Source organism: Chinchilla lanigera, unplaced genomic scaffold (genome assembly GCF_000276665.1).
Source record: "Chinchilla lanigera isolate Chin_1 unplaced genomic scaffold, ChiLan1.0 scaffold00119, whole genome shotgun sequence".
NCBI lineage: Eukaryota > Metazoa > Chordata > Mammalia > Rodentia > Chinchillidae > Chinchilla > Chinchilla lanigera.
The window spans coordinates 793970-863165 of record NW_004955520.1 but is presented as its reverse complement, the minus strand read 5'-3'; the positions used below and the strand labels follow the sequence as shown (position 1 = coordinate 863165).

Genomic DNA, 69196 nt, shown 5'->3' with positions numbered 1-69196 from the left:
CCTGGTACCCTGTGGCTCCAGTCTGCAAGGCAGCCCTGAGCAGGCAGGACCCGGAGGGATCCTCTCTCTCCCGCGGGGAGATAATGCATAATTCAAGAGCAGGTTAACCGAGTGGGTGGCTAGGGCAGCAAGTGGCTGAGTGACACGAGAGAGGCAGCCAGACGCTGCGATCCACGCGCCTTGTCCTCAGTCTGAGCGCAGCCTGCCGAGTCAGGCCCCACCGGCAAGATTCCTGTTCCCTGTCCTGAAGTCGCTTGTGTTCCTTGAATTGAGGTCGCAGTCCAGTTCCCAGGCTCAGCCCAGCTTCCCTCGTTCACTCCTCCTCTTGCTCGGAAGCGGCCCAGACCCATGACACCACTTTGCTTCCTGAGCGTTGAGGGGAAGTTGCAGTCCTACGGATTTCAGGGTGCACATGTGTGTGGGTGTTGGTTACACGGTGGTAATTATCTCAACCAGGATGTAGGAGAGCTGTTCCATGTCAGACGTGCCCGTCTCTTCCTGGCATCTGTATTCTGAGCCCGCTGGGTGCTAAGCATAGACACATTCCCGCCCGGAGCTTGTGTGGGCCCCTGGGCGTAGCTGCCCTCCTGCCTGCCCCACCACACTCAGGCGCTCACTCCTCACCTGTCCGTCCTGCTCTGCAGGAAGAGTGGACGTCGCTGCTGGTTAGCATCCGTGGGGGCCAGGCTCTGCCCTGCCCCAGAGAGGGGCTCCTAGGGGCTCCGCCAGGTCGCCTCCTCCTTCCTCCCTTGAGGCTTAGCAGCGAGGAAGGACGTGGCCAGCCATGAGCATATTTCCTGTAAGTCCTGTTTTTTTTGCATTGGAAATTTATCTGTCTTTATTTTCAAATGAAATTATTTGAACTCGTAAACCATCTTTGAGTACATTTGCCACATTCGGAAGGAGCAGAGTAACCCTGTTTCTCCTCAGTGGCTCTGCACACCACAGGAACGTGGTCTCTTACCGCCAGGCAGCACTTTGGTCCTCACAACTGATATTTTGCAGAGGAGGATGTTATGGATCAGAGAGGTCGTAAAACGTAGCCATGTTGGCACAGCGCCCGACACTTGTGCCCAAGCCCCTCTTCTAGCGGCAGTGGCAGTCTTTGGATTCTTTGATGTTGATGATCGTTACTTGTCTGTATATTTAAGTGTTGAAATGTTTGGTTGGAGTTATAAGAATAATGAGACTGGAAGCACTATATTCTTTTTGAAAAGAGGAATTTGTTTCTTTTCTCTTTTACGAAGCAGGCTTTTGTTTATAAAATGATGCAGGTTCATTGCTATTTTTTGAAATTACAGTGATATATAATGAGACAAAATCACCCTAATCTTACCTTCCAGAGAGGACTGGGTGCTGGAGTGTATCTGAGAACACTGCTTGTGGATGGGTACCAGGAGCGTGCCGCAGGGGCCTCAGACTCAGATGAGAGGAGAACCTGACTGCAGCTCCTGTGAGCGAGCAGTGTCCACTCTGCTGGGGCTCGAGCCCGCTGCTGTGGGTGCTGGCGGCTCCCTGGTCCGTCCATCTCCTTGCAAGTGTGGACAAGGTGGCCCCTCGCGAGATCAGACTCAGGCAGCTCATCTGAGGTTTGGGGTTTTCAGATTTTTAGATCTGGAGTCACTCTGAGTTTTGACAATTTACAAATGAAATCAATCTCCAGTTAGAGATTCGCTGCGCATCTCCTCCTTAAATTACCTTGAAGAGCGGTGTTTGCCCCTGGGTCATCCGAGTGCTGACAAGTCTGTCTCCACAGAGAGGTGGTTCTGCCAGGTGAAGTCTACGTGGCTTAGCCTTTCAGCCAGTTCCTGCGGTCGGGCGTGGGCGCTGGGACCCTGGGGAGCGCTCAGGTTCTCAGGGTGCCCCCAGGGAGAGCAGTGTTGGGTCTGGGTGGAACGAGAGTGCCCGGCTGGCAGGAGCCTGCTTTGGAGAAGCTCTCTGGCCACCGGGTGGGAGCCTTGAGCCCTTTGTAGGCCTTGCCTGGTCCCCACTGTTCGTGCCCTCGCTCCTGCGGCTCCCCACCTCCATGCGGGGTGACCACAGCTCTGCCTGCCCTGCCCTTGGCTCCCGCCTTGGGCTCCCCATCACCCCTGGGTGAAGGATGCTGCAGGGGATGGGGCAGCAGGGCCCTCTCTGCCTCCTGTGTCTCCTGGGCGTGCTCAGTGCTGGATGAGGTGGGTCAGTACTCATGCTCCGGTATGGTGTGTCTCTGGCTGACGGGAGCTCATGCCTGCTTTGGCCCTGTTGGTGTCTTGGGCACTATTCCCTGGGCCGCCTGGGCACAGATTTTCCCCTGCACCTGGCACTTTGGAACCCTGACACCGCATCCGCCACAGAGGAGCCTGGGCCACCACGCTGAGGGTGGCAGGGCGAGTTCTCGGCTGGGCCCACCTGCACAGCATTTTCTCTGGGGCGCCTGTCCTTGCTGGTGTCCAGGTGCTGTCCCCAGCACTGCCACTAGGCGCTCCTGAGGGAGGAGGGAGGTGCAGAGTGCAAGGACCCCTTGGGTGCCGCACAGCCTGGCTTTAAGGCCTCAGCTGGACAACGCTGTGCTGGCTGTGGGCAGCTTTTCCCTGACGTGTGGGGCGGGGATTCTGTGGCCCTGGCCAGGCACTTGGAGCCCTGTGCCCACCTGGGGGCCATGCCTGGCATGCCTGCTTCCTCCTCCGTGGCCCGCAGGGCTCTGCACCTTCCACTCTGGCCTTGTTCCCCCAAGGTCTGCAAGTCACTTCCTTGGGCTCCTTCCTCATGGAGTCGCAGTCTTTGGGGGATGCCGGCTGCCCTTTTAGCCACCACCACTGGCCCCGGCGTGCCAGCTTGTCGGTGCCTCCTGGCCCCTCTGTGTTGTCCTCCAGGGTCAGCCCTGTGACCTTGGGCCCTACAGCCCGACCCCCGACCTGTCCTCACCTGGCTGTCCTGCGAACCCTGTCCCCTGTACTCCAGTGCTCTGCTCTTGGCCGCACGTCCGCAGACCGCACACAGAGCTGACCCTGCCCTGGCCCTCTGCAGCCCGTCCCTCCCCTGGGTCAGCCAGCTCTCTGTCACTGTGACGGAGCACCTGAGCAGGAGCTTGCAGGAAAAGGTCCCCTTGGGCTCACAGTTCTGAGGGTCCTGAGGATACAGCAGCCCCAGGTCTCTGGTGTCGCACATGGTGTCGGGAGCGTGTGGCAGAGCAAACAGAGGAAGAGGAGGGGACTGGAGCCCACAGTCCCCTGTGCGGCTGTGCCCAGTGACCTCTGTGGGGTCCCATCAGCTCCTTCCACTGCACCCTGGGGACACTGACCTCAGCTCCCACCACCCCTGCTGCTCTTCTCCAGGCCTCTGGCTCATCCAGCCTGCACCCCTCAGAGCACAGTGACCCCTCAGCTGGCCCCAGCCACAGACCCACCCACAGCTGCGCAGACCAGCCTTGGTGCAGTCTGCATGCCATTCCCACACTGAGACGTTCCACTCTGCCCCTGCAGGACCAGGCCCCCTCTGGTGCCCTCATGGACCCCTGCCTCCCTGTCTGTGCCACTCGTGGGCTTTGCCTGCTCTGTCTTCCCCAGCGGTCCTGCCCCAGGCCACATCCTCTGGGAAGCCACGTCCTCTGGGAAGCCCAGTCCCTGTCTCTGTCCTCTGGTTTGCATCTGTGGCGGCCCTTTCCCCCATGGGGGATGTGTGTCCAGCACCCTGATGGGCTCAGTGGCTGCGGGATAAATAAATCAGGCCTGTGCTGGTTTCCTTTCGCCAGCCCAAGCTCAGCACACGGTCCCCCAGCTGTTTCCCAGACCTTCCAGGCGACAGCAGTCCCCAAGCGGTGGCTCCAGTGGGAGGCTGGCTGGGCATGGTGTCTGGGGCAGGCTCGGCAGGCGTTCAGAGACACCTGTCAGCTGGAAGCGTGGACAGGGTCTCCCTGACATCTGAGTGCTGCCTTTGTGCTACAGGATCACAGTCTTCCCACTTCCCTGCCTTGTGGACAGTGTGCTGTGGCTCAAGTGAGGCCCACACCAGCCTCTCCACCCACGCTTGTGGCTAACGGGGCTTCTGAGCCATTTCCGTCTGTGCCAGGCGTCCCAGAGGAGCAGCTGGGCGTGGTCGATAGGCACTGCTCCGTGGCCTGGCCATGCCCACACCAGTGTCTGCGTCCCCGCACAGACCTGAGGCTGCCTTCTCCTGCCTGTGGCCCTGAGGTCTGGTTAACGCCCCAAAGGCCACTCCCAAGCCAAGTGCACAGTTAAATCCCAGCGTGGAAATCAGCGATGAGGCAGAGAATGGTTTTACTTTGGCATAGAAAGACAAGACAGGAAACTTTCTGCATATGCTAAGTCAAAGCCAAAATCCCAGACTCCAAAAGGTACCTAACCAGCAGCAGCCGACAGATAGGCGCAGGCCCACAGCATCCTGGGTGCTTGGTGTGGGTCCTCACCCTGGTGCCTTGAGGACATGCCAAAGGCCCTGCTGCACGAAGGGGTCTGTCTCTGCCTGACCAGCCAGGTGCAGAGGCCAGGAGCCTGTGTGCCCACAGCTTCTCAGCGGTGCCTGGGCTCCCTGCGTGGCCCTGGCACCAAGGATACTGCGGTGCCCCTTGCAGTTTACACCCTCATGCACCCTGGGATCTCCGTGTGCACCGCAGCCCCCTGCACACCAGCGCCCCTCCCCCGGGCCCCAGGGTTCAGTCATGTGGCACGTGTGGCCGTTGTGCCTGTATGGTGGCCACACTCCCTCACACCCCCACACACATGGCCTGACACACACAGCCACGCCACCATGGCGAAATGCACGTGATGTGGTCCTCCCTACCTCGGCCGTCTCTACGTGGATGTTTCACGACAGTACATGACAGGTGTGGGCCCAGCACCACCATTCCCCTCAGGACTTTCCCTCGTCCTGTGCCGAAACTCTGCCCTGTTAACTATCGGGCCTCTCCCCGCACCCTGCCAGCTGCCGGCCGTAGGAACAGCTGCTCTGGGAGCCCTGCTGGGGAGACTCTCAGCGGCTCCCGTCTGCCTGGCCTGTCCTCAGTGCCGGGGCCTCCGGGCCCGTGTTGCAGCAGGTGCTGAGTCGTCCCTTTCGGGCTGAGTGCTGGCTGCTCCCGGAGGACGCCACCGCTGCGGGGAGGGGCTGCGCAAGCCCTGTTGGTGTGCCCGAGACTGGCACAGGTCAGAGGAGCGGCAGGGGCACTGCCCCGAATGTGGGTGGCTCTGTCCCAGGGCCGGGTCTAGATGGGATGAGAGGAAGGATGGGCGCTGGTGCTCACAACCCTTGGGCCTGTGGGCTGTGGTGTCAGATGGGGTGATGGGTGGAAACCGGCAGATGGAGGGGTGGGTGCATGGGGACAAGGATGGGTGATGGGAAGCAGCAGCAGACTCACACCGTCCGATTACTGAGGAGGGCTCTCCTCTGGCGGGGAAGCATCCCAGCCTTCCTTATCCAGAGCAGACTGGATAGAGAAGGAGGTGGGAAAACGCCAGGTGTGCCGCAGCCTCTGCTTGGCCGAGGAATAGAGCAGGCCTCTGGGGACTCGCAGAGCGACTCTCCAGGTCCTGCCAGGCCTTCACCCTTGGCCCGGGCTGCCACTGCCCCGTCCTGAGGTTTCCAGCCCCTGGGACTGAGCAGCTGCTGTTCCAGGTTCTCTGGCCTGCATCCCACCTCTGGCTTGTGGTCCAGCCCTCAACCTCTCTGCTGGCACACCCCAGCCCCTGCTCCTGCTGCCGGAGGCCCTGCCAGGCGCATGGTGTGCTGCCTGTCTGGCCACTGTGAGCAGGGACACATTCCTGTCCCGGCGCTGCTTCTGGTCCTTTGTGTAGGTGCTTGGGGGCTGGGAGCAGGACGGGGCTGTCCCATGCCTCAGCCCCGTGTGCGGGGGCCTCCGCAGCATTTCTCTTTAGTTGTCCCGGACACCCGGGTTAGTGTGTCTGCTTGTTCATGCTGTCTCCTAAGTGAGTAGCACAGTTTCAGAACCTCTCAGTCTCAGCACTAGGCTCTGGTCATCAGAAGTCGTAAGTAGCCCTTAAAGGAGAGGGTTACCAGCAGTGACTCTCGGGGGTCACCAGGGACTGCCGGGTGATGCCACCCTCCTCCCAGGGGGCCGGCAGGAAGGCGGCAGGCTTCCGCAGCTGCAGGGCTGAGGCACGCGCCTGTTTCCCAGGACAGAGGTGTTGCCGGACATCACTGCTGCTCATGCCGTCCTCCCTCACCCTTCAGCTCTCAGGCCAGCGTGGGGTCTTGCTGCCCGCGGGGTGCTGGGGGGGCGCAGAGATGCGGACGGCCCACTTCTGTGCTTGCTGTGGAGCCAGGACTGCAGGCTTTCCCTCACAGGAACACACTTTGGAGGGTGATTTCATCGTGGAGTTTCCTTCAGCTGCCTTATGTCACAAAGGTGGTTTCTGTAAAAACTGACCAGATTCGAAGCAAGGCAATGTTCTCTCCCTCTCTCTGTCCCTGTCTCTGTCTCTGTCTCTCTGTTTGTCTGTCTCTCTGTCTCTATCTCTGTCTCTGTCTGTCTGTCTCTCTCTGTCTCTGTCTCTCTGTCTCTGTCTCTATCTCTGTCTGTCTCTGTCTCTCTGTCTCTGTCTGTCTGTCTGTCTCTGTCTCTGTCTGTCTCTGTCTCTGTCTCTGTCGCTGTCTGTCTGTCTCTGTGTCTCTATCTCTCTCTCTGTCTCTGTCTCTCTGTCTCTCTGTCTCTCTGTCTCTCTGTCTCTGTCTCTCTGTCTCTGTCTCTCTGTCTCTGTCTCTCTGTCTCTGTCTGTCTCTGTCTCTGTCTCTGTCTCTATCTCTCTCTCTGTCTCTCTGTCTCTGCTCTCTGTCTCTGTCTCTGTCTGTCTCTGTCTCTCTGTCTCTGTCCCTCTGTCTCTTTCGTTTCTCTGGTGCTGTGAACCCCACTTGCGCGACCCGGCATTCTGTCTTGTGGGACAGAGCTTGCTGTCTCCGTTGGCCTGATGCACCTTAGCAGCCCACACACTTTGAATGGTACCCAGTGAGCCACGTGGCTCGGCCACCCAGAGGCCGTGCCACAGGCTCCACCATCCACAAGAATCGGTTCTTTCTGGCCGGCGTGAAGCTATGGCGCTGTGGAGCCCGAGGTCCATGCTCAGGGCCTGGGTCTGCCTGGGAGAGCCCTCTCTGCCCACCGCAGAGCAGGCCTCTTGCTGCCCCTGCCAGCTGCACCATTCATGTTCTTCCAGGGGGCTCATTTCCTCTCCTGTGGTGTGGAGTGGCGCCCAGGGCTTGGCTCCTGCGTGCCGGGTGCCGTGGGGACGGTGAGTCTGGGAGGAGGCTGATCCCGGCACAAGGATGCCTTCCCCTCTCTGCGTCCCCCACCCTTCCTGCGCACACTGGCGAGGGGCTCGCGGGGCGGCTCGCGGCACTTAGCCTGGCTGTGGCTGCGGGGCTGCCGCCACCCCACCTCCGCGGCGTCTCCACTGCAGGCTGACATTTCCAGAGCCGCAGTCTTAGGTATCTTCGCTGTTTTGTGTTCACATGGTCCATTTAGATTGTGGGATCCAGTTTTCCTGCTGGGGAAAATGCAGGGGAGGAAGGCAGTCTTGGCAATAACTTCTTTTTTTCTTTATTGGCAACTGATTCATGAACTCTAAAAAAAGAGTTGACAGCAACATAGGCAGCTAGCAGTGGCGGCCCAGATGGCCCCTGTGGAATAGAGACATTTGTATCCCAGATAAAAAACATTCAAATGTATCCTGTGCACCCTACTGGGATAAGGGATTAGCAACTGCACTGGGTCTGTGGGTTTGGAAATAGTGGACTGATGAGCCGTGGCCTGGTGTGACAGGATGCAGAAATAGCATGAAGTGCAGGGGACAGGAGTCCTGTGGGGAGATGGCTTTCCAGATCACCCTGCACGGGGCGGGGGGAGCGCAGCTGGCACCCTCAAGTGTGTCACGGGCAGCGAAGTACCCTGTGGATGTGGAGCGCATGTCCTGCTTTTGCGTCCACCCTGCAGCTCACCAGCGCTCCTGGCTCCAAGGTCTGTCCTGAAAATCCTGCCTCCAGGCCTGCCATGTCTGTGTGGTCCATGGGAAGTGGACCACACATTTACACACAAACCCACAACTGCCTGAGTCTTTGCAAACTTTCACCGCTCTCATTGCCGCTGGGTGGGTGTGGACGTCCTCCTGGGACTGGGTTCTGAGCGGCTGTGGCAGTTAGCAGTGTCAGGAGTGGGCAGGGAAGCTGGGAGCAGACCCATAGGGTCTGCGAGGGAATGTGGTGGGCGGGAGCTGCCGCCCCTGGGAGCACGTGCAGTCGTCAGCCAGAGGCACGGTGCTGGAGGCCACTCGTCACCGCTGCACCGCGGCTGGTCCCGTGCTGATTGCTCTTGGAGGGTGGCGGGGAGTTGGGCCGAGGCCAGCGGAGCGTAGTGCTGACTGGAGAGGAGTGAGCGCAGTGCTGGTACCCTTTCCTCTCGTGCCTGGCAGTTGTAGAACCAAAAGCCATGCCCTAGGAGGGCAGTGGTGGGGCTGTGCTGCGGAGAGGGTGTCTCGGTGACCTTCTCGGTGGCCTTGGTGACCCTCGGGTCTCCCCAGCCCCTGGGTCTTGTGTGTGAGACAGAGGAGCTGGGCCAAGCTGCCGCTAAGGTCCCATGCAGGGCCGTGTCTGCTTCCCTGCCGTGCCCCTGACCCGGTGAGCTCCTCCTCTCGGGCCCGGGCCCAGGCCCGGATGCTGTGTGAATCGGCCCAGGTTCGTAGGACCAGTGCGGCCACTGTGACCCGGAAAAAGCCACCTCCTCTCTGGCTCCCCCTTCCCCCTGCTTTCTGCCATCATGATGTGGACAGCTCCCCTCCGCTAGGCCCCTCTGCCCGCCTCCCTGCCGGCACAGACGTAGCATGAGCCCAGACGGATGCTCCTGTGAGCGGTGGGTTGGTTACGTGTCCCCGTGAAGGGACGGAGACCGAACACCAGCTCTTCCTCGCCCCTTCTTTTCCCCCTCTGTGGAGCTCCCTGACCCCAACCCCACATAGCCCAGGGCTCAGCCCAGTCTCTTGCTCCACGCAGTGGGGATGGGGTCCCATGGGTCCCTCTGTTAAATGAGCTCCTCTTCCCCACCCTGGGAAAGCAGCGAGGAGCCCCAGGAAGGGCGTTGTGGCCGGGGGTTCCAAGCCAGAATGCAGGCGGTGGCCGCACAGCCTCTTTCAGAAGGGAGTGCACGGCGCTGTGGGCGCTGACCCCGTCGTGGGCACTGACCATTTTGGGCACGAAGCCTGTGCCACGCCGGCCCCAGGTGTCAGTCTGGGTTCTTCTGGGAGCCAGAGCCCCATTTCCTCCTGCATTTTCCATTCTCGTACCTAGAACCCAAGTGGAACATTTGTGCAAGAAAGGAAATCAGCACTCCCCAGGGTGAACTGATGGAGCAGGGCTCCGCCACCTGCAGTGGCTATGGCTGCTCATCAGGGCTGCCCTGCGGCACCTGGCTGGGCAGCCTCATTTTCTCTTCATTTGCCTAATACCAAAGGGAGGGGACCGAGCGCACCACCCCGCAGGCCCAGAGTCTCACCCGGGGCCATCCGGTGCCGCCTTCTCACTTGGAAGAGGGGGTCCTTGAGCCCAGAGGTGACGGGACTAGCTGTGGCCACACAGCCTCAAAGCAGTCGGGCCCAGGCCAGGGTCCCCCCCAGCCTTGGAGCTTCCATGGGGCACATGTGTGCCTGCCAGGTCTGCAGCTCTGCCTCCCCCACCTCACCGTGGATTTTGTGATGCTGGGTTGTTTCCTAGAGGCTAAAGGCAGCTGTTGACTGAATTCGGAAGACAGGCACACGTGCAGCGCTCACCAGCCCGAATTCACAGTGCCACGTGGTTCTGCGGAAGTGTGGCAGGGCGTCTTTAGATGTTTGCTCTGTCATCTGTCCGTCTGTCTGTCTATCTCTCTATCTCTCTATCTATCATGTGTCTGTCCCACTATCTGTCAGTTGTCTATACCAAAGGGAGGGGACCGAGCGTCCATCTACCTATCTGTCATCTTCCTGTTATTTTTGAAGTGCCCCTCCCTGGTCAGCTGCTTCTGCTGAGCCTCCTGGTGCCGCTGGGCCTCACTCCGCTCCTGGGTCTGCTGTGTGGCCTCCTGGATTTGGGCTCTGGAGCCCCCCGCCTTGCCCTTGCCCTTGTCCCTGCCCCTGCTCCCTGCCCCAGCCTCCTGCTCAGTGGGTCCACTGTGGGCTCCTCCTCGCCTGTGCATGAGTTGGTGTTGGGAAGCTTCCAAAAGGACTGGCTGGTGTTGCTGAGGGTCAGCGGGATGAGAATCCCGCCCCAGAAGTCCACTCTGTGCGGCCAGGGTTCCCTGTTGCCACCCTCAAGGTGGCAGAGCGGCTGAGGCCCGGGGTGACCTGGTTCTGTGAATGAGCTGCTGCCCAGCCGGCACTGCCCAGACTGCCTTACTCTGCAGTGCTGTTGTTTCCCGTCGGGCGAGGGCAACCCCTGGACTGTCCCGTTTTCAGTGGAGGTGGGACGAAGAGACTGCGGCCCGCGCCTCTGAGGCGGTGTGGACGCCTGCACGGTGGGCCCTCGTAACAGAGCTCGCGCTGTGTCCCTCCCTGCCGGCCCCTTGGGTCCCGCTTTCACTCGCAGGTTCTGTCCTCATTTCCCACTGGCGAGAGGCAGGCCTCACAGTCCCCCGGCCCTTGCTTCCCTGTCCAGAACGAGCCAGGGCCTCAAAGGAGCTGGGCGCCGCCAGCCTGTGACTCTGGGAGGGGTGGCCAGCGGCGGGTGCTTTCAGAGCAGGTTCTGGCAGCAGCTCTGTGTGGGCAGCAGCACAGCGCCGGGCCTTTTGCAGGGAGAGACAGAGGCCAGGCGGCCCCAGGGCCTCTTCTGCTCCAGGCTGTTCCTTCTGCTGCAGCTCGGAGGCAGTGCCTGGGAGCAGGGTGGGTCTGGGCTGGCCGAGGTGGACCACAGCCACTGGTAGGGGTGTCCTCTTGGCCAAGGCTGTGGCAGGCTTTAACCCCAACCGAAGTGCTGCAGTGGGCTGGATCCCCGAGGAGGAAGCGGATCGCAGGCTCCGTCAGAACCTGCCCCTGGCCACAGAAGCTGCAGGTCAGGGAGTGGGCGGTGGCAGGAGTGGGAACAGAGCTGCAGAGGGCCCCGCTTGGGAAGCCGCATTCCTTTGGGCGTTGGCCGCAGTGGCAGGCGGGGGTCAGGAGGGGCTGCTGTGCTTCTGTGCAGGGCTGTGAAGCCGAGGTTCTGGAGAACCAGAAGGAAACTGGATCTGCCCTTGGTGACAGGGGAGGTGACCATGCTGGCTAGGAGTTCCCTGGTCTGGGCGTGGCAGGGAAGTAGGTGGGCAGGGCAGGCGTCTCTGCTCCTTGGCTCTCGGTGAGGTTTCCTTTGCTCCAGGCACTGCTGTTCTTCAGCCCTTGCTGAGCACAGACGTTGGGGAGGTGGGGCGGGATTTGCAGCCGGGGACGGTGCCATGCTGGAAGTGCAGGCACACGGCCTCTGGTTGGTCCTGGCCCAGCGATTTCCTCTACCGGGGTGTGGAAGGAGATCTGGCTTTGGGGTCAGCATCCAGTCCCGGGAATCCTGCACCAGTGAGTGTGTGAGCTTGCAGGTGTGACTCAGCTCAGGGTCTTGGGTGCAGATTGTCCTGCAATATCTGCATGGAGCCAGGGTGACCTCGAGGGGCTTCCTCAGACCAAGCGCAGCGGGGCACCCAGGTGACGCAGCACCCCAAGTGGAGGCTGATGAGGGGACCCAGTCGCTCTGGGAGAGAAGACAAGAGGCTGGTTTCCCCCGCTGCCTCTTGGCCCTTCTAGGCCTTTGGACTCCTGACCTCCAGAGCTATAGGACAATGTGTTTGTGTCACTTTAGCCACTGAATTTTAATAATTAATTACAGCAGCAACAGGAATCCCATACTACAGTGTGGACCTGCTTGCTACCAGGGCCTGTTATGTAACAGCTGCTCGATTGAATTTATTGGACGAACGTTGAAGCCCAGGCTGGGCTCACAGCAGGACCTGCTGAGACCCAGGTGGCTCCATTTGGGTCTGGAAACTGCCCAAACAGAGAAGCCCGCTGGCTCCTCCCCTTCTTGGTTGCAAGTCGGTGGACACTCCAGCCCCGTCTCAGCGTGGTGTCTCCCGCGCTGCACTCTCGCGGAACAGCCTGACTCTATCTCTGCCCCTGGTGTGCACCGTCCCTCGTGCCAAGCCTGAGCTGGGAGAATGCTTGCAAGCTCAAAGAGCCGGGAGGGGAGATGGCTGAGCACGGCCATCGTGCTGTAGACCCCTAGGGGTCTGTGGAACAGTAGGACTCACGAGGAGGTGCAGGCAGCTCCTGCTGCCCCAGGGTGGGCAGGACAGATGCCGCTTCCTAGAAGAAGGCTCTCCTCGGGCTCGGAGGTGGTGAGGTGGCAGTAGGAGCAGGACCCGCTTGGCACACAGCCCGAGTGTCCTGCGGGCGGCTGCTCCCCCACACCGCCCAAGGCCAAGGCTGGCTGTGGTCAAGGTGCCCGGAAGAACCGCTGCGGGAGCAGGGAGTCCTGCCGGGTACCAAGTCACACGGGCCCTGCACTGCAGCCCACGCCTAGCCGGTAGACGTTTCCTGGATTCAGCCCCGGCAGGGAGGCCCAGTGGGCACTGCCAGGAGGCTGCTGGAGGAGCCAGCATGAGGCTAATACTCTTGGCAAGGCCTCTGGGGCCAGTGTGGAAGTGCATGCAAAGCAGTGCGCAAACACAAGCCCAGCGAGGCCTGGCTGCCTCTGCTGCTGGGGTCTGGCTCTGTGTAGCTCTGGGGCTCAGTGTGGTGTGCGGGGCAGTGCCAGGAGGGGCTTCCGGCTGGAACAGATGCAGCCAGCACGTGAGTGCTGTAGAGGCTTCGTAGACTCCTTGGAAGGAAGGCGGGAAGATCATGACCAAGAAGACCGCGCTGTGCCCTCAGGAGCCCCTGAAGGTGCTGCTGGGTGCAGGCAGGCACCCCCAGGCCCTCCCAGAGCCCGGGAGACAGCAGCAGACCCAGGGTCCAGGGCAGACCCTGGTGGGATGGGGCCACGTGCAGCAAGCCCAGCCGGGGGCTCGGGGTCTGCAGGAGGTGGAGTGAGGCGAGGGGCGGCCGGGAGAGGGAGGGGAGGGCACAGCCAGTGAGACTGCGAGCACGAGCCCTGGGCGGCTGCCCCGTGTGTGGTGAATCAGCTGAAGTGGTGCGTCCAGCATGACAGTGAATTAGTGAACAGGGAAACTGAAAAGTGCTAACCATGCAGCAGGTCTGGGAGTATTTTCCCAATGCTGTGAATAACGTGAGCTCAAGATGGAGCCATGCAAGGTGGGGTAGGGATGCCATGCGGATCCTGCCCCTCTGACTGGGTGGCTGCAGCTTGTGTTCCCGCTTAGCACTCCCTGAGCACACCCACACAGTGGGACTGTAAGAAATTGAATCACAAGTTCCTCTTCCTTACCTCCATTTCTTTTTTTTGTTTTGTTTTGTTCTTTTGAGACAGAGTCTCAATATGCAGTTCAGGCTGGCCTTGAGCGCACTTTGTAGCCCAGGCTGGTCTCAAACTCGAAATGATCCGCCTGCCTCAGCCTCCTAAGTGCTGGGATTACAAGCATGCACATGTTTTGTTTTGTTTTGTTTTTTGAACAAATATTCACTACTTTTTTTTTTTGGTACCAGGAATCAAACTCAGAATCTTGTGCTTGCCAGGCAGGCGCTTATGCCACTGAGCTATATCCCTGGCCTTACCTCCATTTTTAAGAAGTGGTTTATTGCTCACTGAACATTGGCTCAGGGAGTCTCTCTGAGTTAACTGGCTTAGATCTAACTCAGGGCTGCATAATATTCCCTGATGTAAGCGAATTGCTGTTTATTTAATCTTATTGTTGGGATCTGTGTTTTTCCTGGGTTTTTTTGCCACCTCAAACACGGTTTTAAGGGCTAGCCTTACCTAGTGATGCCTTTAGTTCAGCGGGCTAGAGCCTCTGATGGGATTTCTGGTGAGTGTACATCTAACTTTTCTCTCCCCCTCCTCCATCCCTCTTTCTGTCTTCCTCCCCCCTCCCCTCTTCCCTTCCTCCCCTCCTTCTTTCCAAAGATGGCCTTGAACTCAGGATCCTCCCCACTCAGGCTTCTGGGTGCTGCTTCTGGCCAGGTGGGATCAAGGTGATGGTGGCTGACTGGACTCAGGCCAGCAAGGGGACTTAGGGTGCTGTCAGCATCCCAGGGCTGAGGCTGGCCTACGGTGGGGATGTCTGACCGTGGTTCCCAGGGGCACATGGTGTGGGGACCTGAGCAGGTAGGAGCCAGCCTCTGGGAAGAGCTACCAAGAGCTGGGTGGGTGGACGTGCCCGTGCCAGGGTGCCACACCCTTTGCTGGTTGGTGGCACAGGGATTGAAGAGATGGGGTCTGTGAGGGGACTCAAGGCCCTAGGGAAGGGTTAGGATGAGGGGCAGGCTTTGGTTTAGGGCAAGGACGAGGATTAGGATTGGGGTTAGGGTTTAGAATTTAGGGTTAGGTTTAGGTTAGGGTTAGGGATTGGGTTTAGTTAGGGTTAGGTGTAGGCGTGGGGTTTAGGGTTAGGATAGTGGTAGGGGTAGGCCTACAGTAAGATTAGCGTTAGAGTGAGTATTGAGGTGAGGGTTAGGCTTTCAGTTGGTCGTCATGGGGGACCCCATCTTGAGGGCCGCCGCCATAGCCTCTGTGTCGTACTCCAGCCATCAGCTGGGAAGGAGTCTGGCTCAGGACCACATTGTCCACATGGAAGGTACACGGGGGACCAAAGACAGCCTCATATGCCCCCTGCTCTTCTGGGGATCCCAGAAGCCAACCCCGGGGAAGCCACCTGAAATATGAGTGCTGGCCTTCTTTGTAACACGGTTCCCCCTTGCTGTGTCTGCGTAAGAGTCCCAGTGGCTCTTGTCGTGGGAGCATAGAAGAGGGCCGAGGTTGTGGTCGGAGTCAGGGGGTTGCTGGGGAGGCTGCTTCCCTTCCTGGTGAAGACTCACTCGAGGAAGGAGCGTTCTGTGCCCACACAGTGGAGGAGCCCCGCAGACGGTCTGTGAGGTTACATTTTCCTTCTGCATCACTTTTTGATTGATTATGTTTCTAACCAGGAAGGCTTCATTATGAACATGCCTGTAGTTTGTGTCTGAATTTCTCGTGTGTGGGTCTTAAACTGTGAGGAATGTAAGTTTTTCGGAACAGTGTCGTCCAGGAAGAGCACTTGGGTTTTAGGAGTTTCTGTGGTTTTGTTGACGGTGTTCACCTGTTTCTCTCAGGTGAAGGAAAACGTTAAGCTGTTTGTGTCTCCCTGGGAGCTGCCCAGGTTGTAAGCAATCAGATGCCGTGGCTGCTTAGTTTCCTGCTTGTGGTGCTGGGCAGCAAACCAAGGGCCTCCTGCCTGCCAGCCCAACTGTAGCTTTTGACCTGATCCCAGGAGCAGTGCAACCTGCTGAAGCCCAGCTGTACATTCTGAGCGAGGCCAGCCATGCTTCGTGAACCCACGTACAAAGATTGTAAATGTTTTTGGGTAATCCAGGTGCCCACCTCCTTGTTATACAGCTTGTCTTTGTTTGTTTTAAATAAACAGGATCTTCTATATGCTGATGCACAGGTTTTTCCTTTCCTTTCTTCCTTTAGTCATAAACTAAGAGTGGCCTCAGTAGATACTTATTTTAGCCATAGTCTAAAACCTAGTGCTAAAAGAAGAATCAGCAAATGTTCTGCAAAATTTAATTGGTTATGCCCAATAACTGCACTCAGCAGGTCACTTGCTGTAGTTATACTTGGGGACACACTTTGCAAATAACTCATCCTGGAGAGTTCATTAGGAAGCTGCCTTGCTTGGAGCCAGATATTTCACAGCAGCATTACTGGGATATTTTTCTCTTAATGCTTCTGCTGAATAGCTGTGCAGTAGCTTGAGCACTCGCTTGGAAATCTTTCTAGGCCAGAAGCATTCCTGTCTTTGCTGGTGTGGAATGCGAGGCTTGGGCAGCCCCTTGCAGGGCTGGAGTATTTCCAGAGTATGCAGGAGATGCAGCTTGAAACTGATCATCGGGCATCGCTGGCCCGTGGGAAATGATGGCATCCACCAAGCGGGTAACTGAGGAACTCCTGACAGAGGTGGGCCAGGGCCACGCTCCCAGTAGAAAAGGTGAAGAATAGCAGAGGCTGCTGCAGCCCTGGGTGGGCATAGAGTGAGGCAGGAAGGAGGTGCTACCTGAACCTCACAGGTGCTCTGGGTGGCTGGGTGTCCCAGATGCAGTTATGCTACCTCGGAGGAGCAAGATGCTGCCACCCACGGCCCAGCAGGTGGGAGTGGGAACTGAGCCTCCCAAGGCCTGTCTCCCCTGTGGGCCTGGCGTGGTGGAGGCCCATGGGTCTGACATGGTGGCCTGACAGGACGAGGGCAGAGCCAGCAGCTGGAGCCTGTTAGATAGAGGCAGGCTCCTTGGAGGGTGGCTGGGCCCCCGGCCTGGGGGTGAGGTGGCACCTTTTCAGCTGCCCACTGGGCATCAAGCAGGAGGTGGAATCTCACCTGGGCGCCTCAGTAGTGACCTATCTCAGTGTAGGCCCCAGAGCTCTGCACCCCGACCGTGGGCCCTGGCCAAGAGCTACCTGGACTGGCTTCTGCAGCTTTCCCAGTGCCTGGTGTGGCACAGACCAGTGAGAGAGAATTGGGAAACACTCAAGACAGGGGCGGCACGGTCTGGGGCTGCCTCCTCCATGAGCGTTCACCAGGGTCGCTGTCCTGCTGGTCTCCAGCCACTCCAGCTTGTGGTTAGGGCCCCTTGCTGTGTGCACTGCGGGGATACAGTGCTCTCTGCAGGTGTGAAAATAACCTGAGACGTAGGTTTGAGTCCCGCCGGGGGGGCGGGTTGTGTTGCCTACACTTTTTCATCTTTTGAGCTGAGGACCAAGCCCAGGACCCTGCCACGCTGGGCAGGTGCTCATCCTCTGCATGGCAGCCTGATCTATAGCTTGTGTGGGCACTGGGAGTAGCTTCTCCAAGGAGCTGGTCCCCTTTTCCTTTACGGACACTGGGATTCTGTTGTAACTGATTTCTCTTTTTACTTGAGCTTCCGGGGAACTTAGATCCAAAATTTCAAGCCAGTGAGTTTGGCCTGTGGAGCCCTAGTGCTATGTGTGTATTTCTTGATTTTTTTGCTCTCATTTAGTTTTCAATATCTTATGTGTTTTTAGTGAACCGCCTGTGTTAGTCAGCTTGCCATTCTGTAACAAAATACACGAGAGAATCAACTCATGATGAGGAAGGTTGACCTGGCCCTGGCTCTGGAGGTTCTGCCGTGATTAGTGACCCACTTCTCTCGGCCTGTGGCCAGGCAGTGTCTTGGCAGGGGCATGTGGGACCAAGGGTGTGAGGAAGAGAGGAACAGGGTGCTGGCTCCCATGGCTCCCTTCTGGAGACCCCAGGGACCCAAGTCCTGCCAGCTCTTAAACTTCCACATCCTCCCAGGACAGCCTAACACAGGGACTTCGGGTCCCTCAAGGCGCAGATTCCTGAGCCGTTCTCCATGATTCCTCATAGAGTAGAGGACTGTGCACCAGGAGCTGGGCTTCATTCTCTTATGGTGACAAATACCCAAGAAATCAACTTAAAAGACTCCCTTCCTGGCCTTCTTCCCAGAGCTCCCCCGTTGGCCTCCTGGCTGTGCAGGTCCTCGGCTGCAGTGACAGCTTCTAGAGAGGCTGCCAGCCCCCAGCATGGGATCTCCCCTTCCTGAGGTTTCTCATCTCTTCATTCAGTGTCTCCCCACGGTCGCCCCGGCTGTGACCTGTCTGCTGTGTCCCAGAGCCGCGTGCAGTGCCAACACAGCCTGGGGCCCTCAGGGACTCAGCACTCTCTTTTCATCCTCTCGGGGCACAGTGGGTGGGGGCACCCGCCAACTCAGGGCTCAGATAGGGGTCTGTGTGGGCGGTTGGGCCTCACTCCTGTGACCCTGAGAGCAGCCTTCAGCCCTCTGCCTGGAGGGGCTGGGACTCAGGGCTGGGGCGCCTCAGCCTCGGGGTGGCAGGGACTGGGCTCAGTGGGCTTTGGTCTGGTGCTGGGTCCCGGCTCGCACTGCAGTGTAAATGTGCCAGCAAGGACAGGCAGGTCGGGAGGCATTTAGCTTCCTTTGTGTGAATAACAGCTGGGGACACAGCATGGGAAAGAGAGAGGAGCTGGGGGCTCCCTGGGGCACGGGGATCGGGCTGGCTCATAGCTCTATCTGCAGTGGAGAAATGGGCTACTTGACAGCTAGCAGATAGATATAGGTTTTTTTAGCGATTAAAATATGATGATAAATTGAAGTTTAATTAGTAAAAATTTAAATCTAAGTAGCCACATCTGGCCAGTGGCTATCGTCTTGGCCAGTGCAGCTCTAGAGACTAAAATAAGTCTGCGCAGGGTCAGCAGGTTCTTCCTGTGGAAGGCACGGGGGTAGGTGATTGGGCCTTTGTGGGCCCTGGGGTCTTAGTCCCTGCCACATGCTGAGGCAGTGCAGGTGAAAGACCCGGAGCTGTGTCGTGGGAGAGCCTTACGGACCCTGCACTCAGCACTAGTATCATTTCCACATGCCACGAAGCACTCTTCTTTTGATTTTTCCTGTTCCTTAAGAATATGGAGACCGTTTTTCTGCGAACTGGTGGCAGGCTGGATTTTGCCCCAGGCTGAGGCTGAGGTTTGCTGCCACTCACAGGGGGCCCTGGGAGTCTGGTGTTTGATCCCAGAAGTGGGTGAGTGGTGGGAGGGAGCCAGAGATGGAGAAGCCTCCTGGGCGGGCAGTGGGCCCGGGTTGCACAGGGCACGGCACAGGGTGGACAGTCACTGTCAGCGAGGGTGGCGAGGGGCGTCCGTTCACTGCAGTGCCTGCTGCCCTCTCCTCCAGCCTGTGGACATGCTGGAATCAGGACACTACACCTGCTGTGAAGTCACATGTGCTTGGTGAGGGAAGCCAGGTCCCCGCCTGGCTCTTGCTCTCAGCTGAGTGCTGCTGGGTTGGGACATCCAGAGGCGTGAGCTGGCTGCCTTGCTCAGTGATTCAGCTGTGTACTAGGGACCCCTGGGCTCTGTTTTAGAGGGCGGCTGGTTGCCCGCTTTGCTTAGTAGATGCATTAGCTTTCCATCACTGTGACAAAGCACACGAGGTGACAACTTCTGAGGAGGAAAGGTTCATTCTAGCTCCTGGTTTCCCAGGTTGCAGAGGATGCTTGGTTGGCCTGGTGCCCTGGGCCTGTGCTGGCCCAGCACATACCAGCTAGCACATATCACCGTTTCCAAGATTGTGGAAATGTTCACCTCAGGGGTCCAGGGACAAAGAGGCAGACAGGGACGGTGGGGCTCCAACATCCCACCCAGGCCACACCCGTGTGATCTCACTTCCTGGCCCCAGGCCCCACCTTTTAAAGGTTCCACCCCTCCCAGTGGACCTCTGGGGCAACTCCACATCAAGGCGCAGAGGTAGAGAGGTTTTATTGAGAGCAGAGAAAGTCACTGCACATGTCTTATTTTCTTGTTACTGAGACAGAAAACTCTATGCCCAAAATTTAAAGGAGAACTGTAAACAAATCTTAAAGGGGGAGAGGTATATTCCGGTTCATAGTTCAGTCCATGGTTGGCTGCTCAAGTCACGGAGGCCAGGAGGCAGAGACTCAAGGAGCAGTGGGAGGGAGATAAACCCTTCCAGACCACTCCCCAGTGGCAGCCGCCCCAGCTGGCCTCATGCCTAGCGGGGAGTCGGCTAGGTACCCGTGTGGCCCAGTCCTCTTCTGAAAGCCCTGCATATGAGCGTAGGAGGCTCTTGGGGGGCCTCTAGATAGAAACCACAACGCCCTCCAGCCACATACAGTGCCATGTGGCAGGCAGGGCTGGGGCTCGGATGTGGGCTTCAGGGCCTTCTCCTCTGTTAGCTCCTCGAGTGGGTGGCCATGCCATCCTGTGGTTGGGGAAGGCCACTTCCACCAGGCTCTTCTCAGACATGTGGGGAAACCCTGCTCCCTGGGCAGCTTTGAGGCTGTGTCCGTGAGGACCTCTGAGACCAGGACTCGGGGACTAAGCTCCGAGGAGCTGACCAGCTGCCCCGGTGCTTGTCCAGAGCTGTGGCCTCTCATCTTATCAACTCTGCTTCCCGGTTTGCCTTTTCTCAGGTTTTCCTGACTTCTCTTCATTTTACTTCTGATGAGCTTCTTTTCCAAATACATAAGAATACTAAACACCCTTCCTGCCTGCTTGAGAAGGAAGGGGCTCTGCTGACTCGACAGTTTACATTTCTGTGCCTTTAACTTCCAACCTGCTTCGCCACAGATTGCTCTACATTGTTGTAAAGAACAGGTGACTTAAAGCTACACAGAGGGATTTTAAGCCTACACGGCAGAAGGGAGGTGATCGTAAAGCCCATGCGCTCATCCCGTGTTGGTTCCAGCCAGACTGTGTCCCTACCCGCTCTGCTGGGCTATTTTGAAGCCACGATGTGGGGTGTGAGCTTCCCTGGGACTGACACCCTGGTTCTGCGGTTCTGTTGCAGATAATTGCCTTTGATGAGCTCAGGACAGACTTTAAGAGCCCCATAGACCAGGGCAACCCTGTCCACGCGGTAAGTAGGGGTGCTGGGGACAGGGCGGTGGTGTCATGCAGGCTGTCCGGGGCTTGTGAAGGAGGCGGGCATGAGGGAAGGCACACCTGCCTCTCACCTGCCTCGGGTCGCTCCTGCCCTGGAGGTTGCTGGAGTCTGAGATCTCTTCTAGGCCAAGGTCCCCATAACCCAAGGGAAGGGTCTGTTGCACTGGTGACCTGGTGCCACTATCTTTGGTTCTTGTCACTGGTGAAGAGATGCCCGTGTGGCCTGAACACTCCCAGGTGACATGAGCAGCACGCAGGCAGGTCATCCTCCGCCTGGACCTGGTGCCAGGTTTCTGTGGAGGGCCGTGCCCAGCGCTCCTGGCCCCTGTTCTCAGGGTGTGTTCCTGTCAGATGGCTCTGTCACCAGTGTGAGCTCCTCTCAGGTGGCTCTGTCTCCAGCATGTGTTCTTGTCAGGAGATTCTGTCACCAGTGTGGGTTCCCACCAGGTGGTTCTGTCACTGGTATGTATTTCTAAGCGGTTCTGTTACCAGCCTGTGTTTCTGTCAGGGGGCTCTGTGGCCCGAGGCTAGCTCACCTCCCTTGGGGAAGCTGATGTCATGTGGTGATGAGGTCTGGCTTCTTGCATGGCTGGCTGGCTGGCCCTGCATGCTGCCTTCCCCTCTGTCCGGCTGTGTCCTAAAGCCTGGAGGTGAATGGGAGATCTGGACTGAGGAAGTGGGGACATCATTTCTGATGGGGGAGAAGAGGTGTTGGCTATTTGCTTCTATAGTCAGAGCAGCCGAGCCCTGGGCCAGGACCAACCAGGTACTGAGACAGGGCTTTCCCGAAGCACGGGGCCCATACGCTCCACAGGGACTCACAGCCGTGGCCCTGGGGCTGCGTCAGTTCCATCCTCTGGCTGTGGTTCCTGACTGTCTGAGGAGCCCTGTGGTGTTCTGGTCAGAGGCTGGGAGAACACGGGCCCTGCCTGCACGGTGCCATCCTGCTCTGGAGCTGACAGCAGCACTCACTAGGGACAGGGCCAGCAAGGCTTCTCTGCAGCCGTAGCCCCTGGGGAAGGAAGTGTGCTTGAGGAGGCCCCAGGTGACCTATGCGGGCCAGACCTCCGTGTCCCCCTCTGCAAAGTAGGGTTAGCACGGAGCTGTGACTTTGCTTTAGCTTGTGCTGTGCGCTAGGAGCTTTGAATTCACCACCGGCAATCCTCACTTCAGCCCTACCCAGTGGGCTTCTTCCCCGAGTCTGCAGCCCACAGAACAGTGCCTGTTGCTCAGCGGCACAGAGCCATGAGTAGGGAAGTCGGGACTCATCCTAGGCCTGCCTGACTCCCATAGCTGTGCTCTGGCCACCTACCAGCTGCCACCCCTCGCAAGACGGATTTTACAGTATCTGAGGCCCCCTTTGATTCCAGTATTCGATTTTACTAAACAGAGCCAAATCCTTCCCTGTCAATGGTGTAAAGCAAATCTATTGCAAGTTGAGAGTATCCTTAAGGGGCCAGGGATGTAGCTCAGCGGCATAAGCGCTTGTCTGGTAAGCCTGAGGTCATGAGTTCGATTTCTGGTACCAAAAAAAAAAAAAAAAAAGACAGCATCCTTAAGGTCTGCTTGAAAATTCAGTGTATTTCACAAAGGTTGTAAGCGTGAAAATCCATGTAGTTGCCCCCTGCCAGCCTTACCACCTCTAAGGGAACTGGGATGCATAGGGTGGAAGAACTTGGCCCAGGGTCCCGTGTCTTCCTAGACGTTCTGGATTTGGTGCCAGACTCACACGCCAGGCCTGGACCCTGCCAGGTCCCTGTGTACAGGATGAGGAGACCTGGGGCTCTGTGACAGCCAGCGTGAGGACAGAGCCTGCAGCCAGGCGGGGCGCAGGAACTCTGCTCACGGAATGCAGTCACACTGAGGAACCAAGTGGTGTAGCGGAGTGGTGGGATCTCCACTCTCATTGCCCTCCTTTTGTGGTGCTGGGGGTGGCACTCAGGGCCTCGCACGTGCTAGGCAAGTGCTCCACCACCTGGCTATGCCCCAGCCCCGTGTTTCAAAACTCCCACTGCACCCGCACTTCTGGCTCATTGGCTCCTTAGAGGGCCTGGGCCTTCTGCAGCCAAATGTCTGGGGACAGAAGAAGCCTTGGGTGCCCCTGGGAACACCCCAACCCTGAACAGGAGAGGGCAGGGCCCGTTCTGAGATGCTGCTCCCGGTGGCAGTGGAGTGCTTCGACCTCATTCACCTCCACGAGGGCCCGAGTTTGAGTGAATCCCTCCCTGGTGGTGGCTCTGGCCTGGGAAAGCCTGGTCACAGTGCTTCTGACCTGCAGTTTGCATTTCTCAGTGATCAGGGAGTCTTGTTGGATTGTTTTTTTTCCCGTCTTTTTGGTTGCTGTGCTTGGGATTGAGCCGGGACCTTGTGTATGGCAGGATAACCGTCCCCACACCTGTCCCTGGTTCCCATTTAGATTCAGGAGGCACTAAAGCTCCAAATAGCCTCGGACCCTCTGCTGGGCCCTTGGGTTGGGCAGTAGAGGGCTGTTCTCTCCTCTCCTTTCTCTTCCTTTCTCCAGCGAACTTAACTAACGCTAAAGCGCGGGAGGTGCCGCTCCCCAGGGGCAGTAGCTTGCGGGAGCAGGAGCGCGTGTGTCTCCTAGCCTGCATGCATGTGCCTGCCTGCATGTGTGTGTGTGTTGTGGGGGACTGTGTGGACGCTACTCGTCCTGCTGCAGGCTCCTGCAGGGTGCACAGGAGTCTCTGTCTTTACAGTTCAGTCAGGGAATGTGCAACGCCCCAACCCCCATCCTCTCCAGAGCCATGAGGACCTCATTGCTGCCCGAGTCCAGCAGTCTCATTGCCTTGGCAGTGAGGCCCAGGAGATGGCAGCTGTGTTCTGTGAGGCTTTGGAAACCATGACAGCCCTGCAGGAAAAGGTGCCGTGGCCTAAGTGTGGAAAGAGCTCCATCAAGAGCGGTGATAGTAACGGGGCGAGCGAGGAAGGCAGGCACCTGTGGACACGCCGGTGTCCCACTCCTCTCCTGCTGACCCGGGCTCCCCTAACTCTGCTCTCTCTCCTCCCCGCATGCCGACAGAGGGAGCGGCTGAGGAACATCGAACGCATCTGCTTCCTTCTGCGCAAGGTCAGTGGGGTGCGGGGAGCGGGGCTCCAGGGGCCGGGGCTCTGGCTGGTGTCTGCTGCAGCCCTGGCCATGCCCTGGGGCGCTCATCAAGGAGAAGATGCGTCCACTGTAGAGTCAGGAGGACGCTGACAGGGGCCAGTGCCGGCTGCAGCCTGGTCCCTGATGGGTGCTGAGCCCGGGATGTGCGCTGGGGTCTGTGGAGGGTCCCGCCTGGTGGTCAGCTCTGTGGTGTAGGGCTGTGGGGTGTCGGGCCGGGCACGAGGTGCTCCCCAAGCCCCAGCTGCTCACTCGGGAGTCCCGCGTGTCCACGGGTGCAGGCTATCCTTTGGTGCACCCTGCGCATGGCCTGCCATTCTGCAGTCAGGAAGGAGTGGCCACAGCGCTGGGTGCACAGGGCTTGGAGGAAAATAAGCAGCGTCCACGGCTTTGACCTGAGGACGTCCCTGACTTCCGGGCCACAGAGAAACCACCTGCCACCCCGGGGCATGTTTGACCCGTACATGAGAAGAGAAGCCAAGGGCTAAGCCAGTCCTGACAGAAGGGCGCTGTCCCGAGGTTTCAAAGTCTCCTCTGCCTTTCTCTTCTCTCTTTTTACTGTTTGTATTTTGTGATGCGTAATAAACACATTCACTGTGGGAACTGGTACTTGCGCAGATTACATCTCCATCCTTTCTGCCTCCCAGTAACGGTCCCTTCCGTTGGGAGAGAACTTAACCAATGCCAGTCCCTGTCCTTACTGTGTGCTGAGAAATGCAGTGTGCTGGAGTCCACGTCTTGCCTGTCCCAGTAGGGACGTGAGCCGGATAAGACGCACACGTGAAACCGCATGTGGTCCAGGGTGCAGAGGACTCACAGCTGCAGCCTCCGGCTTCCTTGTGTCTGACCTCCTAGTGACTCACACCGACCAGGACAAAGGAGGTCCAGGCTCGGCTCTCGGCCTCTGCCATGCCCTTCCCCAGTTCTGCCCCGGGTGCACCCTGGGTCCGTGGTGTTCAGCCGCATTCACCCCCGCACCTGCTCCTCTGTGCACTCTGGCTGGTGGCACGAAGGCCCCGGCTGCCTGTTCCCGGCCCAGAGGTCCCTGTTGCACTGCCCAGCTTCCCAAGGTCAGAGGCAAGGGCAGGACAATGAGCAACCGCTAGGTTTGCCGGTCTGCACACAAATGTGTGTTTCCTCCACAGACTGGACGGGGTGTCTCCTTCCAGGGAATGCTGCATTCCGGGCGCCTGTCCAGTGCTTGGCCTTTTTACCTGCTTCGACTGCTCCCTGACCCAGGCTCTGCCTGATTCTGTCACTCACACCCCCACTCCAGACTGACATATGTCAGGGTGTGGGTGCAATGGCCACACGGCCAGCTCCCTGCACCCTCAGTGCTCCTTTCTCTGGGTCCCAGGTGCCCAGTGCCCCGACTAACTCGGGGCAGCACCAGCTCCACGCTGCAGCTATGGTCTGTGCAGGGCTTTCCCTCAGCAGAAGCCAGGCTGGCCCCAAGCCCTGGCCTGCATGTCCTCATGTGTCCGCTGGTCCTGGTGCCTGCATCCACATCCCCTTGGGGAGTGCAGTTTAGGTTGTTGGCACCGTCATACACTCGATGCAACTAGCATGTCCCCCAGCTCGCTTGGGCAACTCCATGCCATGTTCTTGTGGACATGCAGGTCCTGGTGTTTGGTCTGTCCCTCCACTAGGGTCACTACTGGAAGGTCCTGATTTTGTCCAGCAGGGGCAGAGCTGGTGTCACAGCCTCTAGTGGGGTGGCCTGTAGGGGGCGCTGAGGTGCTCATAAATATTTGCTGTGTAGGTGAAGGGTGAGGATGGGGCCCTGCACTTCCGCAGTCTGAGCCCTCAGATCGGGGCCCTGGTGCAGTGGCGAGCTGCTCAGTTTATTCTAATAGTGTCCAGTGGCCACCAGGATCTACATTTTCACTGCATTCACGCTTTACATGAGCCTGGATTTTAAATCAGGTTTAACTTGTAGTTGCAATCATTTCTGACCTGAGAGAGCTCTGGCCCAGGCTCGCCCTATCCTCCCCTGCATGGTGCTCCACCCCCCACTCCAGGCCAAACCTTCCCTTCCCGGCTCTGCCAGTCCTGCAGAGAGTGCGAGGGTGCCGCTGAGGTGCACAGACCCCTCCCTGGCCAGCCACCTCCACTGCCCACATCCTGGGGATGGAACCAGGAGTTGCCCCACCCTGAGCTACACCCAGCCCTTTTCAGTTTTTATTTGAAGACAGAGTATCATTAAGATGCCCAGGCTGGGACTGAACTTGTAAACCTCCTGCCTCAGCCTCCTGCATAGCTGGGACGATAGGCGTGTGCCACTGCGGCTGGCTAAGTGTGCAGACTTCTGTGCTTCTGCATCCTGCCTGTGCTCTTGAGGCACACAGTGCCTGGTGTGTGTCGTGTGGTGACCTTATGGGGGCAGCAAGGACCGCACCCTTGTGGACTTGTCGAGAGGACTGGATGAGATGACGCACACCTGCGACTCCTGAGGCCTCTGAGATACTAGCGTTCCCACCACGTCCCGACCTCTGCTCCTGCTTGAGGCTTCACAACACAGCACTCTCCGCCTGGTGCAGAGCTGGCTGCGGTGGCCCCGCCTCCCTGCGGTGACAGCTGTTGGCACACCGCTAGCTCTGGGCCCCAGGTTCCAGGCCCTGAGGCGCGAGTGCATGGGGCGTAGGAGGGTCATGGGTCCCGTTTGCATCACCACCTTCAGGAAGTGTCCGGACCTGCTCTCGCAGCACCAGCTGTGATGGTCGCTCTCGGGAGAGGGGGAGAGGGCACAGAGTGGGTCGTCCAGCTCTAATTCCCAGCGGCCGCATACTCTGGAGCTGCCTGGATGGTGAGGTGCTGGCGTGGACGTGAGCTTGGAACTCGGTTTCTGTGTCCAGGGTCCCTCGCTGCTTTCGCAGCTGTCCCCAGCAGGTTGCCGTGGGCTAGAGGCCGACACAGCCGTCTGGATGTGGCTCCAGGTCAGAATTCCCCTTCAGGAGGTGTGTGAGGCGTTCACACTTATTGAGTGGCTGCTGTACGTCTTTAAAAGCCTTGGCTCTTCCGGTCTCCAGAACAGCCCTGTGGGGTGGTTGCCATTAGCAGCCCGCACTGGACAGATGAGGAAGTCGAGGTTCAGCGAGGTTGAGGCTGTGCGCCTGCCCTGGCTCTGACCAGGTCTGTGTGACCAGAGTCCGCACTCCGTTCCTATCAGAGGACGTGGCTGGCTCTCAGGCTGCAGACCCCTCCCTCGTTCCACACACCGCTGACTCCTGAGGCGCCTTTCTAGTTCCGTTCCACTTCTTGCAGGATCCTTCAGCCCAAAGGGGATGCTTGCAGGAGAGTAAAAATATCCTGGAACAAACCTCGCAGTGGGTCCAGACTGCATCTCATGTGTAATTCATTTTCAAACTCTTCCTGGGACAAACTCCTTGTCAGTCAGCAGGAAGGACGGACCCTTCTCTCGCTGTGTAACAGGGGTCCCAGGGGTCGCTGGACCACAGACAATGCCAGGCTGGACAGACAGACCCCACGCAAACGCGCTGGCTCTTCTCTCACATCTGGGCGGTGCTTGGCCCTGTGCTTGTGGGTCCTCTGTTGTCACCACAGCTCGTTGCAACAGTCCCTTGAGTTCCTCCGAGTCCCAGGCCATCTGTTCAGTCTGAGGGGCCCAGTGGGGCTTGGGGTGTAGCGAGCACTTCTGACCCTTGCTGGGTTCATCTGCAGCCCTGGCTCTGTGTCATCCTTGTCATCTCTCCCAGGGCTATTCCCTCGGAATCCTGGGAAGACGTGGGCCACTCTTCAGGTACCTATGAGCATGCTGTTGCTGAGGGTCGTGTGACCGAGCCCAGGTCACGGTGGAGGACCGCGAAGGCCTAGGGCACAGGTGGACATTCTACCGCGGTGCTTTCATGGCTTTGGGAAGCATGGGTGCGGGGCCTACAGCCTCGGTGTTTGTCATCAGCGGACCTGGGGCTCCTAGTCTTTTGCTTAGTGAGGTCTCTGCACCTCTGTGGAAGAGTCACGTCTAGAAGACTCTGCCCGAGCAGGCCTGGAAGCCACGCACCAGGTCTCATCCTGAAAGCACCCATGGGGACCGGTGGAGAAGCAATGGATGGAAGACACCTGCTGACTGCATGGCCGCCAGGTGTACTGGTGACTGACAGGGGACAGGGCACCCACCAAGGGGGTGCAGCCAGTGGGGGCAGAGCCAGGTCAGAGGACCCCTCGTCCCGGGGCTTCACCATTGTCAGGGCGTTTGGGTGACCCCATGGTCCGGAGGAGTCACACTGTCACCCCTTGCAAGCAGTAGGATGGGAGGAGTGGAAAAGGGCACAGCCTGGCCCAAGCAGTGACCACATCTTAGAGCACAGTGTGCTCAGCTGGAGCCAGGGCTTCGACTCCAGAAGGAGGGTGAAGAGACACCGGGAGGCTTCCAGGCGCCTGTGGCACTGGGGGGTGTGAGCGAGGTGCCCTGCAGCCTCACGGCTTGGTGAGGGTGGTGGGGATGCATGTTCACTGGGTGGAGTCCATGCACACCCTGTGCCTGGTCTGGCATTGCATGCCTGCATGCGTGTGTGTGTGGGTAGGAGCTGGCTGTGAGGACACGCTGGGCCAGCTGAAAGGTGCCCTGTGCGTTCCTGCGTGTCACACAGCCTTACGCTGTCCCTGGCTGGACGTGAACGTGCAGCGTCCGTCCTGTGCCCACGGCAGTGCCTGCAGGGTCTGATGCGCGTGAGTCGGCTGAGTGCTTCCTGAGCAGGGGCGCCCCCTCAGTCAGGGCACCGTCTTCTTCATAACCTAAGGGCAGAGGCGCCCTTGCCAGGTGAGATGGAGCCGCACAGAGACCAGGGCACCCAGTGGCAGGCAGGGTGGTGAGCTTCATCCCTGTCTGTGGGCAGTGCCGCCCAGCTGTGGGCAAGCCCTGGCTTGCAGTCTGTACGTTAGAGTCACCTGGGGAGCTGGAGCACACCGTCCTGGGCCTGCTGTCCCCGCCAGGCTCGGGTTTAATGACCGCCGGGGGAGCCAATGGACAGTTGCTGAAATAGCCCTGTTGGAGGCCAAGCCAGGCTGGGGCAGCGGGTGGGAGGCAATTTCTCCCTGTCTGTCCCCACGGGAAATTTTCCAGAGCTGTAATTTTGTAAATGAGCCGAGTAAAGGCAGTTATTTGCCCGAGTGGCTGGAATGGCAGTGATACCTCCGCTCAGGGGATCTTGGGCTGTGCGCTCTGTGGACTGGGCTTCCGGTTCTGTTTCCCAAGTCCAGGTGCTCACCCTCTCCAGACCTCCTTCTTTGTCCTTTCCCAAACTGCTGAGGAAGCGGGAAGCATTTATAGGCTGTGTTTTCAGGCCACAAAACTGGCCGCGCCCCCGGTGCTCCCCGCCTCCTGCTCTGGGCAGCGCCTGAGCCTGTGCTGGCCCCCGCACTCGCTGCCCCGCTCAGAGGGTGCAGGCTGGGCACCGTGGGGTGGTGGGCGTCCGGCTCGTGCCGGTGGCAGAGGCCCTCGCTCCATTGTGTCTTCTCCCTGGAAGGGCCACGTCTCCACGACACCACGCTGGCCCTGCCTACAGCTTCTGCAGGCCTGTGGTGTCCGGTGTGGTCACTGGTCCTTCTGTGGCCCCGCATCTCCCTGGCTGCTGCCCGAGGCTGTCTCTGTGGGACAGGTGTCACCCGTTCGTGGAGGGGCCCAGCAACGGACAAGAAGCTGCACTGAGCTGGCACACGGGTAGAGCGGTTCCTGCAGGAGGGAAGCAGCCACCAGCACCTGCTGCGTCTTCCCTGTGGTCAGAGCAGCAGGGGGATTTCTGACAAGGATCCCTATCACAGTGCAGCTGGGTGGGGACCTGCGGCAGGGACAGCCCCGCTGCTGTGGCCTCTGCGTGGGGACGTCTCCGCTGTCACCACTCGGGACATCAGCAAAGGCAGTGCCCGTGCCACCGGGTCCCACAGGAACCGAAGGAAGGAGCTGCTCAGGCCATCAGGAGGCCGTGGCCCCCGCAACGTCAGCAGGACGCACCAAGGAACGGCACAGGGCGCGTCCTTCTGTGAAAGGTCAGGGCGACTCCTGTGAGCTGGGCTGCTTCTTTTAACAGCGCCGGGGCAGAGCCCAGGGGCTCTGCACTGAGCAGCATCCCGGCCCTTCCTTTTTTTATTTTGAGAAAGGATCTCACTAAGTTGTTAAGTTGCCCAGGCTGAGCTCAAACGTGTGATCCTCCTGCTTCAGCCTCCCAGAGTGTGCCACCAGGTGGATGTGAGCTAGGCTTGGTACATGCCAGCACACGCTCTGGTGTTTCTGACCAGGGTGACGCCAGCTGCTAATGGAAACTGAGAGTGATGGCGTCGGTTTTAATGTTGACAGAGTACTTCAAGTGCAGATGTCCCAGCTTGAAGGGGCGGCAGTTGTGTGCGTGCACACGTGTGTGCATGCGTGTGTGCATGCATGCATGTGTGTATGTGTGCATGCATGCGTGTGTATGTGTGTGCATGCATGTGTGTATGTGTATTCATGTGTGTATGTGTGTGCATGCATGTGTGTATGTGCGTGCATGTGTGCACATGCATGTGTGCATGTGTGTATGTGCATGCATGTGTGTGTATGTGTGTGCATGCATGTGTGTGTGTGCGTGTAGTCATTTGATGAAGCACTTGCTTCCCACAGCCTGCAGAGCAGTGAAGGCCTAGGCGTGTGTCCCATCCGCTCTCAGTACTCTGCCCAGAGCATGTGAGTGATGCTTTGCTCACAGGCGTGTGATGGGGACAGACTCCAAGATGGCAGCCCCAGTGCCGTGCCTAGGGTGTTGTATACACACTCACTCGGCCTGCCCAGCCCTGGTTGAAGCGTCGTTGCCCCTGCCCTACCCGGCGTCCCCCGCGGCTCTGTGTGTGGCTTGCAGAGCTCCAGCCCTTTTGGGTGCTTCCACACCTTCAGGTTTGCGGAGCTTGCTTGGTGCCGCCCCCCCAGCAGCACCAGTTGTCATGCTGTCTGCTGTCACTCTTGGCCCTGTGCCAGGCTGGCCTTGTCCCCTCAGCTTCTCTCTCCCCCAACTCAGGAGCAAGTGAGGGGTGTGGAACAAAGGCCTCATTTCCACATGAGCACTGGTGGCCGGGGACAGTGTGCCCTAGATGGACGGTCACTGTTCTGGTCCCCGAGGCCATGGTGTCTGCTAGTCAGAACGTGAACCGTCATGGTATCCATGAGGCGGGCGCTTCCTGAGACCATTCCCGGGGTGGCCCGGCAGGTTCCTGGGGACCCTCTGTCATCACAGGTGCAACTGGGATGAGGGACAGCTCTTCCATTCATCAGTAAGAACCAAGCTTGTGAGCCAAGCTGGGAAGGATCCCCGTGATTCTCTGGGGAGGCCCAGGGAGGCACGGCCGCTCTCCATGCCAACCCAGCCCTGGGGACAGTGTGCAGAGCAGGGGACTTTGGCTGAGGGTGGACCTGGTTCTGACTTCTTCTCCGGGGGAACAAGTCAGGACCACAGCCAGAGATGCTGCCTGTGCCCCAGAGAGGCGCTGGTGGCGGAGGGGGTGACCCAGTGTCACTGTCGTAGCGTATGTGTCCAGAGAACCCTGGGGGTGGTGCCAGGTTGCCCAGGATGGCTGGCTCAGCAGAGAGCGGGTGGGAGCCGCGCTCACCGCAGCCCTGCATGGGCCGGCAGGGCTGAGAGGGAGGCGGGACTCGAGGCCTTCCCTGTCCTGGCGGAGGCCTCTCACAGCTGTGCTCCTGTAGCGAGACGCTGTCCCCCAGCGCTTGCCGTCTTCTCGCCCACAGAGTAGCTCTTAGACTGTGGTGAGGACTCAAAGTCCCATGCGGGAAGCCTCCACCCTCAGACTCATCTCACCCCACGAGGCCCCTAGTGCATCACAGAGGGGTACAGTTCTGTCTCAGGAATGTGGGGAGCACAAGCGTTTCACAGAGGGTGGCGGATGGAGGTTTCTCGTGACACTGCTTATTACACTGCTTATTACGGCATTTGTGTGTGTAAAATACTGGCCGTGGTGCAAAGTGCCCTGTTGGTGTCTGGGCAACACGGTGGCTCACTGGGCAGGCACAGAGGCTGACTGGCTCAGGCACGAGAGCCTAGGGTTCACGTCCAGGTGGTCTTAGCCCGGAGCTTGCTCCTGGGCTTTCCTGAATTAAGTGCTGTAAGCTACGACAGTAGCGAGCGCATCCTTAGTCTCACTAGAAGATGACCCGAGGATGTCGTGAGGAGCACAGTGACCACTCTCTGGCCCTCGTCCTCACCTGTCAAAGCCTGGGTCCCCTCCTCGCTGCTGTCCCGGGCACAGACAGGCTGTGCTCAGACCTGAGACCGTGCACATGGCACTGGGGCCTTTATTTGTTCCCTGGTCATGGCCAAGTTTTATGAAGCAGCTCCTCCTGCCGCTTTGCTTCCTGCCAACCTTGGTGTGAAAATATTGAGTGGAAAATCCCAGAAATGAACAATTCAGCATTTAGATCCCACAGTGCTGAACAGCACGGTGAAGTCCATGCTGGTCCCTCCATCCCACGCGGGACACAGCGTGGCCACCTTGGTGATCAGAGGTGGTCGTGGATTACAGAGCTGTGTTTAAGTCAGCCTTGTTTTTCGTAATTGTGGCCCTAGTGGTGCCGATGGCTCAGATACTCCAAAGAGAAGCCATGACGTGTTCCCGGAGGAACAAAGGTGGAGTTCCCAACTTAGGGAAAGAACAGCAACTGTACGGTGAGGTTGCTAAGATCTCCGGCAAGGGAGACTTCTGTGTGTGAAATTGTGAAGAAAGGAAAACAAATCCCTGCTCACTGTGCTGACGCACCTGTGCTGTAGAGTTGTGGCCAGTGCGCGGGTGCTTGGTTAAGGTGGGAAGGACATTACATTACAGGGTTCGGAGCCATCTGAGTTTCCGGCTCCCCCTGGAGGTCTTGGACTGTGTGCCCTGCGGAGGGGACAGCACAGTTAGCATTTCTCTCCGTATGCCATTGCAGCGTGACACCCCACAGTTCAAAAACTGTGGATCTCTTGAAAATGAGCACAGACATCAGGTTCCTGGGTCCTGAGTTCGATCCCCTACAATCGTAGAGCACACACCACATATTCAGTCATTTCCACATTTATGGACATACATGTTCTCTGTTTTGCATCTTGTTTGTCCCCTGCATAAACTTCTGTGTGTGGTTCTATTCTGGGAGTGAGAACACATGGCTAGAATATATGAATTTGTTCTTTGCTAAAAATTGCCAGATCACCTTTCAAGGAGGTGAAGCAATTTGAGCTCTGAGTGTAAGAGGCGTCTCCCCACATACGTGACCGGTGGATTTGGGCCCTCAGGCTGCCCTGTGTCAGTCAGGAACTTGTTCTCAGCAGCACACTGGGAGCCGCAGGCAGCTTATAAAATGCAGGGGTCCAGGCCAGGGCCCTATCCTGGGGAGCTCACTTAATCGATCAAAGGCTGTTATAGTTGTATGTCTATGTTCCCCAAAGCATTCATAACTGGGGCTTTTGGAGCCCTTGCTGTCAGGAGGTGGGGCCTGGTCCACAGGGGTGGTCACTAGGGCATGGCCTGAAGCACGTGTGTCCCTCCCCACCCTCCCTGATTCCTGGCTGCCGTGATGCAAGCAGCTTTCCTTCGCCAGACCCTTCCACGGTGCTGCTGCTGTCTTGGAGAAAAGACCATGGACTGAAACTGTGAACCAAAGTAACCTGTCCTTTGTCCCAGCAAGAGAAAGTGATTCAGACAGTTGCACTGTTGTGGCTGCCTCAGTGTCCTGAGTCCACTGAGAACACTTGCCCCTCTTGGTCACCTTGACTTTGGGGAAGAGCCAGAAGCTGCACCAGTGCCAGACCCAGTGACTAAGGTGGGTGAAGAGCTGCTACACTGGGGTGGCAGTGTAAAAGCCTGCCTTTATTGGGGTGGCACTCAGCAGCAGTGTTCACCATATTTCTGATCACATCTGGTAAGAAATTCATGAAAGAGGACTTGCAGAGCTGCTTCCGAAAGTGGCAAGAAGCGCGGGATGACTGAGTTCGAAGTGAGGGAGATGAATGGCGAGGTGTCTTTCAGTGTAATGAATATAAACTGGGAAAGTGTAAACCTTCAGTGTATAATTTGATCCCCGCTGTGTCTTTCCACCTTACTGACACCTGCTTCCCCTGGAGCACTTCATCTGTTTACCCGTCACCTGCTGAGTGCCGAGGGTTGTGCCAGGTGTGGCTCTGATTCGGGCCCTCAGCTTGTCACCTGGAGTGTCCTTCCAGCCCAAAGGTCATCGTTAGGCCTGCCGCCCGTGTCCGCCTTCTGTGGGGTCTTCTCCAGTGCACAGCAGACCAGCTCCAGCTCCTCCCCTGCACTGGGGTTTCCACCCTCGCCCCTCAGGCTGACGTCCTGGTTGTGTGTTTGTCCCTCCTTAATCTCCCGGCCCTGTGGGGCTGGATAGCTGCAGCACACCAGGCCCTGTGCAGATGAGTGTCTATAAATTGCATCTTCTTGGGTGTAGGAAATGGAACAAACCAGAGAGAAGTGTTTTGAAACACAAATGCATTAACTGTGCTCTTAGGTACTCTAAATATAGCTGTCCGAGACAAATGTCGTGCTTAATTAGCAAGCATTATGAGCCACCTACAGCCGGCTGTGAGACAAAGCAGTATTTGAACATGTGAAACAATGTTTCTTCATCTCTTTCCTCTTCATTTCCGAGCCTACCAACTTACATTTTTCATCTTTTTACCCCTTGAACCAGCAGTTTTCTTCCCTGCTGATCCATTCATCGCGATTCTCCTGACTCATCCTGCCTAGCTGCTCTGTGGGGTTCCCTGGGCCTGGCCTGGCCTGCTGGGCCTTGGCCGTCTGGCTGAGGCCCTGCTTCACCTGCCTGAACCTGGTCCAGCCCTGCAGCCACCTCCCACTGGGCCGCGTGGCCCCTGAGATAGGCTGGGCTCTTGAATGGAGTCTCAGGACCACTGCAGCAGAAGAGGAAACTTCCTCTCGCCTCAGTCCCTGGCAGCACCCTGGCCACGCATGCTCAGCATGTAATAGCTGGTGCGCGTGCCCATGCAGACATCCTCAGTGGCTTGGAAGTCCACTGTTTTGTTGTGGTCTACGACACAGTTCTCATGGGCTGCAGCTTTGGGAACTGCCTTTCGGGACCCTGCGGTCACAGCAGTGGTCTCACGTCATGGTATTTGTGTCTCTCCCCTTTCCTCCTGAGCTGTCCTCTCCCCAAAGATGAGGTGGTGTCACTCAGTCTCCCTCTTTCAGGTCCCAGGTGGGGTGTCTCACACTTGGCGTGCACCATGTGTGTGTGTGTGTGTGTGTGTGTGTGTGTGTGTGTGTGTGTGAGGCTGGAAGAGCCGCAGGAGCTGGCAGTGCAGCAGGAGGTGGCGGAAACCAGGGGGAAAGGGACACCTTCAATTCCATCATTTGCGAAGATGCAGGAGATAATCAGACTCTGGGGACTCAGAGGAAATCTTTTTGCTGCCAGGGTCAAAATATTCTTTGTAGGTTGAACTATTTCCACTTTGAGAAAACGCTCATCTTGGCAAGAATTTTCGTGTGTACCTTATTATTTGGTTCCTAATACATGGCTCTCTGATCATCAGCTGGGTATTTTTAAAATAGAACACTTCAGCTCTTGCATATACTCATCCTGGGTTGCTCTGGTAACCAGTGACAGCTCAGAGCTTCAGCTGAGATTGCCACACTTCCAGGTTGTCCACGGAGATGTGTGACCCAGCAGTGCGCTGTGTGACGGGCCCCAGGAGGATCTCAGTGCCTCGGCGAAGCGCCTCACCCTCTGGAAGGCCCAGCGCACTCCACGTCCCCTGCCATACCCTCCTGACCGTGCTGGTTCTGCGTTCTGGACACAGCAGATTCACCTGGGGCGGTGCATACATTGTGGGACACACCCCTTCCCCCCGCGGATGGTTGTTTAAGCCAGAACTCATCTCTGGTCTCATTGAGGAACCATCTGGGGAAACAACGTCTACTTGTGAGACCCACAGGGGGTTCTGATTGTCACAGCGGAGTCTGCCTGGTTCCGGCATCACGCAGACCTACAGCTCTGAGTGCCTCACCCCCGCATGGTGCGAGTGACTGTGTCCATCTCCGTGACCTGCACCTGCTGTGGAGCCGGAGGACGGTGACTGTCCCGGCTGAGTTACTGGCTACTGTGTGGCCTAGGGCAGCTGTCCTGCCATCCCTGTCCTTGTCCCCTGTGCCATCAGTGTGTGTCACAGCCATGCCTCTCCCCTAGGGTGCTGCCAGGACTCCTGGGACCAGGCAGTGCTGCTCTAGGCACCGAGCTGGGGCGGTCACTGTCACCATTGCTGCCACGTGGGCCCCTTGCCTGGCTTCTGGGAGATGGGAAGAGCTCTCACTGGCTCCTTACCAGCGTGGAGTCCTGGCCTGGTGCTTGGGGACCCTGAGCTTGGTTCCTCAGGTTTGAATGTGACTTTTCCCTGGTCTGTGACACAGAGAATGTGTCTGCTCAGGGGCCGGGGATACAGCTCAGCAAGCAGCACAAGTGCCTGCCTGGCAAGCAAGGCAGGTCCTGAGTTCGATTCCCGGTAAAAAAAAAAAATGTGTGTGAGCAGAGGCCCCTGGCTAGGACTGTTTGAAGTGAACTCAGATAGGGAGGCAGCCCTCTGGACAACAGTTCAGGACTCCTGGGATGAATGGGTTAAATTTAGAGCCATCTAGGAGAGTTTGGGTAGAGGAGGAGTCGGGAGGTCAGGCCAGGGTGCCACCACCACCTGCTTTATCTACAGAGTGGGACTAGCTGGGTGGGGGTGGTCCCTAGGAGGGCGGGCACTGAGGTGGTAGGAGAAGGATAGGGAGGAGGAGGAGCGGGAGGAGAGACAGGAGCAGGAGGGGAGTCCTCCCCACGCCCCGCTCTGACCTCTGCAGTCAGTGCCATCTGTGGCTTTTTAGCACAAGACGGTGGGGACTGAACTCCTGGGGGCCTCAGGGACAAACTGCACCGCTGCAGGACAGCAACTGTGGAAACGTGGGCTGATCAGTTTCCCCTGGACTACAGCATTCTGGGGGCAGACATGCGTGGGGGAGGGGAGAACTGTGCAAGCTCTGGGCCTGGCCTGGCGAAGGCGAGGGAAGACCTGTCAGTATGACTCCCGAGGGGCTAATGGCCACTCTCCCCAGAGCACTTGGGACTTTTGAGCTGACAGGGACTGTAGGGACCGAGCAGGTCACAGGGAACCTGTTTATGGGGCGGTACCCGGTGCCAGGGACTCACACATGAGCTCCCCGACCACTCCTAACACCTGGGACAGATGCGATTCTTGGGTCCCCATCGCAGACGGAGGAGTGGAGCTGCTGCCCTCAGGCGACCTTGGAGCCTGAGGATCCGGCTCCTTAATCAGAGCTGTTCCTACCCAGGCAGTACCACTCACACCCTTGTGGGAGAAAAACCTACTGTATGATTTTCTTTTTTTTAAATTTCTCTAAAGATGTTTACTTTTACTCGTTTTTAAAAACAATTTTTCAAAACAAGGTCCCTAGTGTAAGAACCTGAAAGAGTAAATAAAACTGGAAAGGTACAATAGGTATTGTGAAAGGGAAAGAAATTGCTCAGAGGGAAGAAACAACTGAGATGAGCGAAAGGAGAAAAGACTTTTTCTTTACGTGGGGATGCGCTGGGTCAAACCTCCTCTCACGGGCGGCTCACCCTCTCTTGCTCGTTTTGAGGATTTCCTCACTGTGTGGAAGCGAGCAGTTAGTTAGCACTGCTTGGGGGCTGGTCACAGGCTACTCTTGTGTCATTCTGAGGGGAGGAAGCCCAGAGCCCTGGAAGGAGCCGGGTGGAGCTGCGACACGTGCCCTCCCAGAAGACAGCAGGTTCTTAGGAAATCCAGGGCAGCCTGGCATGCATGTGGTGAGCGGGGAGCCAGGCGCCAGGCCTGGGTGGGAGGCTGTGTCCTGGCAGTTGTCACCTGTGGTTGCTCCACAACCCCGACCAGGAGGACGTGCTTTGCCTCAGCCTGTCTCCGGCCAGGTGTCATTGTGGGAAGGAGCTTCTGCTTCCCTGTCGTTTCTGTCCACAAGGCAAAGACTGACTAAGTCACAGGCCTCAGTGAGAGGTGATGCTGAGGACCCTCAGAAGTGGCCTGAGCGTCCATGCCACCTGCAGGACATTCACCCCTGCAGTTTCTGGCTTCGTCCTGCCGGGTCCTGTGGCTTCAGCCCGTCTGTACCCCGCTGTCGGTGGACTTTATGCAGGGTGCCCCTGCTGGGGAAAGTGCTGGACATAAATACTTGCTCTAGGCTGCCGGCCGGGGGCTCCCGGGACCCTTGGCCCTTGCCCTCTGGGTCTGGAACCTGCCCACTGTGCCTTCCCTACCTAATTGCTCTCTCTGTTCCGAGCATAATGCCCACTCCTGCACCCTAGGTTCAAGGAAGGAGGGAAAGGGGTGGGCACATCAAATGTCCGTGAACTGCGGCCCGTGGTGGGAGGATCTGGCTGTGTTGGTGGGGACAGCACTTTCTTCTCACCTCCTCCCAAGTGGCTTTCCGAGCCGGTGTTCGAGGACACCCAGAGCTTTTGAAATCCCAGTGCCTTGACGCTGCTGAAAGCAGCTGTGAGAGGGGCAGGGAGGGCTGGCCCCGGGGCTTGATTAAGACCCGATCAGAAAGTGGGGTACAGCGGACTGGCAGAGGCAGGCAGAGGGGCCTCTACCCAGGGCCCAGGCTTCGTCCCTCTGGGTGCCATTGGCCCCTTCTATGCAGCTGGCCACGCCCGGGGCCCACGAGGAGACCTGAGACCTGAAAGACAGGGTGGGAAGGAGGAGGCTGAGATGGCTGTGAAGGTGGTTCCACCTCGAGGGAGGCACTGAGCGTGCATGGTGGTCTGATCAGCACATGGACGCTGTGTTTCCAACCCCCGTGCCCGTGTGTGTGTAGACGCGAAGTGCCGCGCGGCTGTGCCTTGGGTCTACGAGGACGGGTCCAGGAGCCTGGTGGGTAGGCAGGGTACACGGATGCCCGAGTCCCTTATGGAAAACACCCAGTGTGTGCGTGTCACACGTGCACTTCCTCCTGCCCACAGCACGGCCTCTGTAGATCTCATCGCTGTCAAATGCAGGGTGAAGTTACCCAGCTACATTGTGTAGGGAACGACAGGAGGAAAACTACACGTGTTTAATACAGACACAGGACTTTTCCTGTTACTTTCCCTCTGTGGCTCCTTGGTGAAGAAGCCTGTGGCTGTGGGGCCCCACGTGTCCCCCATGTGTATCACGTGATCCGTTCCACGTGGATGCACATGCTAGTACGGAGACACGCTCCCGCCCTGGCCACGCCTGCTGGTTCCTCCCGCAGTCGGCCTCAGCGTGCAGCTGCCCGGCCCAGTGCTCTCCCTGTGCTGAGCGGCCTTTCCCTCCCTGCGCCCGCTGGGCAACTGCGGCTTCTCTTCCCTCCGACGTAGCCCGAGGGCAGTGGGCTCTCCAGAACCGTGTCCCCCTGGGTGGCGTGCTGCCCGCTGACTGCATGTTTGCTCTCCCCAGCTGGTGCTGCCCGAGTACTCCATCCACAGCCTCTTCTGTGTCATGTTCCTGTGCGCGCAGCAGTGGCTCACCCTGGGGCTGAACGTGCCGCTGCTGTTCTACCACTTCTGGAGGTGAGTCTGCGGACCCGGGACAGGCCCCACAGGCACGACGCCATTGCTCCCCTTCCCGCCCTCTGACCTCTCCTCAAACCTCCCTGCACTGCTGGCCAGCGGTGCAGCCCACAGGGGACCAGGCCCACGTGGGTCAGTGTGAAAACAGCAGCAGTGCTTTCCCGGTGCCCATCTGCACATGGACGGGTGACGGGTAAGAGTGTCTCCACACAGTGGAATATTATTTGGCCATGAAAAGGAATGAAGGATGGATTCATGCCGCACATGGCTGAACCTTAAAGACAGTGCAGGTTGAAAGAAGCCAGACACGAAGGCCACGGACTGCGTCATTCCGTGTGTGAGAGACATGCAAAACAGGCAAATCCAGGGATAGGGAGGTCTGGGAGGGGGCAGAGTGTGCGTCTGCTAAGGGGCACGGGTTTTCTTCTGGGTGGCAGAGTGTTCTGGCTTTGGGTGGCATGGTGGTTGCATGACTCTGTAAATGTACGAATGCCCACCAAGTTGTGTACTTTGGAAGGGCGAACCTTATGGCCCATAAGTTATATTTTAATTTTAAAAAGGCGCTTACCAGATGGGCTGGGTTTTCTGGGACGTTCTGATTTCAAGTCTCTATTTCCTGCTCTGACCACGTGCCGGACCAGGAGCGTGGGCTTGTAAAGTTTTGTCTCCGGGTGGTATGGAGGTGGGTGGGGGAGCCCAAAGCGGTAGGCTGGAAGGTACAGATCACCCACCCTGGTCCCCTCGGGCCCGAGCTCCAGGCCCCAAACCCTTCTGTCCTTGTTATGTTACCACGAGCAAAGCCTTCGTCTAGTCACATCTGGGGCCTCGCTCTGAGACGTGGAAACCGCACTGCTTGCTGGGCGGTGGGGACCCAAGATAAGTGCTGAGTGCAAATGTAACCCTTCGCCCCGAGCTGCACCCTCGAGGCCAGGGAGATGGGCTCCAGACAGAGTGGGGAAGCTCAGGGAAGGAGCAGACGCTGGGCTATGCAGACCTGGAGGTGCGCACGCGTGTCTGTAACATGCAGCCGGACGCCAGCGTGTGCGAGGCCGAGGGAAGGAGGCGCAGTGTACACGGTGCCGCGCATATGCAGGGCCGTGGGTTCGGGCCTGGGAGAGGGGAGAAGACAGCGGCAGACATGGTGGGGTCTCAGGACTAAAGCGTCTGTCTATGAGGAGCTGGAATTAATGAGCTCTGGAATGGGACGCTATGGGAGGGGTGGAGGAGGAAAGTGATGTCACTACAGCTGACTTGAGGCGTGGACCCTGGGGTCATGGTGGACTCCAGGTGTGGGGGAGAGGGCTGCCTGGCCCAGGCAGTGCAGGTGGGGATGGTGGGTCACGAGATGGCCTTGGGTGCAGGAGTGATGGGCGGGGAGCCTGCACCAGCGCAGGAGGTGGAGGATCGACTGACCGAACACAGAGGGCAGAAGAAGCCCAAGGTACGGAGGGAGCAGTGTGACTTGGCTCTGTAGAGCTCCGCACTGAGTGAGTCCTCAGCTTTCTGCTGCTGTGACAAAGTGCCTGCAGTGTCAGCTTGAGGAGAGGAAAGGTTCACTTTGCTGCCTGGAGGCTGCGCCCGCAGTGGGCTGGGCCTGCTGTTCTTAGGCCAGCTGTGGCGGAGCAGTGGTAGAGGAACTGCTCACCACGTGGGGCCACTGCAGGAGGCCGAGGCCCTGGGCAGTGACCCGTCCAGGGTGCCGTATGGCTCCTCGGGGCCACAGCCACCACACCAGGCTCCCGTGGCTGTCCTGCCTGGCTCAGTGCTGGTGAGGACGATGTGACCATGGCCTCTTCTCTATCCTATCCTGTTCAGGGCCTGGGTCTCTGTGGTTCTGGGTCCTTCTGTCCAGGAAGAGAGGCACCTGAAATGCATGCCGTGCTCCTGTGGGCTTAGGAATTCACACAAGGGCTGGGCAGAGGATGAGGCCTAATCCAAAGTCACCAACCTCAGGTAGAGTGCGGGTGCAATGACATCATGGCCGTGAGGCTCCTGGCCTCTGCCACACTGACACTGGACAGGAAGGAGTCATCCTGGCACCTCCCGGGACACCGGAGGACTCCAGGGACGTACTTCTCCACTTTCCCAGCATTGCCGCATAGGGTAAAATCACCAGGATGCCCATGGCTCTGACCTGAGAACCTGTGGCTGCAGGGAGGGTGCAGAGCCCCTAGAGTGGAGCCCACTGCACCCTGGGCGTGAGGGGGACCAGGCTGTGTGGCATGGATGGCCTGGCCTGCATAGTGTCGGATGCATGTCCTCTGTCCCTACAGGTACTTCCATTGCCCGGCCGACAGCTCGGAACTGGCCTATGACCCGCCGGTGGTTATGAACGCAGACACCTTGAGCTACTGCCAGAAGGAGGCCTGGTGCAAGCTGGCCTTCTACCTGCTCTCCTTCTTCTACTACCTGTACTGGTGAGCGGCTGCCACAGGCAGGGGATGTCGCACTCACTGAGCAGGGCTGGGGTTGCAGCTTCCAAAAGGAGGAACGTGAGGCAGACATCCCTGTCTGGAGCACGTCCTCAGGGCCACGCTGTCAAATGCATCCTTCCGGTGTCCCCCGGCGGTTCAGGGTGGGCTGCAGGTGGCACCACCTCTGCTTCCCAGCAGCTTCGCGGTGGTGCATCAGGTGTCAGTTGCCTGTGCTCAGCACCCCCTAATATTACCTGAGGCCGCTGGGCTGAGCCAGACCAGCGGCTGTGCAGCTGCACCTAGCTGTCACAGCTCAGTTCGCAGCCATTGGAGGGCAGCCTCTCCCTGTCACCTTCTGGTCCCGCCACCCCTTCAACATCCCAGAGCTGTGAGTAACAGCACTGGGCAGAGGAAGGAGGGCACATGAGACCAGGGTCACCTCGGGGCTGGGTTGGGGCTGTGGCAGGGGGAAGTGACTGCATTGTCCACCAGCTGGTCCCTGAGTCTAGGCCTCTCCAGATGTCCCTGGATCATGAGGTAGATGCTGTCTGTAACCCCGTGTGACACCCGAGGAGACAGGTCTAAGAAGGCAGGTCCCCCTCCCTAAGGCCAGCTGACAGCGTCACAGCTGCAAGGGCCCTGAAGTTTGACCCCGGGGCTGCACCCAGAACACCGGATGTCCCCAGGGTCTCGGGAGGGCTCTTGGTCAGTGGGAGGGGGCGGGGGTGGCAAGGGAATGTTTTCAACATGCAGTCCTGGGTGCCAGGCCCCCAAGTCATGACGGTGGGTGCCCGGGTTTTATGGAGGCCCCTGAGAACGCATGGTGCCCAGGCGAGGCCGGCCTCAGGGTGGGGTTCTGCTCCCTCCGTCCCTGGTATCTGCAGCCTGTAGCCCCTGAGTGTGGCTCCTTTCAGAGTCTGCACCCTGTCTCGGGCTGCCCCAGCATGCTTCCTCTTTGGTTGCCTGGGGCCAGGCTGTCTGGGCCACTGGGATTTCTGACACCCAGTGAGCCCCAAGTCTCTGGCTCCAGGTCTGGACTCTCCAGATAGAATGGCAGGGGTGTGTGATGGAGGGTGGGGTGTGGGGGCTCCTGTCCTGGACGGTGTGATGTTCTGGCTGTGTGTCTGTGTCTGCCCTCTCATCTGTCGCCTGGCTTGGCACTGTCTTCACATTACCCCTGTTAATTACAGAACAAAATTGGAAAGGACCCGATGGGTCACGGGGCCTGGGGGGCTGGGTTCCTGACCCCTTGGTGGCCCCCGAAGCCCTGGTCCTGGGTCCAGCACGGGGAAGGAACAGTGGGGGCAGGGAGCGCCACTCTTCCAGTCCAAAGAGCTCTGAGCAGAGCTCCGGCCCAGCCCCGGGAGCTCAGCAGAGGACAGGCAGGGCAGGGTCGGAACCGGAGTCCACAGCGTGGGCCTCCTCTCCTCAGGGTTATTTCTCTCTGTCTGTAGTTTTGTCATTCACGGTTTCCTCGTCCCTGTGGCATAAAACTCCTGTGCTTGCTCCGCCTGCGCCTCTGAGCCCAGCACACAGCAGGCCCCAGGCAGCCCTGGATGGGCTCCACATTGCCACCTCGGTGTCTCTAAGACAGGGGCGGGGCCTAGAGGAGGCCCTCGATAAACATTAAAGAAGAGTGGACGGAAGGGAATGGCGCACAAAGCGCAGCCTCCCGGAGGCCCAAGGGCCGGCTCTGGGGTGGGACTCTGGCTGCTGCCCTGGGGTCACAGCTGTGGGGTGAACCACGAGCTCAGACCCTGCCTCGCTGTGGAACGGCCCTGGGCTTTTGCCCTGTGGAGTCTCAGTGGCCACTGTAGATCGGAGGCCACCTAAGAGCCCAGGCGTCTGTCCCTTCTGGGCTGTGCAGGGCCCTGCCGGGGTCCCTGATCCTCACACCCAAGTCCTTAACACAGTGGGCTAGGGCAGTGCCCCTGGGAAGTCACTTGGCTCTTGCAGGTCGTGTCCACATCACAGGGCTCTGTGATGAGCCTCACCCACGTGCCCACCCCACAGGCCACTCAGCCTCACCAGGGCCCTGGCACGGCCCTGGCATGAGCCCCTGCTGTGCTGCAGCAGGTGAGGACTGGGAGTGGAAATGACAGAGTAGGTGTGGACACTTGGAGCAGTCGCCTCTCCCGAGGCCATGGCGTGCACTGCAGCAGTGCCCACTTTGGGTATGGGAAGTAGGGCGTCCAGGAAGGACTGAGGGAGGTGCCTTGCGTCTGGCCTTTGTGAGCCCCTGAGCACCGGCTCGGGCTCCTGCTAACGCTCTTTCCCTTTCTGTCTCATCAGCATGATCTACACACTGGTGAGCTCCTAACTCCAGAGCAGGCACTGCAGAGATGATGGGGAGGCCGAGGCTGAGGAGTCCGTTCCCGCTGGTGACCGGAGGAGGGCCAGAGAGGGACGCGAGGAGAAGGTCCAGCAGGCTGTGATGGCCGCGCGGACCAGGACAGCGCAGCGGTGGCCTGGGTCACTGTGTGTCAGTCTGCACTCAAATCCCACATGCAGGTTGTGGGGCCCTGGATGTAGGTGACGAACGCTGAACTCCACTGAGCCACAGTTGCTGCTTTCCAAATCCCCCCGTTGGTGAAGAGCTCCTGGCCCCGGGAACAAGTCGGAGGCTGGAAGGTGTCTGCCAAGGACAGACGCCAGTCAGGGCTGCGTCCTCGGGCCGTGGGACATCGTTGAGAGCCGCCTGGGACACTCCAGTTCCTCCCCAGCGGTGGCCTAAGCCTGGCCTCCACAAAGGGCTGGGACGTGGGTGGCGGCCCAGGCACAGCCAGCAGTCTGTGGTGTCTGCGCCCCCTCTGCGGGTCCGGCGGTGACTTCCTGAGTGGCTTTGGGGTAGGGTGTTGGCAGCGCTGTGTTGTGTCGCTGGGGAGCTGGGGAGCGGAAGGGGACAGGGAATTTTTAAAATATTTGCGACACGTTCAGGTGTTTGTTCTTTACCCTTTTAAGGTGTATTCTGCCGTCACCAAAACCAGAGTAGTGCAACCAGCCGGTAGGCGCTAGAGCTGCCTTTGTGCAGAAACCTCAGAGCAGGGCTGAGCAGGAGCCCGCACAGTGGCAGCCCCCAGCACACAGAGGTTCAGCGAAGGCTCCGAGCTTAGTCTCCCTCCTGGGGTTCTCTGCGTCTTGGGTGGCTGTGGTGTGCAGCTGTGAACAGCAACGAGGCCAGGCCTGTTGCTGCTTGAGTCAGGCGGCCACGTTGGCCTTGCCCCTGCTCTTCCTTGTGAGACACCATCAGACCCCACGGCCGATCACGTGTGCGCCGGCTGCTGCGGAAACTTGGTCACGGCAGTGGTCTCGGGCCTTGCTGTGTGCCGTGTTTACACGCAGGTCTCCCTGCCGGCCCCTCATTTCAACCCTGCCTGAGTGGGACTCATTCCATATGGAGAAAAGTGGGGGTGATGGGAAAAGCAAAGTTCCAAAAAGGTTCTGTGCTTCTAAAAATTCTACAGGAAACAAAATGCAGGCTTCTGGTAGGAGGCTGAGGGTGGAGCAGGGGGCCAGCCATGGTGTTTTGGAGGAGATGCTGGTCCCCTCAGGCCAGGATCCTGGCAGATGGCTTCACTGGGTCCCAGAGTGACCTCCAGGGCTGCCTGACCCTGCTGGGCTCCAGCCCTTGGAAGCCAGTCACCTCCTGAGCAAGCAGGCCTGACTCAGCTCCCTGCATACAGCCGAGGCAGGGCGAGGGCCACCTCCCTCCTGGCCATGAGGCTGTTCTGTCTCCATTCTCTGCCTCCTTTCCAGAGGGTGGAGGTGGCAGGCAACAGGACACAGCGCACAGGCTGAGGGAAGGGAATCAGGAAACTCCTTGTAACCGGGGAAGTAGGGTGCTCCACCTCCCGAAGGCTTTCTATCCATACGGTCAGCTTCGATTTGGTGCTGTCTCTCTTGGCGGTGAATGGTAGCCATTTGCATTTACACCACACACCCCACAGGTTGCGTCCACAACTCTTGGGACCCTCCTCAGGATCCCATGAGGTCCAAACTCCCCTTTCTCCACGTTGTAATGAGGAAACCAAGGCTCAGGGTGAGAGCTGAGGGCTTTCCTGCAGCCACACGGCAGTTGCAGACCTGCTTTTAAACACATACATCTGACTTCAAAAACCTGTGTCCCTCACCTCCGTCTGAAAGCCATCAGAGCAGCTCAGGGTCCTGCTACCGTGTGACTGGTGGAGCTGTTGTTGAAGAAGGATTTTAAAACCACAGCTTGGGGAACGTCTGGAGTGCAGGCATCTTGTGGAGGGAGGGCCTCTCAGGAGGGCTGCCTGTACCTGGGGAGCTCTTGTTGGTGGAAGAGAAGCACCCAGCATTTCCCTCCATGGTTGTGACTGGAGGGAGCTCTGGGGACCTGGCGGGAGTGGGTGAACTTTTCGTGGCAGGGAGAGGTCCACCGGGAGCGAAGACAAGGTTACAGAGGTGAAGGTCACAGGAAGGTGACTCCTCCCCATCAGAGGTCAGATGTGAGGAGCTCGTGTCTCCAAGTAACGGAAGAATGGATACCAGGGCAAAGGCAGTTAAGAGTGGGAAAGGTTTATTGAGAGAAAGTACTGAGCGACAGGAGGGGGCCTGAGAGGGTCACCACCCCGGCCCTGTGGGGTTTCATACAGGAAAATGACCACATCTCAGGCCATGCCGGGCCGCACTGAGGCTGACCTGTCGGGAGTAGAGCCGAGTAGCTCACACTGACCTGATAGGGAAGCATCTTGGGGCAAGGGTGTACGGGGTGTTACTAACTTCCGCTCATCCATAACTCCTGACAGAGCAGAGGGGGGGGATCGGGCCTGGGTCCTGGCCCCACTGTGTGTCTGACGCCTTATCCAGGCTCAGGGACAGGCAGTGCTGTCTCCAGCTCTGCCTGTCCCAGGGGGCTGCAGGCCCGGTTCCCTCCCAGTTCGCCCCAGCCACAGTTCTGACGTCTCATTTTCTGCCCTGACTGCACGGCCCGGCCCCTCTCTACTCAGTTCCTGTCGTAGCTGTCTACCTAAAGGGCAGAGCCAAGGTCATGGCGTTGGGGCGCTGCGGAGGCCCGGGAACCTGCAGCTCAGGGAGGCCGATGGGACGGGGAAGAGGATGCCGGGTGCCCCTAGGAGAGTGGCTGTCCCTGGAGAGGGCACTGCTGGCTGTGGGAGTCTCGCAGCAGGCAACTGGGTGTATGTGGTCCGCGGGGTTGGGCTGTGGGCCTTGTATCTGTAAGGTGGGGAGATGCTGACCAAGCACCAGGCGCACCAGCTAGAGGAGGATTGGACACAACCCCCAGGATGCTTCCTACCGCAGGAGAGCAGCATGACTTCCTCCCCTCCTCACTCCATCCTGGGGGTGGACAGTCCCAGCCACACCACAAGGGGGGTAACAGAGCTCAGCTCCCCAGGGAAAGTCTCCCCCTTTTGTCCTATTTTTAGTTTGGTAATTGCACTGATGTTGAATAACGTTGTCACCATTGTGACAGTTTTGTTCTCTTACCAGGAGATGAATGCAGCCGCAAAGTGCATTGACAACAATTAATGGTGCTCAAGCCGCGTGTTCACATAGATCCGCCTCCTAACCCTCTCTTCTGTGGATTTGGCGGAGCCTCCCAGCCCAAGCTGGACCTCCTGGGGCTGCTGGGTCACTGTGGGTATGGAGGATGGAGGCACCCGGGGCCCCTGCAGCTCTGCTGGTCCCAAGCACGGGGAAAAGGGCTGAGTGGGGGTCCTGGGAGCACAGGCAGCTGGGCACGGTGGGCAGGTGGGCGCGTGTCAGCACTGTCCCTGTTAGGGGTGGCATGTGCTGTCCTGCAAGAATAGAAGGGGGTGACCGTAGGGCATGCCTTGGGCTGGGTTTCACTTCTAAAGTAGAAATGGGGTCAGAATTGCCCAACAGAGGGCGTCTTCTGGCAGTGCCCATCGCCTCAATCCCCTGCCCCCGTTCTGCCTGGCCTCTGGACCCCAAGCAGCCGCCTGTGCTGGAAGGAGGCCACTGTGAGCTGGAACAAGCTATGGAGTCACAGGTGTTGCTAAGCAGTGGGGACATACAGCATTTCAAGCCAAAATTATGTAAGTGTAAATAAACATATTAAAAAGCAGAGTCAGAACCCATCACCTCCCCGTCACAGTGACACGTTTCAAGGCCCCAGCCTTCTCGAGCCTCTCAGCCGCGTAGATGGGGGACATTAGGCTCTGAGGCAGTGGTGCTGTGCCCGTCCCCACCTGGGCTTTGGTGACGCCCCACTGGCAGCTGCAGGGTGAGCCTGTGTCCACCTGCGCCCCCGGGGGTGCTCGTCTCAGGAATGGCACACACCTGTGGGGTTGTGACACACTTGTGCACACATGGACTGGTCCTGGCACTGCAGGAGCAGAGCTGCCTGCCATGTCACTGGAAGCAAGAGAGAGGAGCAGATGGCCCCTAAACCCTCCAGGGCACCCAATACCTTAGACCCCACATCCTGAAGTCTCCACCGCCTCCCGGCAGCCCAGCCTGGGGCCAGGCTGTCACCAACGGAGCCTCGGCAACATAGGCACCCGGACTTCACCAGGCGAATGTGGCCTGTCAGGGCTCCTTGGGGCTGGGGAAGGGTCAGCGGAAGGTCTTTGCTGGACATGGGGCCTCAACTGAGTCCTGCAGGGAACAAGATGGCGCTCACCTGTGTTGCCTGCCTCCTGGGAGTCCTCACACAACGAAGAGCATGGCTGCCAGGGGCTGTCTCTGTGTGTGAGACCCCTGTCCCTGTGTGTGAATCCCCATCCCCATGTGTGAGGCTCCCATCACTGTGTATGGGGCCTCGTCCCTGTGTTTGTGAGCGCCTGTCCAGAACTTGGCACACGACTGCTCCTTCTCCCTCCCTGCTTGTCTCTTGGGCTATGCACACACTGTACCCCCTCCCACTGCCCATGGCTTCTTCCTCCCTGAGCCACGTCCCCTCCAGCAGATCTGGCGTTCCTCTGGACCTCCACGGAGCCTGGGTGTGGATGCTGGTGAAGGCAGGAAGAGCTCGATGGGGCGAAGTGTGAGGGGCGAGTGTCCCATGGGACAGCGGGGTCCCACAGCCCTGTTGCCAGAGGTGCTGTGAAGATGCAGGCCATGGCCCATGTCAGACAACAGCACCCATAATAGTCGATCTTCATAATTCACAGGCAGAAAAAGCAGGAAGGGCTGAACTCAGGATGTTATGGGCTCAAGTCCCTTTGTACTGGAGTATCTGGGGAGCTGGGCTCTGCCCTTACCAGGCCGGGGGTGAGTGTCTGTTGGGGGCGCTCGGAATCTGTAGGGCAGAGCTGACCCTGGTGGAAGGTTGGTGTGCAGCAAGGCGTTAGGGAGAGGACTGTCTCAGAGAGGCTTGCAGTCAGCATGAGGGGGCCCAGGCTCACAGGAGGTGGGCGTGCTGCGGGCACCACCCCGACCTTGGTCCCCGAGTCACCAGGGTCCTGGGGGGACTAATGCTGTCACCCTCTGCCCTCAGCATGATGTATGTAGTGGATGACCGACCATGTCAACTTGAGACGTTCAGAAGCTTAACTAAGTCAACTTAGCAATTCTGCCCCCTGGGGTGCAGAGGACCCCCCTGGGGCAGCTCATCACCTGGATGATAGAAAAGGGACATGAGGAAGGGCAGACAGCTTCTGTTCTTGGAGAAGCTCCAGTCTTCGCCTTCAGTTTGGACATCAGCTCCTGGCTTGTAGTGCAGACTCTTAGGCAGTGCTTATTGGCTTGGGAGAGTCAGGCTGAGAACAGGGCTGCATCTGGGAAGTGACACTGGGGACCACAGTGGTCCCCAGTTCCTGAAGCATCTGGATGGGCTCCTAGCAGGGCTTGGACATGGCTCAGGGGCTCCACTGTGCATAGAACCAGCGCTCGGAGGGGCAGGGCATGAGTGAAGCCGAGCTGGTGACAGGGAGGGGCAGCCAGCCCCCACCTCGGTGAGAGGCGCCACCTGCCCCCACCCACGCCTGCCACCTCCGGAGCAGTCAGCAGCTTGGTGTTGGGGCGGCGAGGGGTGCAGAGGAATTCGTGGGCCTGAGCTGCTCCTGGGTCTGTCCTGTCCTGAGGGCCGGGGACACCGGGCCCCACAGGCAGCTGCCTTCTCTGGGCCACGTGTGGCTGGGCTGGGGTGTTAATCCAGCCACCCGTGAATCTCACATCACGGAGCAAGCCCCGGTCCTGGAGTGCAAAGGGCCCAACTGGGATTCTGACTTCACCTCTCCTCGGCTAGATGAGGTCAGTCGCGTTTTTAACCTTCCTGAGGCCCAGTTCGTTCAACTGTGCGATGAGGGTGCTAATGCATAATTTTCCAAGGGTGGTGAGGATATTAAGTGAGATTATTTACATGAGGTCAATTTGCAGTTTAGAAAATCCAGTACCAGCATGAGGTCGTAGCACTACGGTCATCACAGATGGAGCCGACTTTTTTCTACTTCATGCAGACACTTAAAATACAGTGGGATCTGAGGTGACAGGACGAGGCTGAGAGGATCAGCCTTCAAGGCAAGAGGGAGGGGGTCGCCAGCTCTGCTTCCCTGGCGAGTGTCACCTGGACGCAGTGGACCAGCAGAGGCCAGGGAGTTTCTGATGCGGCAGTTTTGGTCCCTGGGGTCAACATTTCACTCCAAGTCAAAAACGAGAACTGTCCCAGTGCTGCTAACTTTCCCTGAGAAGGCTATTTCAGGAGCAGAGTCCACCAGGCCAGTTTAATTCCTTGGACAATTTTTAACATAGCAGCATTAGACTCTTTCCAAATTTTTCCACTTTCATTTTCCTAAAATTATTTTTGCTGAGATCAATGACCGTCTGTACAAAATTTATGAACAAGGTTAAATTTATTAGTTGGTTTTCTAAAATTGTCATTTTGCCAATTTGAGTTCCACATGGAACCACTAATTTTATCAAGTCTAAATTTCCCAAGTCAAATTTCTCAACACTGAGTTCTTAGATCAGTGTGTTGTCATCAGCAAAGTTCATGATGGGAACCTTGGCGTGTGGAACGCTCCGGCGGTGCTGAATGTCACACTAATTCCATTCTCTTCTCCGTATCAGATATTGCGGCAGTTTCACTGCTACCCATCAGAAGTAGTTCTTTGGTAAATTCACTGGCCATGTGTCTTATCACAGGCTGCTTTATACATTGTCAAGTTTATGTCATTCTGATTACTTCTACCAGAAATGTCAGTTATCACTGGGTTTGGGAACGGTAGTTCATTTTTATTTCTTGGCGAATGCATGTGAATATTACTAGCACCTGTCAGTGGGCATCTCTCACCAGGTTGGCCACGGGTTGCCTTTCCTGCCTGCTGGGCCCTTTTGGGTGGATCAGAAGGAAGAGGCCAGGGCCAGGGGAGGGATGCAGGGCGTCCTGATGGGACTGAAGCTCTGGGAGCAGGTGGGACGCGGTCGGTGTGCTCGCGTGGAGACAGCAGTGCAGACAGGGTAGGGAACACAGCGGTGCTAGCGGGAAGTGTGAAGAAACCCAGGCGAGGTGAGCTGTGGCACGCGGTGCAGGCCGTGTGGTGAGCTCCAGGGCATCCTGTTGTCACTGTGTGTCAGGGGAATGATGACTTCCCGCTTTACCCACCAGGGAACGGGAGCACAGACAGCGTTTGTCTAGGATCACAAACTGAAAGTGTGGATGTGGGCCCAGGGTAAACTAGGTCGAGGCCCTGAGGCCAGAGCCCTGACTCCGACAGGTCCTGACCCCGGGAGGGGGGTTTTCAGAAGCGCTCGGAGAAGATAGCACTTACAGGGCTGGGTGAAAAGTTTGTTTCTGGCTTCTGTGTCTGTGGGTGCTGGGCTATTTCTTGAGAAAGGGAAGTGGTTTGGGGGATAATGTTGTCTTGTACCGGCAGAGCAGGGGCCCTCAGATAGACAGACAGACAGGAGGCCGCCCCTGCTGTGCACCAGGCATTTAGTTGGGGCAGCCCTACGTGCCTGGATGGATGCGAGGTGCCCTGCTGGGCCTCTGCAGTGCACAAGAGTTTCTTGGGAAAGCAAAGCTGCTTGGGAACCTAAAGGGCTCTGATCTGACTCTGAGTTGTGGCAACTGCTCCATTCCGATGGCTGATGCTCGAGTCCTTCCGGGCCCCATGGCTCTGCCTGTGTTCTGGTGATGCCTGCACAGCAGGAGGACCCAGCCTGCTCCCTGCCCTCCTCATCCCTGAAGCCTCCTTGGCCCTGGAGCTTTCCCTGTGCCCCAGCCTCTCTGTGCCACGGAGAACCGTCTTTATGCCTTCCCCGTGCCCAAGGCACCCTCATTTTTGACAACTGGACTTAAATTTGGGCTAGGGTTGGTCCCTGTCTGGGAGATGGAGCTCTGTAACAGATAAACGCTGCACCTGGCTACGCATGGTCGGCTGAGAGGGAGCAGCAGGACCCTCCTTTTCCACACCCGACTGCTCACCTGCGGGATGCAGTCCCCAGCCATGGCGGGGATAGAGGATGCCGGAGGTGACCTGGAGGGCCAGGCCTGTGTGACGCTGGCCGCTGCAGGCATCCTGGCCAGCTCAGGGATTTGCTCCCAAGAGGTCCCTCCCTGCGTGTTGGAGGAGACCGCGCACGCTGAGTGTCAGCTCTTCTGGCAGCATGGCACGTGGCTTCCCCCAGGTTGAGCTGAGAAGGCAGGAGGGAGAAGTCACAGTGCTGGGACCTGGGCTGGAGGTGGAGCGGGCTGCACATGGTGTGACTTCTAGGGGTGAACTTCATGCAAGGGAGCCTCTGGTGTAGCATCCACAGGGCATTTGCTTCGGTGAAAGTCCAGGCGAGGCAGGAGTAGGAAATGAGGACAGGTGGCCCCTGCGCCTTTCCAGTCCCGCTCCTCCCTCTGGTGTTCACAGCCCAGGGTGACGGCTCCAGGCTTGGCACACAGAGTGTGTGCTTCCCAGGGACCCACCTCCGCTGGTCTTTTTTGCAGTGGCCGACAGCATCCGGCGGTCTTGAGTCCATGTGGCGTGTGAAGTGCGTTACCTAAGTGACTGTGTTTAATTGCAAAATCACGTGTTCATTTCACAAAGGTGGAAGTGGAGAGGGGGCAGTGTGTGAGGAGCCCTGGGTGGGTTTCTGGGCCATTCCTGTCAAAGGCCTTGAAGTAGAGTCTCACAGCCTGTTGCAGTCAGGTTCTGAAGTGGCCAGGAGGCAGATGGCACAGAACAGGGCCAGGGCACCCCAGGTAAAACACTCAGCACAGCAGGAAATGGGTGGTGTGGTGCCAAGCAGGCTCCAGCTGGGGCCTGGCACCTTTCCCTCCGTCGCAGGGCGTGTGACCATGCTGAGGATGCTGCCTGTGGAGATCGTAGCAGACAGCACCGGAGAACCTGCAGGTTTCTTCCGAGACCAGCACTGCAGACTCACTCTGTAGCTTTCCCTACTAACTCTTGCCGCCCTGGCACTGGCCCTGCAGCTCCTGAGGAAGCAGGGGCTTTGAAAGGTGACTCACCTGAAAATCTGAGAGGGTGGCTTGGGGATGTTTTCTAAGTATGCCACTCCCTCTGCCAGCAAAGAGGGACAGGAAGCCAGCGTCCCCACGCGAAGCAGAGGTGGCACTTCACACCACGCCTCTCATCCCACCTTTTTCCACTCTAATTGTTCCTCGGAAAACTGGGCTGGTGAATAAGAGGAACGTGCGTGAGTAGGAGTCAGAGGAGTCAGCGAGCGCGCGGGGAGGCTGTTTGGCAAGGACTTGGGCTCGTCACGGTGTTCAGACTTCCGCTCCGTGCCGGCGGGTGTTCACTGAGTGCCCATGTCTCCCGAAACTCTGACGGTGTTGTGAGGCTTAAAACAAAGCAAGGTAAAGCTTCTTGCTCCTAGAGGATCTGGAGATGTCATCTGGAAAAGAGAATTTACTTGGAAAAAGGAACAAAACAAGAGAGCAGTGAGTACAAAGCTCTGTGGTAGAATCCCTGGAGCTCCAGGGCTAGATGAGGAACACAGGCTGTGACGTCAGCACCAGGGCCCTGGGACCGGCCTGGCTACACCCAGCCACAGAGCAGGGCTCCCCCAGCGCCGGCTCTGACAGACCTTAGGACTGCCCCACGTGGCCGATCCTGAGGGTGCGGCAGGACTCTCTTTGCCAACACTGAGATGGTCTGAGACTAGACTGGGAGCACTAGGACTTCCTGCTTCTGCTGCCCAGCTTGGTCTAGGCGTAGGCTCCCCTCTCTGTCCAGACAAGGACCAAGACTGCAGGGCTGAGCCGAGCTGTGGAGAGCTCATCTGAGGCAGGTGACCTGCATGTAGGAAGAAGAGCTGGTGTAGCAGGAGCTCTGGTGCACAGCCTGGAGGGAGGACCACAGGGACAGGGGCAGAAGAAGGGGACTCCATGCGATGCAGGCGCAGGGATGGTGGCCACACCACACAGGCTCAGCTCGGACACCACCTGGACACCGCCAGCCACGAGGGGCAGACGCAGACCTGCCCTCCACCCTTTGAGCTAACACCAGCCTTCGCTTGTAGATTCTGCCAGTGTTGACTAGAAATATTTGAAAAGAAAAACTGTACCTGTCTGAACATGTCAATGGCCCTTGTCATTTTCCTGAATCATGAAGGTGACATGTTATCGTATGGCATTTGCACTCAGCACTCGAGCTCCCTAGGGGATGGCAGCAGTGGGCGGATGTGCATAGGTCCCATGAGCTCTGCACCATTTCCTACATAAATGCCTTGAGCACCCAAGGGCCTGGGCATGGCCTCCCGGACTCATCCCCTTGGAGACCCAGGCACCTGCATCCACACTGCTTGGCCCCTGCTGGGGCAATGCTGCACTTAACGAGGCCGCCTTCTTAAGGGAGACACTCCTCGGAACCAGTATATCTCAAATGGGAGTGGTGTCCTCCAACGCGAATGGGTTTAGTTTCACTTACACACATCTGCACACGTGATGCTGTGCTGAGCACCTCACCTGGGTCGTTTTCCTCAGCCCTCCCCGTGCTCACATCAGCGAGGCCCCAACCCACACAGAGGTGGGGAAACCACCACCACACACATAGGTGGGGAAACTGAGGCCAGGATTTGCGCTCCTGGCTGCCAAGCGGCAGACCCAGCTTGGGGCACAGACTGAGCTGAGCCGGGGTCCAGGGTAAAGGCTGAGCTGTGGAGGACACAAGCGACTCCGGATTTCTCCTCAGCATCCAGGGATGTCCTGTCTCCCCAGTGATGAAAGTGATCAGTTAATTATCAAATAACACACTTAGCTGATTTCATCAGAAGTGTAGAAATTGTGAAGAGTAGTCTCTGTTGGTGGTGATGCTGATTCTTGTTTTTAAAGAGATCCAGGGAAAGAGGCAGGTTACTATTTGAGGATCACTGCACTGGTCTGGGTGATTTAAGGTGACATGGTACAATCCTTTACTTGTTTAAATGCTGCTTTTAGCAGACGAAAGGTGCCAAGCTCAGCTGTACGACAAAGGAGGGCAATGCATGGCTGAGCCGCTCGCTCTAGGGAAGTGAGCTACAGCTACATCTTCCAAGACATCAGCTCCCAGACAGGATGGGGAGAATGTGGTGTGTTTGGAGCCCTATCATGAACTTTTAAGTGGCTGAGGCAGCCAGGCCTGGAAAGCACTTCTCCACTGAAAAAAGAGCAAAAAGCATAGCCAGATCGTGCAGGACAGGCTGGGCTGGGGGCTGTGGGGCACATGGTGGCTCCAGCTGTCCAGACAGTGGTGCTGCCTGGGCACCTTCTGAGCATCAGAGAGGTGCCCCCTGAGTCACCTGGCCTCAGACAAACTGAGGAAGCTTCTGTTTCTGCTGCCGTGGGCTCTTGACCCTGCACCACTCAAGGTCATGGTGGTGGCCGCAGTCCCTGGGGTGCATGGTCACAGGGGTCTGTGTACCAGACATGGAGATAAACAAAGAAGACGTGGTCCCTGGGCTCCATGGCCACCAGCAGCTCCCTCGCTCCCCTAGGAAAGTGCACACATGAAAAATAAGAGAGTGACTGTGACCAAGGCTGGGCCTGTGATGAGAGGCACAGTGGGAACCCCTAAGCTAGTGGGGTAGGGGGGCGCCGGCCGAGGAGGACTTTGTGGGAGGCACTCAGGTCTGAGGTGACCTCAGGGTGAGAGCTCTGTCTCTGCCATTGGCTGGAACTCAGGCTGCACCTCCACTCCACCACTGCAGCTGGGTGGCCGGGTCCGGTCCTCTTGGCTGTGGCTTCTGCTGCTGGAGCTCGAGTTTGGCTGTGGGGTGCCGCTGCTAAGGTGCTGTGGGGTCCTCGGTGGTACCCCTGGTCCTGTCCTCACCCTCTTGGCTTCCCAAGGGGTCCTGCACATGGTTTTGCTCTACCCGGAGCCCCTGCCGTGGCTGCTGCTCTTTTCAGAATCCCAACGGGAAATGGGGCTAGATCCTAGACCAGAACCCCCAGAACTGTGAGCCAAAGTGACCCTACCCTGCAGGACCTGACGCCTGGGGGACTTGCTGTCGTTATCACCAAGCAGATGGACAGAGCTCCCATGTGAGCACAGTGCGGAAACAACTGCGACGGTCTGCTGCGAGGAAAAGCCAGAGCAGTGTGAGAGGCTCTGCGTGGTCATCGGGTATGGTGCTAGTAACACCCCTGAGCTGTTGCAGATTGCTCAGGCCTGCAATCTCCCAAACGAGTGAGCAGACGGTGAAGGCTTAAATAAACGAGGTGAGTGAAATGATTTCAGGGCTCTGGGAGGATCCAAACCCTCTCACAGAATTTGAGATTCTGGGCTTTTAGACAAAGACTTCTCTGGGCAGCCCGTATTCATTAAGTTTTCAAACAAAGGAAGGGGATATGAAGAAAATGCAGGAATCTGGGCACAGGACCTGGGAATCCCTTTAAGGACTTCTCCAAGCAATACTTTATGTTAATTTAGGAGAACTATGTTATCTTCAGGAAGACTTCCACCCAGGAGTGAAATCTCCAGACAGGAGGGCTAGGCCTTGGGCAACCTCACACATAAACATGGAAAGCCAATTGGTTAACTTTAAATCCCAGCAAAACAAAACAAAACTTTAAATCCCACTCGGAGCCACTTCACAGTGGCCTCCATCAGTCATGGGGTCAGTGTGGCCATCAGTTCTGCCCCAGGCCAGCAGCAGTCTACACTGATGCGACTGACCAAGAACTGCGAGCGGTGGAAGGTGTCATCCCCTGCAAGGTGGCCCGCTGTGACTTCAGAGGCACCTGGGCTCTCTGCACAGGACCAGCTTCCATCTGCAGCGGGATGAGCACTAACCATTGGGCTGTGCCTCTCTAAGGAGGGGATTTCAGAGAGGAAAACCCACTCGGGCATCTTTCCTCAGAGCAGTTTCTGCAGTCACAGGACCATGAAATGGCAAGGAGAGGGAGCTGGCCACAAGGGCTCCACGTCTGGGCTTCTCCAGTTCTTGGTGGTGGTGTTGACTGGGAAGACGCTGGCCGGAGCAGACTGCAGGCCTCTCCTGGGTGGCTTGGGGCTGGCCCTACACCCCTGAGGATGTGCCCCAGGCCTGCTGGGCTGGGCTGGGGGTCTGAACTCCTGGCCCAGAGCTTATTCCACCTCTGGTCTGCTCCATCTCCAAGTCTGTCCAAGCAGAGCCCAGGGTGTGGCTCGTGCAGGGCTGGATGGTGACTGCAGTCCAGGGTTCCGGCACTAACGGCAGCTGGAGGCTGGCAGGCTGCGGGTTCCGCTTCCATCTCCTCCCCAGGGGAAGTGCCTGTTCCTGAGTCACCACTGCCTGCTTCCAGAAGTGGGCTCTGAGGAGGTGGCCAGTGACTCAGGAACTGTCCCAGTAGGGCCCCAATTCTGGGCTCGTCATGCCCATCTCCCGCCCTGGCCACTGTCCCCCTGCTCACAGCCTTACCTCAGCCCCGACTGCACTGTCCAGGGAGGGTGAGTGTGGTTAGGCCATGCACCCTGTGGGCAGCAGGCACAGCTCTGGACCAGAAGAGCTGACCAGTACCAAAATAGCACTGTCTCGGGTGAGAAGTGGAGGATAAAAATAAGCTGTGCTCATTAGCAGGCTCCCTGCCCTACATCACGCTGGCACCTCCAGCCCGCTCCCCGACCGAGCACAGGACAGGGGAGGGAATGTGTCGGCTGGGAGAGGCTGGGCCCAGCGCATCAGGCCAGAGGCTCAGATGCTGTCTGAAAAGCCGGACGCCTGGGAGCTGTGGAGAGGAGCTCTGTGAGGGCAGTGCAGCATCATCCCCTGGTTCCTCTGCCCACGACACGGGGGTTTGTTCTGCCGTACAGATGGGAAGTCGGCTCAGCAGGGAGGTAGGGGCTCGGTCCAGCAGGGACAGAGCTGGGAGTCAAAGTCGGGTTCTTCTCACCAGGTCCACTGCCCAGGCTGGCCAGGAGGAAGCGGCCCGGTGTGGCTGAGCCCCTGTCCCTCAGTGCTGTCCCAGTGTGGCTGGGCCCAGCTGGCAAGGCTCGGGGGGCATTGTGCAGGGCTGGGGCTCCACCTTCCCCCTGCTGGGTCCTCCTGTTCTGTCGCCCCTGCACCCCAGCTTTCCTGGACTCAACAATCCCAGTCTTGGGGTTTTGAGCAATTGCCCCATTCCCTGAACCAGAATGAGAGGGAGGAAGACAGAGGCTAGTGTCACCCTAGTCACGGGCACAGCTCCAGGTGGAGGAGGCACAGGGTGTGGCAGCAAAGCAGGGTTCTGGCCTCAGCTGGTGAAACATGTGATGGACACCACCTGCCCAGGCTCACAAGGCCCTGTGGGAGGGGACAGAAGGGGACAGGGCTGAGGGGAGGCTGAGCAGCAGCGCAGCTCCTCGGGTTTGGAGCTCCGTGTTCTGCAGAAGACCTGGATATGGTGGCAGCAGTTGTCCTCCTCACCAGGGTGGTGTCCAGACAGTGGGGATTGGGACCCTTGGGAGGGCAAGAGGGACACGCTGGCTCCCACCCCCGCGGGCGTCTATAGCTGCGACTGACGCTGTGTCCTCATCTCCGCAAGCATCCTTCAGCGGGGACTCAGCAGGTGCTGGGCTCAGACAGCCAGGAGCCGGGCTGGGCACCGGGTCCCTCGGGTGGTCACTGAACTTGGCCTCGGTCAGGGCAGTGCCAGGAGGTGTTCAGGGCCTCCCCTGGGTGTCAGTGTCCCCTCCCCTGTGCCCACAACTTTCCTTCCTCCTGCCGGCTGGGACCCACTTCCCATTAAGAGGGTGGCCCTGCTTCCTGCCAAGTCCCAAGGCCACAGCAGCATCTGCCACTCGAGGTGGGAATGACTGTCCTACTACCTGAGAGTCTGGACTCCCCCTGAGAAGCCCAAGACTGAAGAGCGCAAAGCATGAGGTCCTCAGAGGCCCCTGGCTGGCACCCGGGTCAGGCCTCCACAGCTCCGTACTGAGGGCTTTGAACTCTGACTCCAGCAGTGCTTGGGGAGGATGGGCCCCAGAGGAGGAGTGGGCATGTATGTGCCCATGGGCAGTACCGTCCCCAAGGGGAGGAGCGGGGAGCTGTGTGCCCAGCTTGCTCTTCTGGGCTGCTGGGTGCAGCACCACCCCTGTCCCAGTGGGGTGTGGTGGGGGCACTGGGCTCTGGGCAGCCCTGGCTCCCGGGTGGTGGCGTCAGCTGTGAGGCAGGCACTTGCCGTTTTCAGGTTCTCCCGCAGCACCCTGAGTATAGACTCCTTTTCTCCTGTTCATTGATAGAGACAACAATGGAGGGTTAAAGAAGTAAGTCCAGACTGGCGCCCACCAGTGCCAGTGTTAGGGAGCTCCATCCTCTCAGCAGCCTGGGAGAGGAGCTTATGAGGAGGGCTTGACAAGAGGTCTGGGGGTTGTGGTCTCTGGTTTGGCCTGCTGCTGCAGACCCGTGGTGGACACACATCACGCGGAGTGCATGGGGGAGAAGGACACATCACAAGGCAGGCAGGGCTGGGGTCACACAGTTCCCCAGGGGGTAACTTCCTCGCAGGGTGACCCCTTCCTTTTGTCAGGTCCTGGCTTCTGAGGTCTCCCTACCTCCCAGGGGTACCACCCTGGGGACCGAGCCTTCATCCATGGGCTTCTTCCATGCATCCAGGGTCCAGACTAGAGTCTGGGAGGTCAGGCCCAGCCTCTGACCCAACAGCTCAGAACCGAGGCGTGAGAATCGCTGAGTCTGTGAAATGCAGTCTGGAGCTGACTTCAGTCTGAGATGGCTCTGGGTGAGGCCCGGACATCACTTTTCAGATCCTCTGTCTGCCTGGAGGAGCGGGTGTAGGTAGGCGAATCCCAGCCCTTAGAGATACACCACGTGTCTCCCCTTCCTTCTCACTCACAAGCCCTGTGCAGAGAAACGAGCACAGTGCAGCCTCTGTCCTATGCTGGGGAGGCTGGGGTGGGGAGCAAGGTCGCCCTGCCTCTGGAGTAGAACCCCCATGCAGGCTGAGCCCAGGCTCCGGCTGACACAACTGAAGCCTGGAGAGTTTTGGGGGGCAGCCTAAGCAAGTCCATGATTTTTCACACATTTAACTGAATTTCGTTTCTCTTTCCTCTTTTTAGATGCATGTTACATCTTGTGTCTAGATGTCCCCCCGAAGCTTCATGCACTCGTAGGCGGGGCCCTTTGAAGGCAGTTGGATCTAAAATGTGTAAATATAGACTAAGGGTGTGTGACACTGGGTCAGTCCCCTGACTGGATGAGCGTAGTTCTGGGGTTGCTGAACGGATTTACTGAAGAGGGAAGCCCCATCCGCGTGTGTGTGGCACCAATCAATAGGCTTGGAGCCTGGATGGATATAAGGGGACAAAAAGAAGTCAGGCTAGCTGCCCCCTGTGTGCCCTGCCTGTCTCTCCTCTTCAGTGCCGCCCTGCCCTGGAGCAAGCCAACCGTGGACTGAAACCTCTACCAACTGAGCCCAAATAAACATCTCCTCCTTTAACTTTGGGTGTTGAGTATTTTGTCCTAGCGTGAGAAAAGTAACTAAAACAGTGCACAAGGCAGATTTATTAGATTTGAGGCTGAAGATTTGTGCTGGGAAAGGAAGAGAAAGGATGGAAAGAGGAACAGCTTCCTCCCCAAGGAGTAGGGGAGTGTGGCAGAGCCGAGACTGGGCCTGTGGGCTTCATCTCCACTATGAGGGTGCTGTAGGCCAGGAGGGGGTCCACCTTCATGGTGGGGGAGGTCTACAGTCACCCTTATGGTTTAGATCTAGAATATCCCCAAAGACTCGAGGGTTCAGAGATGGGCTTTGGAAGGTGGTTGGACCATGGAGTGCTGTGCTTATCTGTGGATTAATCCAGGGATGAGTTCCTGGTTGAAAGTGCTGTTAGGAGGTGGAGCTGGTTAGGGAGGTGGGTCACTGGGGTGTGATCTGGAAGGCTGTGTTCTTATTCTGGGCTCCTCCCTTCCTGGCTGCCCTGAGGTGAACAACTTCCACCACACCTTTTTTGCCTTGAAATGAGTAGACCTTGGACTGAACCCTCTGATACCATGAGTGAGAATAAACCCTCCTTACTCTAAGTTGAAGGTGTATAGTATTTTGTCCCAGCAATGGAAAGTGATGCAGAGAGTGATCCTCCTGGGAGTCAGGTAGGTACCGTTGGCATGCTGAGTGATGATGGCACAGAGGTCTCACCAGATGCCAGCGCCTTCATATTGGCTTCCTGCCTCCAAAACTCTGGGAAATAAGACTTTCTAAATAGAACATTAGCAAATGGGATGAAATGTTACTCCCCATAACGCAGCGGGGGGGAGGGACCCAGGAAGTTAGAAAAACCCAAAATCAGCAAATATGCAAACGAAGTTTGTGAGACGCCAGGAATGCTGCTGTGGGGACTGTGAAGAGGTGATGGGGTGAACGGCAATGGGGTCACTCTGATGTGGGGTGAAGACTGCACTGAAGCTGGGGTGAGGTGGGGGTGCAAGGAGGGGAGCAAGGGCTCCCAGGAGTGTGAAGGTGCTGTTCTACACTGCAAGGGGAATTCACAGCACGGATGGAATTGTGAGTAGTAACGAGATGGGGAGTAGCCCCGGGTTGTCCAGGAGGGACCTGTGGCATCACAAGAAGCCTGGAAGTGGAGGGGTGCAGGGAGCAGTGCACATGGAAGCGGGGAGGAGCAGAGTGAGGGGACCTCTCGAAGAGAGACCAAGCCCAAGGGAGTTGACTCAGGGTCCAGAGTCACCCGAGCGAGCTGGGGTGAGGTGGAGTGAGGTTTTGCCCACGTGGCGGAAGGAGACTTGGATGAGTTGCCTGGTTAAGAGCCAGATCTGGTGACACTGTGAACACTGAAGTTGCATTGGATGAAAAGAATCTCATGTCCCGTGATTCCTTTGTTCCTACTCCTATGCTGCCTTCTCCTCCCCAGAATGTAAGCCCTAGGACCCTGTTTCCATGGGGGCTAAAGGTAGAATTGTATTGCCCAGCCATGTGCATCCTTTCCACTGCTGAGGAGAGTGACCTCAGCAAGATAGAAAGGTCCCTGCTGTTTTATACTATTCTGTATCATAGAAATCATGTCAGATCTGAAAAGAGGAGACTTGTAAAAGGACAATTCTGAGATTCTTAACACTGAGTTTATGGGAGTAGTTATTTGTCCTGTTTAATTTATCTCTACTTTCCAGAAGGTGTCAGTGTGAATCTGACAAGCCATAAAGGGAGCTTGACATGTTCTTATTCCAGACAAGAGGACATGAAGATGAAACTGAGGTTCCGTTACATTTCATAGTTTGAAGTTGGGCGTTGCTGAGCTGTGCTTCCGAGGTCAGTGGACTCTGGAGAGAACTGGGCCCCACCCCCCAGCTCCTGGGAAGGAGCAAATCACCCCAGGGTCTGCACCCCACTGCATCTGGAGCCACACAGGACAGGAGGCTGGAGAGGACCCTCTGGCACTGGCGGCCTCTCCCCAGATCAGGTCCTCAGCGCTGCCCCAGCCCTCTTCGTTTTTTCTTTTTCCTTTTTATCGGCACATGTTTGCAGCGTCTAATGACCACATTCCAGTGGGGAGTTGGTATAAGTACATGACTCATCTTAATTCCTTTTAGGTCTCCTCCCTTCCTCCTTCCCTCCCTTCGCCTCCGTGTTGCTCTCCTTCCCATTTGCAAAAGATCTATCCCTGTTTCCTGTCATCCGTTACTTTGTTCTTTAAATTACTTATACTTTGGATTCTCCTATAAGAGAGTGAAGCCCGCTCTGAATCCAGCCACTTCAGGGGAGCAAAACCAGAGGCTGCAGCCTGTGCTCCCGGGGCTAGAGCTGGCCCGACCTCGGGGGACGACAAGGAGCTCAGGCCCAGAGTCCCTGTGAGTCTGTTGCTCCTGGCTGTTGTGCTCTCCTCCTGTACCTCCGAGCATTCTTACTTGATGTCGGGGTCTTGCTGCTCCTGTGCAGACCCTTCCTTCGAAGGTGCCGAGGGCCCCGAGGGCCTGGACGTGGCAGAGGCTGCCTGCAAGCACACAGCAACCCATGCCAGCTGGGCTCTCAGGGTCACAGCTGGGCCAGCTCTGCCCTGTCTTGGTCCCCAGGGCCTGAGTCTCAGAGCTTGGGGTGGCTCAGCCCCAGAGCCGCTGGAAGTACCCACAGTACCAACCCCAAGCCTGCTGACTGCACTCCTGCTCCTCCCACAGGAACCCCATCTGCCCTGCCCCTCACTCTGCCCGGCCCCTCACTCTGCCTACCCCTGTGACCCTGCCTGGTGTTCCACGTCCCCTTCCTCTCCCATGGGGTCCCTGGCAACCTCTCCCAGGCAATCCTCCTTCCTCTTTTGGCATCACTGTTGGTGAGTGGTGATAAGATCCATGCTCTAAATCATCTCTCATGAGCAGTATAAGTGTTTGTTGAATGACTGACAAAGAGGCAGGCAGTGCTGCACCTTGAGGCCCTCGGCTGCAGCTGTTAGAAGATGCTGAGACTGACCAGGAAATTATTTACAGAAAGTCTACTCCATGTCGACTACATGTCAGATCCAAGAGTTATGGCCAAGTTTATTTCACATCTCAGAATGCAGCTGGCCACATCCTTCCACCGAACCCATCTGACCAGGCCGCATGAAGGCCCAGGAGTAGCGCGACGTGCCAGGAGTGAGGCGCGCCCCAGACACCACGACACCTCCTCGCTTAGAATGAGCTCTGGTTCCCTCAGGGTTCCCCCAGGGTCGTGCCTGGTGGAGGCTGGGTGCGCTCTCGGGACTCAGGAGCTCCTGGGTGAATCGCAGGGCTATTCTGCACTTCCCAGGGCACAGTCACCATCCGAGCTGCTTCCCATGGCTTCAGGCGCCCCCAGGGTACCCAGAACATCACCGTCACCGTCACCGCACCACACAGAATGAGGGTCACCCGGCAGCATAGTCAGCTCACGGAGCTGCTGCTCATTCCAGGTAATGGTCTCCCGAGAGACCACGAGGAACGACCTCAGGGGTGGCAGATCCAATGCAACACCTGCTCCTAATAAACTCTTAAAAATTAGGGATGGACGGAAACTTTCTTAACCTGATTAAAAATGTCATGCTTTACCCTCAGCCAACATCATATTAAACAGTAATGAAGAACGTCTCATCCAACTAGGAACAAAGGGAGGATGTTCATATCATCATCATTACTTTTTGAGACATTCTGGCCAATTTGATAAAAATAGAACAGAAAGGAAAAAGCACAAATATCGTTAAGGAGAAAAATGCTGTAATTATTTGCAGTTAGGAATGCATTTACTCAAAGGAGCAAAATAAAAAAGTATGTGTATTAATGAGCTCAGTAAAGTGGCTAAATACATATAAATCAGTAAGTTGGTTTTATAACATTAAATAAAAGTTATAAAATATAATGAGAACCAGGATTCTGATTACAATAGCTGTAAAAATATAAAATGCTTGCAAACAACCTGAGCAACAAATTGAACAATGTATTTACAGAAAACTACAAAAATGCTGAGAGGTATAAAAGAAAACCATGGTAGAATTACAGAATATCTTAAAGACACAGATTCTTTACAATTAAATTGCTTTTTTAAATTCAATAGTGTAGCACGATATTCTCCTAAGTTGAAAAAAATCATTCCTGGTAGAATACACAAGCTAAAGAATGGCAATGAATTAGGGAGATAACATTAATTATTAGGTAAAAAATCCAGAATACTTCTGTAATTAAAAGTGCGATATTTGTGCAAGAATAGATCGAGCACTCTTGCTAGGAGCCATCATGGAAGCCATCCATTCTTGATAGCTGTGAGGGACATTACAATTAATTGTTGACTTTGTTTAGTCAATCTGCTGTCATCCACTACAGTGTCCAGACTTTTAGCATCTAACACACAGAGGGGCTGAATGAGTAGCTGCTAAATGGATAAATGAGAAAACAAATTTTAATCTAATATCTCTCCACAGGTGAGGTCATATCTGCAGCAAATGGATTCAGGTATGTGGTCAGGAATTTGAGAGAGGATTTAGTTTATCTCTATTCCACACACCAAACTAAATTTGACACCCAGTCTTACAGACTAAACTGAGTTCTTGATAGGATAAGGAGTTGGATATTTTTAAAAGTAAAACTAAAAAAAAAAAAAGAAGAAAAGTAGTGGATGTTTACCAAACATCTAAGCTTAGAGTAAGGGAAGGTGGATGTTGGTAACAGATCACAGTTATTCTAGGTCCAGCAGTCATACAAATAAGCAAATTCATGAAATTACAGGTTTTCAAACGCAGAACAGGCGGCAGAAGGAGTAGGGCACACCGTGCGCCACCACCCCCCCGCCCCCCGCACGTGCTTACGCCCTCTGACGTAGCGCAGAGCCGATGCTGCCTGAGAGGGAGGACCGAGGTGTATTGCTGGCCCAGCTTTCATGCTAGAGAGGAAAGGCTCTGGGCTGCAGTGTCCTCATCTCCAGGGGAAGAGGTGGGCCGGGAGAACGCCTGGAGAACGGCAAGGGCTCAGAGAGCGAGCGTTACTGTTACTGACGCTTCCTGCTGTTTTGTGTTTCAGTCTCTTAGACTGAAGCCAAGCGTGGACTCAGCTTTGTGCACAAGGCACCGAACGGTTATCCACTGTGGGCACTTCCTCCCTGTCCTGCAGGAGACGCAGCCGAGGGGGCCGGTCACCCATGCGGTGCTCTCCTCCAGGCTTGGATGGACGGCTCCGCGGGTAACAGGACCTCAGGGGACAGACGCATAGCAGCTCTTGGTGGCAGGCTGAGTGAGAAACTGTGCTGATGGCACACTTACACTTTGTGAAAGAGAAGCAGTGCATACAGAACAAAGCCTGGGAGGAAGGTGAACTGTTAGCAGCAGCTATTCATGAAGACTAGGTGGAAATGGTTTATTTCCACTATTATTTTCCAGTTTTAAAAATGAGTATGGACTTAAAAACCAATCTACACATTAAAGAAGGAAAAACATGAGCTGGCCACTGTTAAGAGGTCAGTCATGGTTAAGGCTCTGAATCTAACCTTCTGCAAAGTTCCGGAAAGAGGAAAATAACCCAAATGGTCAGTTCTGAAGGCTGATCGACTTCATGCGTCCTTGGACTCTGAGGGTTTAAACAGGGACCCTGTGTGGTCAGCTCTCCATCACTGTAGGGCAAAGCCCGAGACAAGGAGCTCACAGAGAGGAGAGGTTTGCCTTGGAGTACAGACCCGGAAGTTCCACTGAGGCCCCTGGCCCTTCGGTGCTCAGCAGTGCCTCATGGTGGGGGTGTGTGGCAGGCAAAATTGCCCACCTTACAGCCAAGAAAAAAGACAGGAGGAGAGATGGGGTGCCAATCCGGTCCAGGATGTGCCCTGTAACCTCCACCAAGCCCCTCAGCCTCCTACCTCCATGCTGTCAGGCTTGAATCAGACTTGACTCTCCCAGCAACCAACCTGCTTTCCAGCAGGGACATTGTTCTCTGGGGACTCAGCTCAGCACCGAGGCTGTCATCAACAAACATAGGATGTCGTAAACGAGATAAAATAGGACAAGTGTCATGGTTTGGGATATTTTGCAAGGGAGAACAATATAATACAGGACACATATTTTATAAGATTATTTATAATAGTCACCCAAAGAATGATATACAAAAGAGTACAGGAAATCTATCCACACACTAAGGACCAAAGAATCCAGCTGAGGGCCTGGATCCCATGGAAATGTCCTCTATGAGTCCAGCTGAAGACGAGAGCCCATAACAATGCCTCCCACCAGTCCAAATGGAGGCCTAGAGTGTGCCAGTGGGATGAAGGATCTGTGCTAGCAGGCTGAGGGATCTGCACTGGTGCTGGGAAGCAATGCTCAAAATGAGAACCAGAGCTCCCTGGAAAAGTACCACAGCCATCCTCAACAACAGTGAGGGCCCAAGCTCCTCTGATGATCAGGACAGCTGAGTTCCCATCAGGAAAGCCAACATGACAAGCTTCTCCAGGAGACTGAGCTGTGTACCTTCTTCCCCTCCAGAGCCAGGAAACAATGCTCAAAGTGAGGACCAGAGCTCCCCCAAAGTGAACCAAAGCCATTCTCAGTGACAACAAGGTCCTGAGCTCGTTGGACAATGAGTTCATGAGGAAAGCCAGCATGACAAGCTCCTCCAAGAAAACCAACAGCTCCTTACAGCTTCTCTCAGCTTCCAACAGGCTCCCAACAGCTTCTAGGAGCTCCCAACAGCCTCTCTCAGCTCCCAACAGCTTTTCCTCTTCTTTTCCAGTTCTGCTTCTTATGCTGCTGCCCACAATCCTCAGGTGGGCCTCCCACACCCAGCACTACACTTATTCAGTTCAGCAGGATGTTATAAGTTGACCACCAGCTGTCAGTCCACCACAACAAGGATCCTTTAGGTTCCCGGACATCTGGAGATACCCAAAAATTTACACTGGACCCTCAAGGACTCTGCCCACTGAGGTGCAAGACAGCCAGAGAACTTTGACCACTGACCTTTATTAAAATCTTCCCACCTAATGTCCCCTGCCTTCTCTCCATCCCTGTAAAAAAGAATCGCTTCTGTTTGTTCCCTACAGGCAAAGGTACCGCCCTCTGTCTGCTTGCACCCAGGTATTAAACACTCTGCCGCCCTGTGCTGCTTTCACCGAAGCTTGTCTAGTGGCCTCTGCCTCACCTTGCGCTCCTTACACACAGCCCCTTGCTGAGAGCTGCTCTCACCACAGGGGCCTCGGGGGCTTTGACCCAGACCACAGCAGGCTGCTAACCCGTCCGAGTCTCACGTGTTATAAACACGTTCTAACTGTAACTTGTTTTTGTATAAACAGAAACTGGGACTGGGTGAAAAGCTGGGACTGGGGTGCAGCTCAGTAGCAGAGAGCACTGTGAGGCTGTGGCTTCCTTCCCCAGCACCAAAGCAAATAAGTGAACAAACAAAGTAAAGTGTTGTTATTTAACAAAAGCAGGCAATGATTCTCGGGGAGTGGGAGAATCCTCCAGACATCTTCAGAGTGCAGTCATTCCTCTGCTCTTCCCGCCTTTCTGCATGCAGACCCCCGGCAGACAGAACCTCCTCCCTCCTTGCAAGCCCTCAGGCTTGGGCAAAACACCTCTTTCCCCTTCAGTCAGTCAGTTAGTTCAGAATGAGTAGATGTTGGTTTAAGGAAAATGGGAAACAGACCAACAAAACAGGGTGGTGTGCAATGTCTTGTTCCTTTCAGGAACTGGAGGAATCCCTGTGTGTTCACACGTAGGCATTAGCACCACTCTGCTTCGATTTATTTACCTTCCTTGAGAGTAAGGTGGAAAGAAGTCCTCCCTCCCTGAGACTGCACGGGGGGTGAAGTCAGATTCCTTTGTCCTCTCCTCCTCCATGAACTCAGAGTGGTGACCATGACAAGGATGCCCATCTGTGGGGTGGAACAGGGTCACCCGAGTTTCCTGTCCATGCCACTCAGCCTCACCCCTGCCCCAGAGCTGTGGCGCTGGGAGCCGACACTGCCCACTGCAAGCTCCTGCAGGTGACAGGCGGACGCCAGCAGCCCCTTGATCGTGGACACAGTGTGCTTTTGCCGAGTGAGCCGGCTGTGCCTGGGGACAGACTTCTCCCGAGTGACCCTGGGTAATTCCTCGGCTCCCCTGGCTCAGTCTCCGCACGACGTGCACACCAGGTGGTGGTGAAGACCGAGTGGGAAGTGCGCAGCGTTGATGGTGGACACACGAAAGTGTCCCACGCTGCTCCTTCCTCGTAAGCCCTGAAATCATGTTACAGTCTTCTCAGTGACTCCAAAAACTCATTGATAACTCAGTTTCCAATGAAAATTAAAGTTCTTCTAAAAATACAATAATTTCATTTAAAATTTTTATTAAAAGTAATTATCAATGCTTTCTCATAGCAGTATTTAAAATACTTGCATTGCATACTTGTTAACATGTAAAATTATACAGAAACACACAAACTAGCTTACTGAGCATATGAGCATCTTATTTATCTTAATTCCCCAGAGGGAGGAGGAAGGGGAATGTTTATTAAGAGACAATTTGCAAGCCCCTTCGCACGCATTACCTTGTCTAACACTGTGATTTTCTTTATTATTTTGTGAACGAGGAAATAGGCCTGGAGATAATATATAACTTGCACAACGCCCCAGGTGGTGGAACCAAGACTGCACCAAGTCTGCCTGAGGCACGAAGGTCCTCAGAGTCCTGCAGAGGGGCCCTGTGGCCTCACCAGGCCCCCATTCCCTGCCTTTCCCTCCTCCTGTGCGCTTCAGCTGCAGTCTGTTCCAGGAGCCCCCCAGG

At 57.2% G+C, this 69196-nt stretch overlaps 1 protein-coding gene across 1 annotated transcript; it reads left to right on the top strand.

Moving 5' to 3' along the window:
* The first annotated feature begins 8825 nt into the window (after positions 1 to 8825).
* Cnih3 (cornichon family AMPA receptor auxiliary protein 3) lies at positions 8826 to 44582 on the top strand. The gene is made up of 8 exons (XM_013507018.1): positions 8826 to 8854; positions 10126 to 10219; positions 10561 to 11022; positions 20451 to 20519; positions 23586 to 23633; positions 39122 to 39234; positions 41508 to 41651; positions 43941 to 44582. The coding sequence occupies exons 1-8, from the start codon at positions 8826 to 8828 to the stop codon at positions 43966 to 43968; spliced, it is 987 nt and encodes a 328-aa protein (XP_013362472.1). The 3' UTR covers positions 43969 to 44582.
* Positions 44583 to 69196: the final 24614 nt, after the last annotated feature.

Bases quoted from the DNA above. Each gene is read 5' to 3' on its own strand.
- Cnih3 (XM_013507018.1), top strand. From the start codon at position 8,826: ATGAGCCCAGACGGATGCTCCTGTGAGCG. The intron at 20,520-23,585 runs GTAAGTAGGGGT...GCATGCCGACAG, and splicing joins AGGGCAACCCTGTCCACGCG to AGGGAGCGGCTGAGGAACAT. The intron at 23,634-39,121 runs GTCAGTGGGGTG...TGCTCTCCCCAG, and splicing joins TCTGCTTCCTTCTGCGCAAG to CTGGTGCTGCCCGAGTACTC.